Raw genomic sequence first — 72,089 nt, forward strand, 5'->3', positions numbered from 1 at the left:
AAAGTAGGTCCAACTCTCCATCATGGAGGCTTAAGAACCAACTTCAATAGAATTCCCTTTGATTAAATGTATTTTTCTCTTTTGTTTTTGTATTTTCAATACTCGCCCCCACCCATTTCTTTCCTTCCTTCCTTTCTGGGGCTGGGGATTGAACCCAGAGCCTTGTGCATGCAAGGCAAGCACTCTACCAACTGAGCTACATTCCCAGTGTGTGCCCCCACCTCCAGCCATTTTCTTAGGATTTAATGAGCACATATTTTTCTAGGTTCTTTTAAACATATTTTTTTGTAGTTGCAATGGACCTTTATTTTACTTATTTATATGTGGTGCTGAGAATTGAACCCAGTGCCTCACATAGGCTAGGCAAGGGCTCTACTACTGAGCTACAGCCCCAGCCCTTTTTCTAGGTTTTTAAGGAGAAGTTAAGATTGTTAAAGTTTTCCTCTTCAATTATAGGCATATGCAAATTTCCCTATAAGTACAGATTTGGTGGTTTCACACAAATCCTGTTGTTTTTTATTTTTAATTCTGCTTAAAATATATTCTAGCTTTCCTTTAGTTTAGTCTTTGTTCTATAAGTTACTTAGAGTGTATTTTTTAGTTTTCAAATATTTGGGGATTTCTCAGACACCTTTCCCATATTTACTTCAAATTTAGTTCCATTGTGATCAGAGAACAAACTCTGCATCACTAACACCTTTCTAAATTATTGAGAGTTGATTTATGATCCAGAATATTATCTATCTTGATAAATATCCAATATCTGATTGGAGTGTAAATTCTAATGTTATTGTGATTAGGCCATAAATGTCAATTATGTCAATTTAATTGATGGTGTAGTTTAAATTTTGTGAGTCTTTGCTGGTTTTCTGTCTACTTGGTTTTCCACTTACTGAGAGAAGGGTACTCAAATCTCTGTGAGTGTGGACTCGTAGTTATATTTCTCCTTGTAGTTATTACATTTTTTGTCTCATGTACTTTGAAGCTTTGTGATTAGTGACATTAAATCAAGAATTTTTATTATTTTTTAATTGATAGTTTTAATATGAAATGACTTCTTTATCTTTAATCCTTTTCCTTCCTCTGAAATCTATCTTGTCTCATATAGCCACTGTGGCCTGTGGCAAACTCTAGCATCCCATCCCTTGCATTCAGGGACAAAATCTCGACTGTGAGCTCCTCAAACCAAGGGAAGTAACCAGACTTCAAGGTGTGTCTTAAACACAGAGTGCTTTCAGGTGCGACAGACCTGAACTAGGTGCTGGTGGCCAACAAAAGAGATTGGACCATTGCAGGGGGTGTCTGTGGAGAGGTGTGAAGGAAACGCCCTCTCTGGGCCTTGTGATGCACCACAATTGAGCGTGGGGACATGAGGAGGCATCCTGCATCAGTTTGGGAAACCTCTCCAGGGGGCTGGGCATATCCTTCCGTTCTCCAACCAGACTGACTCTCCTGGCCTCCAGGTCACGGGCCCCTTCCCTATGGACCTGACAGATGGGGATGCTTTGTGATGTCTCAGCCCTTCCCCCTCCTGGGCAGGCTTAGGGGTGTGGCCTGGGGTGGGACTTGCTGAGCCAACAAAGCCCAAGGGTGTGGCCACCTGTTGTCCTGGGGACCATAAATAGAGGGAGCTCAGCGGCCTGGACAGACTACCTGGAGGTGCTGGTCCAGAAACATGGGCAGGAGACCCATGGCATCCATTCCCCACTGTGCAAAATCCAACTCTGGCAGCAAAGCGGGCCAAAAGAAGACGTGCATACATCATCGAACCAAGTACAAGAAAAGCAAGGTGAGCTGAGCCACCCAAGTCCTGCTCTTCTGCCCCTGGACTGCCCTCCCTACCTCCCCCTGCACAAAGCCCCTGTTGCCACCCTCCTCCACGTCTGCCCCCAAACCAGTGCCCCTCTGTGATCTCCTTGTTGTCCTTCCAGGGCCGAAAAATGACAAGAAAGTCTAGAAAGCCCCTTCGAGGGCGTTGTAGGAACAAAGAAGCTGCCAGAGCTCGGACCACCACAGCTGACAGCAATAAGAGAGGAGCAACCCGAGGCAGCCGCCGTCTCCCGCTGAGGAAGAAGGTCCACCGTCGAGCCTGAGGGGGACGACCAGAGCCTGGAAAGTAGCTGCTGAGGTCGCTGCAGTGAGGACCTGTAACACCAGCGAGGCCTGAGACCTCAGAACCTTCCCTGAAGCCTCCACAGGTCTGGCCACAGAGATTGTGAAAATAAAATCAGCTTCTCTGGCGTGTGTGTGTGTGTGTGTCTGTGTGTGTCCTCTGACGGTGGGGGACAGAGGAGCAAGGGGAGGTTGGTGTGTGGGAAGAGGGAGGTGGGTCCTTTGGGGCTGTGGGTCTTCCAACAGGGCCACAGAACCAGACGTGGAGCATGAGGACAGATGGGCGCTGAGCACTGAAGAGTCATTTCCTCCACACAGGTTTACCAGGAAGGAGGGCAAAGACGAGGAGATTTTGCTCATGTGTAAAGGCGGATGAGATGGGAGGGGTGTAGTATGTGTGGAGACAGTGTCTCCCCAAAAGGACACAATGTAATTTCTGTCAGAATACCTACCTCTCATTGGTGTTTGTTGCATCTCACCCTGGAATGGTTAATTTTATGTGTCCTTTTGTGTGAGGCTTTGGTATCTAGATGTTTGCTCACTCATCTAGATGTGAGTTTTCAAATTTTGTAGATATGATTAACATTTAAATCAACAGAAGGCCTTAAAAGCACTAAAGACAAAATTGCTTAAGTTTTTATTTCTCTGTGATAAATATCCAGCAATGTCATTTCAAGTTCATATATTAATTGCATGTTTAGTTTTATTAGGAACTACCAAACTCTTTTTGAGAGTCACTGTACCATTTTATATTCCCACCAGCAAAATGTTCATGATGCAGTTTCTCCACATCTTTCCATCATTTGGTGTCACGATTATTTTAGGTGTTAGGAGTATAGTGATGTCTCATTATGGTTTTAATTTGCCTTTTTGAAGTGACTAGAGCTTCCAGTACAAAATAGACTAAAACTTGTGGGAGCTGAGAGCAGACATTTTTCCTTATTTTGGTGATGGATGAAAGCATATGCATTTGTTAAAACTCATATATGTGTACATTCAAAATCTAAGTTATTTCCAAAAATAAAGCCTGAATAAAAAATTAGAACTCAAGTAAAATCAACAATATTATTAATAAATGGGTTTGAGGATGTTAAAATTGAAGGAAAACAAAAAATAAAGTTATTGAAGATGTTAAAACTGAAGGAAATATTAAAATGTTTACTACAAAATCCTCCTTTATTGTGGAGGAAGTTGATTATAATTCACACAGTGGGGGACTTGGGATTGTGGCTCAGTGGTAGAGTGCTCACCTAGCACAGGTGGGTGGACCCTCAGCACCACATAAAAATAAAGGCAGTGTGTTGTGTCCATCTACAAAAAAGATTCTCTCTCTCTCTCTCTCTCTCTCTCTCTCTCTCTCTCTCTCCCCAAATAAATAAATAAATAATTCACACAGTGGGCGGGGCATGTATATTGTTGGTATGGTAGATAGATGGATATTATTTTCATAATCATTGCTAAACTGGATGTATTTGCAGTTGTCTGTTAGCATGTACCTTTCACACAAAATTTAAATATGCTAAGCAAAGTTTGGGTATATGAAACACTGAATAGGAGGAATGCCTACAAATTAACAAGGAGACAAATAGCCCACTTAAAATAGAAGGAAAGTAAACAACAGCTTTGGCAAAGAAAAAGAGAAAAGGAAAGGAATGAAAGATCCATAGGCATTAAATTACTATATTAAGATATAATTCACATCTCATACAGGTCATCCATTTAAACTACAATTACAACACAATGTTTTTAGCCATGCACTTGTTTGTTCATGTCACTTGTTTCCCACTACTGACACTCCTTCCACCCCTTTCATGCACACACATCAGAACGTTAGGTACTTGAGGACAGGGGCTTTGTCTTGTTCACTTGCTGTGTCCTAGTATCTAGAATAGTGCCTCTGAAGCAAAGGTTGTCAATAAATATTTGTTAGTTGACCAAACTGATGCCAATAACTGAGATATAACATTTGGGAGGAGGCACAGCATAGTAGGGGATATAAGGCATTAAATTTAGAACAACATGTTATAGTGAAAACAACATGGATATAGAAAGTATTTAAAAAAAACTGGATTATGGTCCTGAAGTTTATGATTCTGATCAGGCCACTGCCCATTTCTGGGCCTGTTTGGATTGTGTTAGCGGAGGTCAATGGGTTTAGGCCCAACAAAATTTCTGGGTTTCAATTTATACATCTTGGTAAATATTTCAGGACATGTAGAATCTGACCATGGGGGTATGCTTCATTGAGGTCATACTCTTAAGTTGTCTGCAACTGGTAACAAAAGCCTATCAGTGATATCAACTCTTCACCAAGAGACCTCTGAGATGTCCAGAGTGTGGCACATGCAAGTTTATAAGTCTCTCATCTACACTTAGACTGGAATCCAAGGTGTGTTGTTCTTTTGCTATTCCTGCCCCTCACTGTTCATTTCTGTGTCCAAAAAGCGAGAGTTGGGCAACCCCTCATGGCTGCCCCTGCCAGCAGTCAAACCTTCATATTAAGAATGATAGCACATGCATCTCAAAAGAGCAAATAAAAAGAAGTCAGGGAAGAGTGGCAAAAAGAAAAAAAAAATATATAGGATTCACAATAAAATGAATGTTATAAACATATTTAAAGAAATAAAACAATGGATTTAAAAGATAAAATCCTATAAACAATGAATGAGCATACTTGGACAAGATAACAAATAGAACTTCCAGAAATGAACAAACATCATTGAAAGAAGTATAGAGATAGAGATTAATCTTGGATTTTATTTAGTCAATTATGAAAGTTGACTACTAATAGTTAAACTAATACAGAAATAGAAAGTCTAACTTTCAAATGTGCTATGGAGAAAATAAGTACGTTTTTAAAAATTTTTGTTTGATCTAATAGATGTCAGGAAAGGAGAAATAGAAAGCACAAAATAAGATGTGAGAACTAAATCACAATATAATAAATGGAAACAAAGGGGCACTATCTGGAACCTAGAAGACAATAGAGCAGAGCTGGGATGTACTGGCTTTGTTCACAGAGGGCCCCTGGATACCACTGTGCTTACTGTAGGTATCTGTGATGGAAAGATCAGATTGTTGAACCTAACCCCTGAAACTGTCTCAAATTCTACCCCTGCTCCCACCAGCAGGAAGGGCAAGAGAACACCTACCCTCATTCCAACACAATGGCTGAGGACTAGGGCCCGTGCACACTTTCTCCCAGAGGCTTGCTCTCTGGCCAAACTCACCTGTGGGAATGGAGGAATATTAGATGACATTGACTCCTTGATAGGACTCATGGTTGCCAAAGGCTCTTTTAGGAATTTAAGATTTCTGGCCCTGCATTTTTCTCCTTTTTTTGAAAACTACCTCTTTCCTATTCTTATTTTTGTTTATTTTCCAGTTTCCTGAGCAGTGACTGTTACGTAGTAGATCATCAATACATTTTATTTGGATAAATGAATCAATGAGTTAATTAATTAATGTAATCTCCATCTCCACTCTTTGTTGCCGAATACAGTGGCTAGTGTTCAGTGTTTTTCTCATTAGATAACTGCAGAATGTGACATCAATGCTAGATAACAGTTAAAATCATGAAACCTCAAATAGAACCTCCCTAGAAATGCATGATTTACCTCGTTATTTGGGCTCACAGTACTAGAGGCCAAAAGCAGTGCTTTTAGTAATAGAACCTAAGAAGATACACTGTCTATATGCCCTTGAGCTTCTGTGGTCTGTGAAGATTGTGCTGTCCAAAGGCCCAGAATTACTAAGCAGCTGTTCTCTCTGACTCTTGTGGGATTGTAGAACAATGCCTCCTCTGGCTTTGTTTCCCTGAGTGTTTGACTAAGAAGCCGTTATACCTGCATGAGTCTCATCCCAGCATGCAGGACATAAGGAGCCAGGAGGAGAAGCCTGCAATGCCTGAGAGCTGAGAGACTCGTAGCAAGCATCTTTCTCCAATATCCCTCTAGGGGAGTTGGGGTCACTTGTTCCCAAATACTAGCTCACACGTTCTCTTTTTTCTTTGTCATAGCTGTTGTTTATTTTTGTTCTATTTTAAGTGGAGCAGGAAGGGAAGCTGCCAATTCCCTGCTAGCCCCCCACCTGGATTCATGACAAAGCATTTTCAAGCCGAAAGGCTGCCTGATCCTTTTCCTTAACAGTCTTCATTTGTAATTGTTGTGACATACACATAAGGCCACCCTCCTAACCACTTTTAGGTGCACAGTTCAATGATATTAAATATTTTCATAATATAAAACCATCACCACCATCCATCTCTAGAATTCCTTTCATTTTCAAAAGTGAATCTGTCCCCAAAATATGCTAAATCCCATCTTCCTCTCCCCAGCCCCTGGCAAATACCACTCACTGTCTGTGGCTTTGACTACTCGAGGTCCTTCTTAGAAGTGGAGTGATAGAGTATCAGTTCTTTGTAACTTTTTTTAATTAAGTATAATGTTTTCATCTACATTGTAGCAAGCATCAGCACCTCCTTCCTTTTGAAAACCGAATGATATTCTATTATGTGTGTAGACAACATTTAATGGACATTTGGTTTGTTTCGACCTTTTAGCTATTGTACTAAAGATGAGTGTTTAAATGCCACTTAAATCTATATTCAATTATTTGGGATACATACGCAGAAATAGTATTGCTGAATCATATGGTATTTCTATTTTTTAATTCTTTTTAGAGGGTACTGAGTATTGAACCCAGAGGTGCTTAACCACTAAACCACATCCCCAGCCCTTTATATATACATTTTTTTTTTAATTTAGAGACAGTTTGGGCTTACAGTGTTGGAGCCTCGCTAAGTTGCTAAGGCTGGCTTTGAACTCGTAATCCTCTGGCCTCAGCTTCCTGAGCCACTGGGATTATAGGCATGTACCATTGTACCTGGCTATTTTTTAATCTTTTGAGGAAACTCCGTATTTGTCCAGAATAGTGGTAACTCTGTTTCACAATCCCAGCAACAGTACACAAGGGGACCAAATTCTACTCATCCTCACCAACACTTATTATTTTCTGATTCTTGAATAGTAGCCATCCTTATAGGTATAAGATAGTAGTTTTGATTTTCCTTTCCGTAATAACTGGTGATGTTAAAATCTTTTTATATGTTTATTGGTTATTTGTATATTTTCTTTGGAGAAGTATCTACTCAAGTCATTTGCCTATTTTTAATAGAATTGTTTTTATTTTTGTTGTTCAGTTGTAAAAAGTTCTTTATATATCTTGTATAATAACCCTTATTAGATACATTAATTGTAAGTAATTTCAGCTCTAAAAAGAAGTGATAAGAAGCAGAGTGACAATTCTCTCCCCTCCTCCTGCTGAGGCACTCACTCACTTGAGGAACCTGGGCATGAATTCATTCATTCACTCATGCTTCAGTGTTCAAACCTAGAATCCAAAACCTGCATAAAATTTAGGAAATCTGTAGAATTAGATGGTGGAATATTTTTACCAACCTCTAAGTGAAATTTAGCCTTAGAGATAATGAAGCAAATGATCAATCACAGAAAGATTAGCAGTACCTTTGACTTTATCATCAAGAGAAATCCCTAGCCAGGCACTGTGGCTCATGCCTGTAATCCCAGGAGCTCTGGAAGCAGAGGCAAGAGGATCATGAGTTCAAAGCCAGCCTCAGCAATGGTGAGGCACTAAGCAACTCAGTGAGACCCTGTCTCTAAATAAAATACAAAATAGGGCTGAGGATAGGGCTCAGTGGTCAAGTGCCCCTGAGTTTAATCCCTGGTGCCCCCACCCCCCAAAAAAAAGAAAATGAAAAAAATAAATTCCTGGTATTTTTGTATCACATTGACTATGGCAGCAACTCTCTCCAAATATTCTTTACACTTGTCACTACTTCCAAATTATAATAATTATAATAGCTGTCAGTCCATTTTATTATTTAATGCATTAATGAAGAAGCACATGTTTTCTCATAATTGTGATTTTTAAAAAAATATTTTGATAACTGTATTTCAATAAGAATTTATTTCCTTTGTACTCTTACCTATTTTATTACATGCATTCAAAAACATTGCTCTGAAGAGGGTGCCACAGGTTTCCCCAGACAACCAAGGAGAGGTTCAATGCTTGCACTGGTTTCTGGGGTCATAGCAGCCCAACATGCGGGCTCTGTCAGTAGCCTTGGAAACATCTCATCCTCTAAGGATGCGTGGGCACAACAGATAAATAGATATAACATAGTCTGGTGATTTCTATGTGGGGGCACTTGGTACTATGGGAACCCAGCCGATTACACAACTCCAAATTGACCAGCCATTTCTTTGAGGTTTCTGTGTGAGGGGGGAGTATCCACTGACTCCACGCCTTGAGGCATGGACCTGCTCTTCGTGACCTGTTTGCCCCTCTGTGCAGAGTAATGAGATACAGAGAAACCAGCTCTGCCCCACCCCCCGGAGGCAGCGGATCAGCTCTCTTCTTCCTCTTCTGCTGACACTAGATATATTCAGCAGTGACAGCAGAGATGCTTGTGTGCTCTTGGTAACTATGGAAATCCCAGGGTTTCCCTAGCAACAGCTCCAGATGGGTCTTGTTGCTAGGGAACGCTGGGATTTCCCAGGCTTCCAGATGAGCAAGAGTGCTCTAGCTCCAGGGCAGAGACAGGAGCTTAGCTATGAGTCTGGGCCTTAAGGGATAGATGGTTCCTCTTGACTATGATCCTTTTGGGGTACTCAGAATAAAAGCAAATTGAAAGGAGGCTGCACACTGGGTGAGGGGATTTGTGAGGGCATCTGAAAAGGGAGTGCTGTGGGTAAGCAAGCTCATTTTGAAAGTGCAAATGAGCCAGATGCTGTGGTGCACGCCTATAATCCCAGTGGCTCAGGAGGCAGAGATAGGAGGATCACAAGTTCAAAACCAACCTCAGCAACTTATTGAGGCCCTAAGCAATTTCACAAGACCCTGTTTCTAAATAAAAAATAAATAAATAAAAATGCTGGGGATGTGGCTTAGTGGTTAAGAATCCCTTGGTTTAATCTCTGGTACCAAAAAAGAAAAAAAGTTCAAATGAGCCTAATAGATGCCAAGAAGTGGAAGACACTAGAGTTTGGGAAGCTCCTCAATCTTTAAGTGCAGTATTTGGCTGTTTATCAACACTTTCATCACAATTATCACATAACATATATTGCTCAGTTTCAAGAGAACACTAGAAACGAGGCTGGTCTCATCAACATGCAACCTACATAGTCACACAAGTTCTCACACTTGGAAGGGCTCTACATGCTTGGTTTAATGCTCTGCTAAAACTAAATTGACATGCTTAATAGTTTTTAACAAGGTGGCCTGAATTTTTACTTTACACTGGGGTTCACAAATTATATAGACAGTGCTACTTAGACCCCCCACTTCACAGAGGAAATATGGACCTGTAGGGAGCAGGTATGATGAAACAAAGTTCACATGTCAGAAAGCACACCCTTGATGCCACTGAATTTGCCTTAGCTACTTTCAGTATCAGCAGCCAGAAGGGTTTGCTCCAAACAGACCTTCAGTGAGGTAGACCCTCCTGGGGTTTCCATGGTGAAAATGTAGGGATGACCAGACTCATGGTCCCTTTACTTGTTCTAGGAGTTGAACTCAGAACTGGAGAAAACGAGGCTTCAGGGAGCTCCCAGTCTCATAGGAAAGATGGACAGCATTAAGAAAACACAATTATCTGGGATTGTCACTCAGTGGTAGAGCACTTACCTAGCATGCTTGGGGCCTTGAATGCCATTCCCAGCACTGGAAGAAAAAGAAAAGACAATTAGAACAAGATGTGAAGAGGCCATGGCAGGTGGTGTGGCATGGGTTCCTCCCATGTCTTATCCGCCCTTTCTGCTTCCTATTGCCTTGGCTCTTGTCCAAAGTGGACACTTCACATCTTTTTGTTCCCCAGTAATTAATTCTAGGGAAACAGGGAAAGCTCCATGCAACATTCTGTACATATTTGGTGAGGTCCTTCATGTCAGACCCTAGACTGATACCTGTTAGGGACTAAATCTGGGAGAAGGTACTGGGAATACAATGTTAAGTGTATTTAGAGATAGAGCATTTAAAGGGGTAACTAAGGAAAACTGAAGTCTTCAGGGTGGGCCCTAATGCAGTGAGACTGATGTTCTTAGGAGTAGAAAAGAATTAGAGTACAAACATGCACAGAGGATGACCATGTGAGGACACATGGAGAAGACCAAGGAGAGAGGCCTCAGAAGGACCTAAACCCTGCTCACATCTTGATCTCAGACTTCCAGCCTCCATTCTGTGGTGTTTTGTTATGGTGACCCAAGCAAACTAATCAAATATCCTCCACACCTCCCACTCCTCAGAAGTTAGAACTAAGAATACTTCAGGCAAGGAAGGACCTAGGATTTTGAGTGGTGAAGCATCTCACTCAGAACTATACAAGCTACTAGGAAGCCACAACAGAATTTGAACCCAGCTTGGTCTGGACCAACAGTCTGTGTTTATAACTTGGCCAGCCTATGTGGGGTTGCACTCCAGGCCACCCAATTCAGAACATCTGCAGCCGTTTCCCAGACACACTGCTCCCTGGGTGTCCAGCTTGATGAGAAATTTAACAAATGTATAACAAATGTACATTCCCATCCTAGCAGCATTCTTGTTGAGATGGTGGCTGTGTTTTTAAATAGAAATCTTCATCTCTCTGCTGCAAGGTCTCCATGCTGAGTGTGCCAACCCTGGCCATACCACGTCTTGGGCCTCAAGGACACAGAGTTGAAGCACAAGATCAGTGCAGTATATGACAGTTCTAACACAGCCACAAAGATCTATAGTGGAGAAGACAGGGACTGGGAAAGGATCCCAGATCAACCCTGCAGGAATCCTGAAACACTCCCTTAGAACACATGATCAGCAAATTGTGTCTGAGAACAAGGAGTCTGCTAAGAAAGGAGAAATGAAGGGACATACAGATGTACAAAGGCCTCAGGAGAAAGAGTTCAGTGTAAATCCATCAAAGGATGGCTCAGAACGTGCCATTTGGGGCCAGGAACATGATATGATTATAGAAGAATGAAACCAAGCTTGTTGTGTGACTTAGAAGCTATTTCCAAGGCCAGAACAGTCAGTGCCTGTCTAATGGTCATGTCAGGTTTTATTGCTTTGGTCAAAGGCTATTGCACAATACCCAGAGCAAAGAGCAGGGACTGTGTGACTTCTCAGAGCAACAGCCAGAATCAATGGGAATCTCTGCTGGAAAGGTGACACCATAAAGCAAGTTACATAAACTATCTAGATAACAGATCACAGCACTAATTGATCAAGGTATCTAAAATAAGCACTGACATTTAAAGCAGTCAGTATCAAAGAAATATTTAAAGTTATAAAATCAAAATACATGTTTCACTTTGTCTTTCCATTATGTTGTTTTCTCCTTCTTTAAACAGTTGTTTTATTCTGTCTCTAAGAACATATCTTTTGAAGCTATTCAAAAGCCTTTTTAGAAAAACAATGGTATGGGCTGGGGTTGTGGCTCAGTGGTAGAGCACTTGCCTAGCACATATGAGGCCCTGGGTTCAATCTTAGTACCACATGAAAATAAATACATAAAATAAAGGTATTGTGTCCAACTACAACTAAAAATAAATATTTAAAAAAAGAAAAACAAAGGTATACATATATCCATAGATGACCCCATACATAGATGCACACCTGTCTACCTCAGAAACACCAAATCATTTCACACCAATTTGAACACCAATCCTACAATAAACCAAATTGCCAGATATACTTGAGTCTGTTTCAAGACTAGTTCTTCTGTTCCATAATCTTTTTACTTGTTCCTGGACTTGTAGTATTTTTTTAAGATGTGGCCTATGTATTCATTCATTTAATCATTGCAATAGTGGGGACAGAACTCAGGGGTGCTATACCACTGAGCCTCATCCATAACCCTTTATATTTATTTATTTTTTAATTTTGAGGCAAGGTCTTGCTAAATTGCTGAGGCCTCAAACTTGAGATCCCCCTGCCTTAGTCACCCAAGGAACTGGGATTATACATGTGCACAACTGTACTTGGTTTTACCAGGTTTTTTATGGTGGTTCCTTCCCTGAATTATTTAAACCTTCTCAAGTCTCTCTGATTAAAAAAAAAATCCACCTCCATGCCACCTCTCATGACCACTGAGAGCTATCCTATATCTTTTCACCTTTTTCCTATCAAATTTCTCAGAAAGTTTCTGCATATGTTCTTCTGTTTCCTTACCCATATTTCAGCCCCTATCATGTCACAGAAATTGCTCTTGCTAAGGTCACCAATGAATTCCATGTTGCTAAATCCAAAGAGGAAATTCCAGCTTTCACTAATCTGACACATCAGACCACTTTCACACTTGGACACACTCGCCCCTTGCTTCTGTCTTTCCATTGTCTTAAACACTGAAGCTGCAAGGATCTCAGTTCTGGGTTACATGTCTTAACATGCTCCCTATACAGTTTCCATAGGAGCTCTTCTTCACATTTACGGTTCCCATCATTGCCTGTGATATCATTTCATTCTTATCTGAACATTTCCCTGTATTCCTTGTGATTAGGATTCTTCTGTATAGCTCTGTGAGAGTTCTGACCAATGGAATGTGGGAAGAAGTAATTTATGACTCTTGCAGGTCTGGCCACTCAAACTCCACACACGATCCCCCCATGTTCTCTCCTTTTATTCATCTGCCAGCCAGGTACAAAACAAGGTACCTGGGTGCCTAGAGGGCTAAGAGGAAGCTGGGTACCTAGTAGCCTGCGTAGAGCCAAACCCAACTCGCACCCCAACCCATGAACTATAACATGACTAAAAAATAATCCTTTATTGAATCAGCTCACTAAAATGCAGAAATCATTTGATGCAGCAATTAGCCTGGTCCAAATAATACCCTATCTTTATGCTAATGACAACCAAATATTTGAAGTCCAGTTTTGTGCTTCTAATTGTGCATCAAATAATTGATGATGGTGCCCAAAATGATAAGATGGAGAAGAATTTATTTAAGTGGATTATTAGAAAATCACCAAGATTTATCTATTTATTTATCCATTCAGTCATTCATCCAACTTATATTTACCTGGTGCCCACAATGTACCAGATGAGTAAAATGGATTCAGTCCCTGTGCTCACAGCATTTGCTATGAACTGGATGACAGAGGAGTCACATGTCCCTATCATGTTTCTGCTGTTAGAAACTTATGCAGTATTTGCTGTTTCACACAAGCATACAATTAATAAATGAAAGGCTGCCCCTTTGTAGTTCCTGGAACCTACTCTTTCCCCTTTGTGAAAAGATACAACTGGCTCTAATAGTATAATACCTTTTTTCTTAAGAATATTTTCAGGGATTTTTGTTATTGGAAAATAGATAAAACATAATCTTCATCATTTTAGTATAGAATTCAGTGGCATCAAATATATTCACAACGTTGTGCAGGCATCACCACTATCTGCACCCAAAACTTCTTTGTTCTCTCCGACAAAACTCTGTACCCATTAAATATCAATTCCCCTTCTCTCAGTCTCTGATAACCTCTCATCTACTCTCTGTCTTTATGCATTTGCCTATTGTAGGTACCATGTATGAGTTAATTCATACAATATGTGTCCTCTTTGTCTGGCTTTATTCACTAACTATAATGTTTTTATGGTTCATCCATGCTGTAGCATATATTAGAATCTCATCCCTTTATGGATGAGAATTACTTCAGTGTATGAAGAGATCACATTTTGTTCATTTATCCATCAATGAATCCTTAGGTTGTTTTCACATTTTGGCTATTACAATACTGCTGTAAACATGGCTATACAAACATCTCTTTGAGACCCTGATTTCAATTCTTTTGGCTATGTACCTGGAAGTATAGTTGCTGGACCATAAAATAAAGCTATGTTTAATCTTCTCAGGGGCCACCACACCATTTCCCAAAGAAACTATACCATTTTACATTCCCACCAGCAATGAATTCCCTCCACACCCTCACCAGTACTTGTAATCTTCCTTTTTTAAAATTAGGGCCATCCTAACACATGTGAAGTTGTATCTAAAAATATTTTAGAGTATAGAATTTGAACATGAATATAATCTTCCATGAAATTCAATCCCAGAATAGAGTCACAGAGAAAGTCCATTTTACTATAGCCACCTCCAAGCTCCTCCCCTATTCAGAGAAAACCAGTTAAGTTTGATGTACATACTTCCAGACCTTGTTCTCTGCATTTGGATTCTTACATGTGGATGGATGTAAGATAATGCACAGTGTATACATGTTCATTCTATAAATATTGTCAGTTTCCCTCCCTCTTTCCATCCAATTCATTGTTCTGTATGTTAAGGAAATTTCACTTCTGAAACCATCCCCACAACTTAGCCCACTGGTTGTAATGTGGACTTTTTTATTTGCAGGAAGAATAAACTGTGTTGGGTGATGTTGTCACTAGCAGCAGAATTTTGGTGTCTGCCTCTTGCAGAATTCATTGCCTAGGTGGACCTGTTCCGGGCTGATCTTCTCTTATCACATATACTAACAACTCTTTATGCTACTTTATTTCTCTGAAATTACGTTATTTTTGCTGGATAATTAAAAAAAAAAAAAGAATTAGAAAGGTTTTCTTCCCCTTTGAAGAAAACAACTGTCCAAGGACAACAAGGGAAATAGGCAATGTTTGATAAGAGTGCGCCCTCTGCTGGCTGGATTAGTCAAGGTTCTCCAGAGACACAGAACCAATAGGATAAATCATACAAGGACTAATACAACATGTAAATATATTTACATAATATATATTCTATATGATATATAAATATACATAATATATATTATACAAATATATGTAGAGAGATTTATTATAAGGAATTGGCTTACACAATCATGGAGACTGGCAATTCTCAAAACCTGCAGGGTGAGTCAGCAATATGGAGACTCAGGAGATTGGATATGGAGTTCCAGTCTGAAGCTCAGCAAACTTAAGACTCAAGAAGAGCCAATGCTACAGTTGAAGTCTAGAGGCAAGAAAAAGCTCATGTCCCAGTTGTAGGCAATGACACCATTTTGTGAGAATCCTAAGCAAGAAAAAGTTTTGGCAAATAAATCTGGCATTTTACTTTCCTGCTCAGAATCCCATGATTAACCCCCATCACCCACAGAACGTCACTTTTGAAAGGAAAGTGACCACAACACTGGGAGCGACCAAGAGATCTTTATTGCAGCAGTGCAACAGAGGAGAAAAGAGAGAAAGAGAAGTGGGGGTGGGGCGGCTGGGGAAGGCTTTTATAGCTCTTCTGCTGTGCTGCCTAAATCTAACAGGGTCTCTGGGTTTGCAAGCTGTCTTGTTGGCACACAAGGGGGTCAAGTGCTTGGCCTTGAGCGGTAGGTTGAGTGTTCAGCCTTGAGGGGGGGGGGGGGGCGAAGTGCTCAGCCTTGAGTGGGGGCTTGGACATTTGGGCTTAAAGCACAAACAGGTGATAAAGAACCAGACAGAGGGTTTGAGTGGCCAGGTCATCCTGCAGCTAACTTTGTTTGGCATGCCCTGCAGACAACTTATTCAGCCTGTCCTGCACCTAACAACTTTTGCATATGGAATTTATTAATATTAACCCCGACCCCTTTCTCCTTCTGCTACAACCACATGAGCTTCGTCATTGTTCCTCACTGTGCCAAGGCTGCTGCTGCTGCTGTCTCAGGGCCTTTTCACTTGCTGAATCCTCTGCCTGGCCTCTCTTTCTGCAGGTCTCCATAGGACTTCAGGTCCTTGTTTAAATGTCATCTCCATAGCCAGGCCTTCCATGACTACCCTGAGCCAAATAGCAACCCCTCCATCCTTTTCTACCTTCTTACCCTCCTTTATTTTTTTTGAGCTTGCTTTGCCTTCTCCTTTTTCCATGAGGATTTATTTTTTCATTGCAGGGCCTGGGTTAGAATAGGTGCTAAGTATTTGCTGAGAAAATGACCAAATGAATGGATCACAAAATGGTATGAGCAGTAGAGAATAATTAATTTCAAGAAGGCTAAAGCTGAAAATGAATTGAGGCTTTCAAAAAGTCTAAAAACAGATAAGTAAAATGCTTCTTAGTGTAAGAAATGGAAAGAGCAATTTCTTGAAAGAAAATAAATCATCTTTCTTTGGCACTTTTCCTTCAAGAAGATTGATCTTCAAGCTTAAAACATTGGAGAATAGAGAAGGATAGTGGGAAGTCCAGGGGAGTGGTGAGGTTGCTGGATCTCAGAGAGTCCCAGGACTGAATGATTGCAGGAAATGTCAAGATAGGAACAGACAGAGTGTCATAGAGATCCCCAGGCCCCTGAGCAGCAAGGAAGCAGTAGTCTCTTGCCTTGGGCACAGTGTGGAAATGGTGCTAGAGCTGCCGCCTCAGGAGAAAAATTCAAGCAGGGCCAGGAAACCAACAGAACTCAGGTAATTCCCGTGTGGATGAAAAATCTCAAAACTAGATGCTCTCCCCAAACACACACACACACACACACACACACACACACACACACACACTACTATGGCACAGTGCTATGGGTTTTTACATTTCTCTCCACACCTCTTTTCAGGGCAGTAGCCTGAATCTTTTTGGTTCACAAACTCTTTGAACAAATGTGATACAAATTTCCCACCTGCATATACCCGCAAATCATGCACATTATTTTAAGAGATTTAAGAACCTCCTCAGAGCAATTCATGGGCTCTTGGAGTCTATATGTCCCAGGTTAGGAAGCTCTGTTTTAAAGGAACACACTGGGGCTGGAGTTGTGGCTCAGTGGTGGAGCATACGCCTAGCATGTGTGAGGTACTGGATTCTATTCTCAGCACCACATAAAAATAAATAAATAAAATAAAGGTAGCTTCTATCTCCAACTAAAAAATATTTTAAAAAAGAACTGTTAAAGGGACACACTTAAATTACAATGCTGGGATTAATTATGTGACACTATAGTTGAAGATTGCAGCTAAATTCTGAATTTAATTATTCAACAAACATTTACTGAATGACAATCATGTGACAGGCCCTGTTGTTTGCTCTTCAGATTATTTGTTTATTTAATCCTCAAAACTGCCCTCAGCATTACTGTATGCACTTCTGGTCAAGACACTTGGGGTATAAGAAGATTTTTTGTCTGAGATAGGAACATATGAGTGTCCTGGGGCTGCTGTAACAAAGTACCACAGACTTAGGGCCTCAACCACAGAAATGCATCGTCTCCCAGGTCCAGAGGCTGGAAATCCAAGACCAAGGTGTGGGCAGAGCTGGTTCTTTCTGAGGTGGTGAGGGAAAGGTCTGCTCCAGGCCTCTCTCCTTGACTTGATGGCTGCCTTCCTCTGTGTATCTTCACAATATGTTCCCCATTTCTGTATCTCTGTATTCAAACTTCCCCTTTTTATAAAAACACCAGTCCCCTTGGATTAGGGCCACCCTAATGATCTCATCTTTATTCGATTACATCTGTATTTCCAAATACGGTTGCATTCTAAGGTACTGGGAGTTAGGTGTTCCAACATAAGAATTTGGGAGGCCACAGTTTAAACTGAAACAAGGGATCATGGTTGAAAAAAGAGCTACAGAAGTCTAGAAAATTTTAATGACAGTAAATCCTTGGTATAGGAAGAACAAACTGAGTAAACCTGATCAAGGATGGAGCCTTGTACCAAGCACAGAGCACAGCCCTGAAGGAACCTGAGGCACAGCTGTGTCCTTCCCTTGAGAAGTGTTGGATATAGCTGTGGAATCTCAATAAGCCTGCATAGCAGGTAAACAATTTTGACTGCACACACTCAGAAATGCAAACATGACACTGTATTCTCTTTTAATTAGACTCAGTGGGGCATCCATCCAAAGACCTATCATTCCATCAGTGCCCACGCCTATTAGCCATTTCCAAGGGACTCCCAGCCCCACCAGGATTCTTCCCAATGGGAATACTCTCCATCATGCTCCAAGGCTGTTTGAACACTAGGAAGATCCAGTTTAAACCACTCAAGAGCTCTAAAGGATTTGGTGGCACTGCTGCAAGACCTCTTTGTCCTGGCACTCCATCTAGTGGCTAAGGACCTATTTGCAAGACTGCTGCCTTCCAGAATTACAGCCAGGGAAGTCCTCTCTATGCCTAAACGTTTTCAGGAAGGAGGAAGCACTGCGGAGGAATTTACACATATAAGAAAAACACAGACCTAGGGAAAAGATGGGGGATATGTTAATTGAGACAATGGAGAAGCCAACTGGGATGTTGAAAGATGCCAAATATATAGAGAGAAATGAACTCTATATCAAGGGCAATACACATCAGCACTTACTAAGAAAAAGCTTCCAATTTAGGAAAAAAATAAAAAAGAAAAACAGGCTAATGGACAGTGATCATTAGTGGTGAGGAGGAGTAGGTTGGCTGTGCTCAAATCTGCAGATAGGCCATCACTCACTGTGTACCCATGGTGCATCAGACTCTATGTGAGGTACCCGGTAACTTGTCCACTTCCTTTGACCTCATAGCACCCATATATTATAGATGAGCAAACTGAGGCTCAAGAGGGATAATTTCTATCCTCTAAGGCCACAGCTGTTGAGTAGAAGAGTTGGGATTTGAACCAGGTGTGATTGAATCTAAAGGCCATACTCCTTCGCTGGGTAAAATAATGGCACAAAATGCTTAGATGCTTATCTAAATGCTTAGATGGATTATCTTGGGAAAAGACATTGAAAAGTCAGCTACAGGGACACTGAAGAAATGCAAATTTGGCTTGAGGTGATGGCGTTAGAAATGAAAAAAGAAGAGTGGATCAGAACAACTACTAGAGGGAAAGTCTTGGTGACATACTGGATATTCAGGGCGAAGAGGAGAAAAGAAATAAAAATGACACCAAGCCTCTAAACCAAAGCAATCAGAGAGATAAAAGCAAAAGGCAGTGATTAAGGAGTCAGTGAACAGTCAGAAGAGAGGGAGACTTGAGCACCAGCCACATCAAGTGCCGACAGTGATATTCTTAGTAATGGGCTCAGAACCCTCGTAAATTCAGGGGGCTGCTGATGGAGATTTAGATCGCCAAATATGTCCAATATGTCCCAGCATGGCACACCAGGATGGTGATACTGCTCCACAACTGCAGTTGATGCATATAGATTATTTTTGCTACAATTAATAGTGCAGGCTATTCTAGCCCCTTCCAGCATGTGCAATAAGCAGGTTATAAGACCAAGTGGAAAAGACAGCAATTTGCAGTAGGGCACTAATCACAATGATGATAGCAGGCTCAAAAATGGTAGTTCAGGGCTGGGGCTGTAGCTCAGTGGCAGAGCACTTGCCTAGCATGCATGAGGCACTGGGTTCGATCCTCAGCACCACATAAAAATCAACAAATAAAATAAAGGCATTCTATCCATCTACAACTATCAAAATTTTTTTTTAAAAAAAAAAGGTAGTTCATGGGCTGTGGGGGAACTTGACTTCATGAGTGAGTACCATCTAGGAAATAAGGAGTTCCAGTCAAACTCAAGGGTGTGGAAGCATCTAGGCCATTTCTGTGGAGTGATGATAAAGTTGTGATTGCTGTTAAACTGTTATTTTGAGTATATTACTCCCACTCTGTGCTGCCAAAACTCTAGTATTTGAAAGTGTGACAAAACATAAAGTCGAGCAGCCCTGGCACATGGTTGTAGCTGAATGCAGGAACTCCCTGAGCAGGAGCCAGCTCCTCTTTTGAGGCTGAGTTTTAAGGGTGGCCAAAGAAGAGCCAGAGATCCTGTTATTTTGGTGGCATTTGGAATATCAGCACTCTCAGAAGCCACTTAACTTCAGGGAAATTACCCCCAGTGGCTTCTGGAGAAGCCCATGGCTGCAAGCCCTATGTCCCCTGAAAGACTTGAATCTAATCTCACAATCTTTTAGGCTGCCTAAGAAAATGGTAAAATGTGTGTTCTTTCTTATTATCCCAGTCAAGGTAGAATTTTAAAAAATGAAAGACCTCAAAATAAAAATGTTAAGTGTGATAGAGGGTAATTCAATTGATTAGCCATCCTGCAACGTATGCATTTCAAGACATAATTGTGTAAAAACAAATGGGAAATGGGATCCTGTCCATTTCTTTCTAATATTGTGTCTATTATGAGATCACATGACCCTTATAAGAGAAAAGCAATGTGACAAAGGCCAAATCCTCCTAGCAAATGCTGTCAACTGACTTTGGGGCCAGTAAACATGTATGTTTCATGGACCTACATTTAACAATAAAATTTATGTGATAACTATAACAAAAGAATGAGAGTAAGACTGGCCATTTCTGAAATACCCAATTCTTTGAACAACTATAAAGTCAGATCTTTTATGTATGTTTTGATTCAACCCCAGCTACTCTCAGTTAAGCACAGCTCTTTTCTTCATTGCATACACAAAGTACCTAAGGACACTCTGTGTAAGGCTCAGCTGGGAGGCATGGCAAAATCCACATTTTTGTGCCACTAAGTCCAAGGACGAGGCACAGGACTACACCTCTTTAACCCATTTCCCGTGTGGGGTTGCCAGTTGAAATACAGGATGCCCAGATAAATTTAAATTTCACATCAACAGTATAAAGTCCAAAGGGGATATGTGAAAAATATTAAATAAAAATATTTAATGGGGGCTGGGGTTGTGGCTCAGTGGTAGAGCACTTGCCTAGCATGTGTGAGGCCCTAGTTTTGATTTTTCAGCACCACATGTAAATAAAGTCCAGTGACAACTAAAAAAAAATATTTTTAAAAATCTAAAAAAATATATTTAATGGGCTGGGGATATGGCTCAGTTGGCAGAGTGCTTGCCTCACATGCACAAGGCCCTGGGTTCAATCCCTAGCACCACACCAAAAAACTATTTAATATGTGTAACTTACTGATGATCTGAAATTCAAATTTATATAGCTGTTCTCTTGTAGCTCAATCAGACAACCCTATTTCCAGGGGACCAGGATGCTTCTCTTGCAAATAATCCTACATAGGACCAGGAGAGCAGCTAGACAAAGTCCTTTTCCTTTCCAACACAACTCCAAGAGTCTATGAGACACTGTAAGCAAAGGAATTCACCAGTGTGACCTATTGTTGGTATAGCCTGGCTCTCTCCATTTTATCAAAGCACAAATTACCCATGAGACTCCTTTTTGGCTTTATATTTTCGCTAAAACTATTTTAGGGCATCATAAGACTTAGATGAAATGGAAATTTTGCTATTTTTGCAAACCCACAGATTCTCAAAGCAAGAAATACTTCAAGTCAGAAAAGCAGCAAAACATTATTTCATTTCCTGTCCACAGGCTGGTAAGGAGTTTTCTCTGTACCATGCTACCTTCAACACATGTGTCTAGATGAATTCGCAAATCAAGGCTAAAGAACTCATCCTTAGAGAACAAAAGCTCAAATTAAGAAAGGTTTTATTTTTCCTGACAAAATAAATAGCATTAACACACATACAAATGCCAGAGAAAGAGTTCACTGGATTTTATAAAAGAGAAAACCACACACAGGTTTCAACTAGCAATCAGAACCACTGCAGAATGACCACTGCTTGTGGTGACATAAGTACAACATGTGCTTGTCTAAGAAGTTGTTTTGTGTTTGCATCTATGTGGAAATGCATGACAAAAGTGAAGCAATGCAAGGTGAAATGGCAGGTAGTCAAACTTTAAGCCCCTTTTCTCCACTCTAATGTGCTCTCATTCTGCTTTTGAGAATTAAAGTAATTGGTAGGTCATTTTACAAAGAACTTTAATATCAAAGACTTCTTCCAAAAATCTAAAATAGACTCAAGGTCATGAGGAAAGTTATACAGGATAGTGGGGGGTTGTGTTCTCAAAAGCCAGATTTCACACAATGGCAGGCACTAAATCTAGTCACGTGTGCTTGCAGTAGAACAGAAGACACTGAAGTTAATAGAGGCTGGTCTTTTTCATGATGCGCAGGAACTCCTGCTCATTGACCTCTCCATCTCCATCTCGATCAGCTTCATCAATCATTTCCTGCATGACAGTAAGGATTCAGGTTATATTAATTAATTAACTAAAAGGTGATTAAGCAATGGGCTTTTAAAAATGTTATGTGAAAGCATGACTGCAGTTTACCTAAGCAGATATGATAGATAAATACTTAAAATTATTCCTAATAAATTATTTGAAAATCAAGTCACACATTGTCATACATATCAATTGGAGGGGACCTTGAAGATCACCTTAACTAGACATAAAAAAGCATATATGTGTTTTTCTGGAAGCAGGGTTCATAAGGTGTGTCACATTCACAAAGGAGAATTAAGTTGTCAGTAGAGGGACAAGACACTAGCTTTCCTTCAAAGATGTGCTCCCACCAGATAAAATGGAACCCAGAAAAGCTAGAGGGCTCAAAGGTAGGAATTCTTAGTTCTACACTCAGGTATTACAGACCTGCAGCTCCTCATCAGTCAGGTTCTCACCCAACTCTTTGGCCACGCGCTTCAGATTCTTGAATGATATCTTTCCAGTTTCATCATCATCGAAGAGCTTGAAAGCTTTCAGGATTTCTTCTTTGGTATCTTTCTCAGACTCAACAAGTAGAACAGAAAATACATGAGTAAGAAATTACCACAGCTGGTCATGTCCTGCAGCCCACTCACTCTGTCTTTTCCAACAGCATAACATGAGTCTAGATATGGGGCAATAGGAAGCTAGACAAGCCATGTTCTCCAATCTGAGGTGACATTGCCTCCTAATCTACTGCCCTATCCCATATCTAGTTCATAACTGCTTCAGAATTCAGTGGAAAGAGCTGTCTGCTTGGTGCAATAAGCCAAGAGTCTTTGAGGAATAGACATGAGGACTTGTTTTGGGGGCCTAAAGTACTGTTACCATAGGTAGAAGCTGTAGGCTTCTGCAGCAAACCAAGGCCAGGCTTTTTAATGTGCAGCACCAAGTAACACTAGAAATCTACACCAGCTGCCACTAATTGTCTCTTGTTCAGAACTTTCCCCAATTCTGAAGCCAAGGAGGAACTTACAAGAGAACTTGCTTGTTGGATTCATTCCTTAACCCCTCTACCCTCCTCTCCCCACTTTACCCTATGGTCTCAATGACTGCCTTCATGACATAGGTCCTAGGTTGCAGAGAGCAAATATAAGCCAGGATAGAAAAAGAGGACAAATTTAATAAAATTATTAAAAACCTAGAGGTTAAAAAGGAAATATAGGGGCAGAGGCTGTAGCTCAGTGGTGGAACATTTATCTTGCACATATGAGGCACTGGGTTCAATCCTAAGCACCACATAAAAATAAATGAATATAATAAAGATATTGTGTCCATCTACAACTAAAAATATTTTTTTAAAAAAAGAAAATATAGGGCTGGGGATGTGGCTCAGTAGTAGAGCACTTACCTACCATGTGTGAGGCACTGGGTTTGATTCTTAGCACTGAATATAAATAAATAAAATAAAGGTCCACTGACAACTAAAAAATTATTAAAAATATAAAAGATTATACCTAAAAGGTTATTTATATAAACTAAGGAGATACAGGATTCATTTTTAAATTAAAGGAGCAGTGGGTAGAGTTAAAATTAGGGAAAATACACTGCTGAGGTGGAAGAACAGGCAGGGAAGAAAGAGAGGTTATTCTACTCATTATATTGCAGAGTTATTAAAGCCCAAATATTTCAAAAGGTACCTGCCAATAGCTATAAATGGAGAGAGAGAGCCCCTAATAAGAGCAATCTGGGAACTTACTTTGAATGTGGGAGAGCTTTACTAGGTGGCTACAAAATGTTGAGTCTTCTGATCTCCTATATTAGTCCACAAAGAAAAATGTAGGCATGACTAGATTATTTCAAAGAAACAAAATTGGCAGAGAAAGAGGTAAGACCTGCGCCCTTGGAAACACACCTAGGATAATAGAGGGTAACCTATATACAGGCAAACAGAGAGAAGATGAGCCACATTAAGGAGCCAGGTGGTCAATGAAAGAACAAGGCCTTAGATGTTGGCCCAGTGAGAATAGCTTATGTTCTCTTGACCCTTTGGATCATTTAAAAGGGTGACACCTGAGAAACTAGAGAATGGATGAGTGCAACCTTAGATGTGCTGGTAAAACATATCCTCACTGCAGCAGAAAGCACAGGTGCTGAAGTAAGTACCCTTAGCCTGAGTTGCCCAGAATAAAAACTGGAGAGAAGGGTTCTGAATGTTAAAGTATATGGGTTTTGTTTTGTTAAAATGATAAGTATTTAAAACTGTCGGGGCTTATAGGTTTTCTTCTTGTCATTATCCCATCAGCTAAAGAAGGATAATTGCCAAAAAATGAAAGCAGCTGAACTTCTACTACTTTACAGAGGGTAAAATGATTTCTTAACTTTGTGACCTTGAAATAAGCCAAGTAAACAGACATATGAAAAATTGTGGTATATAAGTGTAATAAGAATTGTAATGCAAAAAAAAAAAACAAATTTATGTATAAAGACATGAATTGGTGTGAACATATTTATATACAGATATGAAAAATTGTGCTTTAATAAGAATTGTAAAGTGTTCCATAGTCGTGTATTTAAAAAAATAAAATCAATTAAATTAAAAAGAAAAAAAACCAAGTAAAACTCAAGCATCCAACTTCTCAGTTGAAAATACTATCATTTATCAGGCAAACTCTCCAGATTTTACTGACTGACTTTTCTTCAGTGAAGTCATGTTTAAATGTACATTTAAATGTATCTGCCATTATGGTGGACAACATGCTGATTATCTTAGTTAACTTACCATTTTCTGAGTCATCACAGTCAAAAAGTCACTGAAATTCATTTTTCCCGTCCCTTCTTTGTCAATTTCACTTATCATTTTCTTGATTTCTTCTTTCTTAGGTTCAAAGCCCAGGGCTCTCATTGCCACCTATAATTTAAACAGGATCATCTCAATAAGCACATGGAAGCCAAGCAGAGGCAAAAATAACTGCTACAATAATATTAAAGTGATTGAAGAACACATTAACGTAGATCTAATTGATATTTGCAATCATCTTTACTGAATAACACTTGAGGTAAGTAAAAGCAGGGGAAAAAAACACAGTACATCCTCCCATTAATTTCTGCAGGGAGAAGAGGGTCCAAGGGATCATGTAGTGAGAAGAAAAAGACAAGGAGGAGGAAAGCCAGTAGAGTAGAAAAAAAATGTAGAGCTTACCTTTAGTTCCTTAACATCTATGGTCCCAGTTCCATCAGCATCAAAAAGATCAAAAGCTTCCCGAATTTCTTGCTTCTGGTCTTCAGTAAGCTCTGGCTTAGGACTCATCCTTTTTCGCTGGGCACTTGATGCTATATTTGCCTTCTTAAAATTGGAGGCCTTTAAACATTATACAAACACATGAGTATGATACAGTACCTATTTTGTGTAAGATAGTTACAGACACCCATGTATATTTTAAAAATATTTTATACCAATTTTAAAGCTCTGCTTAACAAAAAAGAGGAAGTTTTACTGGAAAGAACAACGAATCTATTCATGAACCTCTACCCCCCCTCCTTCTTTCGTGGTTTTTTTTCTTTTTTTTTTTTGAGACCTCTTTTCTCCATATTATACACAATGGTGGGATTCATTGTTACAAATTTGTACTTGCACACAATATAACAATATAATTTCGTCTGTATCTTCTCCCATCCCCTCTCTTTTGTTTAGTAGTGTAGTTAGAAGCAAAGAGATACCTTGATCTTAAAAATCATCCAGAAAAACAGCTAGCCAAGGAATTGACTGTGAACAACTAGAGATGCTCAACTCTCTCTGATTTTCGTGATGCACCCACTTACAGTACTGGTTCCCAAGAAGACTCTGAATTTTCCAATTACTTCTAAATTTTCCCAAATATTATTAAGATATGTATTCTGTCAATATCATGCCATAAAACCCAATCCATTCAGTACCTTCATTCCTTTTCCAAGAAGCTGGAAGCACCTCCTGAGTGCCCCATATTTAAATTGCAAAATATGGATTAACAATCAGAACAATACACCACCTGGCGAGTTCTATGGAAAAACTTTAACTAAAGCCGGTGGCCAGGAAGCCAGGGTCTGAAAGGAGTTGGGGCCTAAGGGGAACTTGAGTCTTCTTTGCATATGGAGGGTCACCGAGGGACTTCGGAAAGGTCAGAGGAGCCCAAGGGCCGTGTAGAGGCCAGCTGTGGGTGGAGGGGGGTTGGGGGACAATAGCTAAGCGCAGGCCCAGAGGGGCGGCGGGCGGCTCTAGTCTCTACCCTACCCTTCCGGGATAGAGCTCAAAGGAAGAACGGGTGCGCCAAAGCCAAGCAAGGCGCAGGAGAGGCGGCTTGGCGGGACAAGGGCCTGGGAAGGGCTCAGTCTGGGGACGCGCGGAGTGGACGCGCGGCCAGTACTCACCATTGCAAAAGAACTCCACTGTTGGTTGTTACAGCAACGGCGTACACACAGATTAGGTGCCCGCTGTTCCCACCGTCCTGCGCGCGCGCGCCTCGGGTTCCCATTGGCCTAGGGCCGGAGTAGGTGGGGCTAACCCGGCAAGGCCCGGGATCAGGGCAAGGGGCGGTGTGCTGACGACTAAGACTTATCCTCATTGGGCAAGATCACGCTACAAACGTCCATTGGCTGATCCTATGCCGAACTGGACCAATCCCGTTGGTGGAGGAAACTCGGCTGATTCTCAGCTCATGCAGGCTAGGAAAAGAGAGTGGTGGTCGGCAGCTGCAACTCTGTGGGTGTAGGCCACGGACAAGCGGAGGCAGGCTGAGAGAGCGCCTACAGACAGACGGGTAAGAGTCATGACCTTGTCTTTGGGGGGCCGTCTTGTGTCTGCAGCTGGACCGAGCAGGAGGGCGAGGGGCTGAGTGGGGCGGTTCGGGTGGCGAGGGGGGGGGGGGGCTTCTGGTCTGCCTAGGACTGAGTGAGGGACTCCCAACATCAGAGGGGCCAGAAAAGACGTGAACTTACAAGTGGGAATGGGAACTGTATTCACCCGGCAGCTGAGACTAGGAAAGGTTAAGAGGCGTGCTGAGCTTTGTTGTCAAGGGTCAGACCTCTGGGACTTAAAAATCTAATTCAGCCAAAGTTTTTTTCTTTAAAAGTGTGCCTTCACGGAAGAATCAGTTTAGTTTTGACCTGGGTAAAACCAGCCCAGGATAGTGAGCGGAGGACCTTGGGAACATACTGTTAATGGAGTGAAGAAGATAATAGCAAGTGTGAGAAGCCTGAGAGGTCTTCAGAATATCCTGTTTGGCAACCACCCTCACAATGTAGACAGAGGGGAGCGTCATAGGTCAAGACACCCTCATGAACAAAGTCACAGGAGTGTAGGAAATGTGTAGCAGGCTTGGAAAATTAAAAAAGAGCATGTGCAAGGGTATGGCAGAAATGAATTTGTACCCGTGCCTCCTTAACTAGCTCATTGCTTCCCCTCCAAGCAGTGGGACAATAATTTAGGCAAGTTGAGGACAGAATATAAATTTATTGGCTGACAAAGGCTTGGGGCTTATTAGCACCCCACAGGTGGAACTTCTGCCTCTTGAGCAGTGATTCAGGTTTAAAAGCTTTCAGTTATATTTGACACTTTTCCTGTCCCCTACCACATATTGAGCCTCCAAGTTCAAACAGCACTGCCGCTGAAATGCCCTTTCTTTCTCTTTTTGCCCCTGCTGCGTTTCAAGACTTCATGTTCAGCCTCCCAACTAGTCGCAGTCATAGTTCTCATCACGATATGCAAACCTGGCATGATGTGCCCCGCAACCATCATCCCCACAATTGGTCTTCTTTTCCTCTATCCTGGCTCAGTTCAGACCCAGAATGCTGGTTTTGTTGTTGGACGTCAAATGCCAGGCACTGAACTTTTGTCCCAACTGTCCCTTCTGTCTTCTGTGCCCACATCTTTTCTTCCTCCAGGTCTTCACCCAGCTCTCTTCTCAGTGAGACCACCCTTACCCTGAGCACCCTATTTAGTGCTGCAACCCTCAGTACACTCCCTCACCTTACTCTACTTTTTTCCCCATAGTACTTATTACCTTGTAACCAACTGTCAGTTTTATTTGTTTTGTTCTTTGTTGCCCTGCCACTAAAAGGCAGGCTCCCTGAGGGCAGACATCTTTGTTTTGTTCACTGTTGATGCTCCAGTCCATGGAATAGGGAGGGGCACATATAGGGACTTAGTGAACCTGTGTCAAACAACTAACCAGTAGCCTCCTGTTTCCTACCTCTCACCTATCTATCTATTCCACCCTGCTCCACCAGATGAATTCTCCCAGTTAACAGCTCTTATCAGGTCAGTGCCCTTCAGAGGCTTCCCATAACTGTGAAGTAAAGTTCATAAAAGCCTCCTGCTCTTTTATCCCTGCGAATGCTTCCAGCTTTCCCTCCATAGCCCTTGTCTTGGTTGCCAGCCTGTATCACTGTTGGGAGGTAGTGGAACCTTTAGGAAAGGAAGTCAGATCATTGTGGATGTACTGTAGAAGAGGATATGGAGCCCCTGCCCCTTCCTCTCTATCTCTTTGCTAATCTGCCTCCTTCACTACACACTTCTGCCATCTGTACCGACTGCCTCACGACAAGCCCAGAGCAACAGGGTCAAGAAACTGACATCAAACTTCCAAAACTGTGAGTCAAAATAAACCATTCCTCTTTTTAAGTTGATTATTTCAAATGTTTTGTTAGAGTAATGGAAAGCTGACTGACACACCTTATTTCCCAGTCCACAGGGTGGCAGCCTCACACAGAAGAGATGAACACAAGTTTTATCTGGGTTTTGTGCCAACTGTGTGACCCTGGGCAAGTCCCTTGATTTCTGAGCCTCAGTTTCTCATCTGTTGAGTAAAACCAATGCTGTCTGCTTTACTAGATACTTTTTGAACCTTTTTTTTTTTTCTGGTACTGAGGATTGAACTCATAGGCACTCGACCACTGAACCACATCCAAATCCCTGTTTTATATTTTATTTAGAGACAGGGTCTCACTGAGTAGCTTAGTGCCTTGCTTTTTCTGAGGCTGGCTTTGAACTCACAATCCTCCTGCCTCAGCCTCCCAAGCCACTGGGATTGCATGCACCACCATGCCCAGCTTACTTTTTGGATCTTAATGGAATAATATACTCATATATAAAAGAGTCTGACATTTAGCAAGTCTCCAGGCAATACTAAGTTCTTTTCTCTGACATGTTCTAATGATTTTCACTACTTGGCATGCCTGGGGCCCTTAGGCTTGGCTAAAATCTCTTCACTGTACAGCCTGAGTGATCTGATCATAACCCACACCCCCGCCTACAACTTCAGGGTCACATAGCCCCTGTATGTTGTCAACTTTATTCCTAGTCTTACTTCACACTTGCCGTGACACAACTTGTCAGGTATCAGAATATGCTGGATCTTTGCCACCATCTTGTTTGACTCATTCTTTGGGGGCCTTACAACTCAGCTTTGGGGTTACTTTTACTGACCCAGCATCCTATATTGGTGGTCTGGTCTTACCCTCCTTGAGGCTCAAACATACTTCTGTAATTCTTTATAGCTTCCTGTCTCCCACATGAGAAGGTGGCCTCCTTGAAGGTTGAGGTTGTCTTTTATGCAGCATCTGCCTGATGGTGGCTAGTAGTCAGTGACTTGTGAATGAGCCTCCACTTTTAACCTTGCTTAAGCCCCACAGAAGCTCTGAGGTAGGCAGATGAGGAGAGGACTCTTAACCAGCAGCAACAGGGTCATTCATTTGTCACTTGAACCCAGGATGAGAACATCAACAGGTGCTGGGGGACAGAGCTTTCCAGAGGGGGCAATTGAGCTTGAAGGATGAGGGAACCACACCATGAATAGGAAGCACTAAAAGACACACACACACACACACACACACACACACCCCTGAGGTCTGGGAAAGTCAAAGTCAAGTCAGATTGTACCAGCGAAGTAATGGCTCACCTGAGAGCTCTAAAGACCTAGCTGCTGGCCTCACTGGTCCTAATCTGCATGGTTTCTCCCCTGTATCACATCTTGGAGTTTTGAAAGGGGAGACCTTACATTTGTTTGCACAGGGCTCCTGCTTTGCAATACTTTCTCAAAGAAACTTATCCATAATGAAAGCATGCACCAGCACCAAGAGAATCCCTCTCTTTTCATTAGGTCCTTAAACCCAGTATCACCAGGGTACTGAGCATGAAGCGAGCAGGGAGGGGAGACAGGGAGTCCTCCTTTATAATCTGAGACTCAGTTCCCATACCAGGATTCCAAACAGAGATCTGAGAAATGTTACTTTGCTTTTCTTGGAGGGCCACACTCTACTAATTGAGTCCTTTTGGGGAGTATATTTTGCCTGGAATCCTGTTCTTGTTTCTTCCTCCAGGTGGGTACTACCTGCCTGTGGATTACAGTGATGAGCTCCTGGCGGCCAAGTTCTTGCTTCCTGCACTACACTCCTTTAAAAGGTGGAGGCACTCATCTCTCTTTGTTTGGTTTGAAACACACTGTCCCTTTTGTCTCTAGGAGTCAGTGACCTGGAACTATCAGGGCTATCTTGCTCTCTTCATCATATCCTATCAGCAGCCCAAAAGTGGAGCAAGGAGCTTGAGTTTCACCAGTACAAGATGAATCTCTCTTCTTAAATCATTATTAGCCTAAGACTCTGTTCCAGTGGAAATGGGGAGTGCACATCCTGATTTTTAATGGATTCATAGAAGCTTTTGATGTATAAGCCCCTAGAACTTTGCTCCTTGAGGGTCCTATATTCAATACTTTAGAGCTATTTTTCAATGTAAACATGTAGTAAAATAGACATAGCTGAAAATGTACATTAACCATTTTTAGGTGTACATGTCAGTGGCTTAAATACATTCCCATCATAGTGCAACCCTCACTACCATCCAGCTCAGAACTCTTCTTATCCTGCAAATTGAAACCCTATACCCATTAATAGTCATTCCATGCCCCCTCCCACAGTCCCTGGCAACTGTCAGTCTGTCTCTATTTGCCTACTCTGGGTACCTCACATGAATGGTACCAGGCAGCATTTGTTCTTTTGTGCCTGGGTTATTTATTTCACTTAGTGTGATGTTCTCAAAGTTTATCCATATTGTAGCCTGCATCAGAACTTCATTCCTTTTTATGGATGAATAATATTCCATGGTATAGATACACCACTTTTGTTTAACCATTCATCATCCATCAAAAGACATTTGGGTTGGGTTGCTTTCACCTTTTGTCTGATAGTGAATAATGCTGCTATGAACATGGATGTACAGATATGTGTTCCAAGTGCCAGCTTTCCATTTTGGGGGGTCTATACCCACAAGTGAAAATGTTGCCTCATATGGTAATTCTATGTTTAATTTTTGAGTAATTGCCATATTGTTTTCCACAACAGTTACACCACTTTACATACCAGGAAAATTCTATGAGCATGCCATGAGGGTTCCAGTTTCTCCATATCCTCACCAACACTTATTATTTTCTGCTGACTGACTTTTGGATAATAGCCATCCTAATGGATGTGAGGTGGTCTCTCCTTGGGTTTTTGATTTTACTTACCTAATGATTAGTGATGTTGAACAATGTTTGAAGTACTCATGAGCCATCTTGAGAAGTATATCTTCTTCAGATAAATGTCTGTTGGATCAGAGGTACTCTTGATATTCTTTAACCTGACTCTCTTCAAAGTCTCTTTGGGAGACTCCTTTGTTGCTTCTCTGAGCTTCTGCTGGCCCCAGGCTTTCCTAGACTTATGGCCACTTCATTCTGGTCACTGTATTCATCTTCTCCTGGCATCCTCCTCTTCTCTCTGTGTCTCTTCTCTTTGTGTCTTGTCACTGGATTAGGGCCTACCAGAATAACCTCCTCATCATCTTTACTTCCACAAAGGCCCTTTCTCTGAATCAGGGTACATTCACAGGTTCCAGAGATTAGAATGGAAACACATCTTCAGGGGGGTTACCACTCACCCCTCTGTAATAGTTCAGCAGTGTCTTCACATGGCTGTAGGGATGATTAAATCTAATCTTTTGCTTTAATTAAGAACTGAATAAAGCATATTTAGGTCATTCATTGTGTTATTCTTTGAAGAGGTGGAAGGAAGGGGGGGTCATACCTCTTTCTACCCAAATTTGTAAGTCTCAGTCTGTCTTATTCTTTTGTGTGTGCTAGGGATGGAACCCAGGCCTTGAGCATGTTAAGCACACACTCTACCACTGAGCTAAACCCCAGCCCTGTGTTATTCCTTTTTTCATATTCTGTGTATATACTTTACAAAGTATACCCATTAGGCAGCATGGGCTTGTTGAGGCCTGGAAGCTGTTTACCCAGCAGAGGTATAAAGCAATGGAAAAATTCAAAGATGACCAATAAGGAGGTGGGGTAAAGTAGACTGCTGCAGAGGAAGTAACATTTCTGATGATAGTAATAGTGGTCTTTAATGGTGTGGTCACATTCTTTGGCACTGTGTTGAGGGTGTTGCATGCATTTTCTCATTTACTCCTTATAGTGATCTTATGAGGCTATTCACTTTCCAGATGAGGAAGCAGGCACAGATCTTCAAATAACTCTCCAGAGAGCATCCTGTTGGTAAGAAGCTGAGCTGGGATTTGAACTCATGCAGCTCTGGATTCATTAAAGTATTGCCAACTGTATTGAAGAGTTGGGTAATTTATGCTTTTCATAGGCAGCAAAGGGGAGCAGAGATTTTGAGGAGCCGAGGCCTCCAGTCTTGGGCCAACATAGCCTGGTTAGCCCTGTCACTGGATCCTGCAAGCTTCTGAGCAGAAGACCATCATGGCCCCATCCTCAGACCTCTTCCTAACAGAGGTCAATAATGACCTTGGCAGGGTCCGAAGTTGGATTGGGGTGGGGGAATGTCCTTACCCCATAGATGTCATATGCCTTCCTGTTTGCTTGTCTTTCCCTGAGAATCAGTGGATATTTTGATTATAGTACAAACAAAACCAGATGCCTAACAGAGCTCCTAGATGGAAGTTTAGATGAGAATTTCTGTAGGTGATGTTGAGCAGCAGGGGCTCTGTGCAGGTGTGTGCATATACACATACATAGCCATGAGTCTGGCAGACACACAGGTGCCCACTTGGTACTGGGCTGCGTGCCTGTGATACAACACCAAAAAAGACAGCTCAGACTCTGAGGTTTTTTGGAACAAGGTACCAAAATCCAATTTCCATTTACTCTGGTCCTATTATACATTGAGCCAAATGAGTCAAATTTTAGCTATATGCATTTGGGATAAACAGATGATAGGGCCCCAGCCAGTGTGCATGGCACTATGGGATAAAGGGGGGGTCATAGAAAGCAAAGAACTGCAGACTGACTTTGCTTTTTCATTGGATGTATTGTACTAAGGCCCAGGCATAGTCAAACTTTGAAATACATTTTTCTAATAACTTCCATTATGAGTTCAGAGAACTGTGCACCTCAAATGGCCCCATCAGACATTGAGAGTCCAAACATCCATTTCAAGGCCACTTCATCCTTCCATATTCCCACAAAATCCATACACTCACATAATCAGCTCCTTTGGGGACACATGTTAGCCCACTTGTTGAACATGGTGGTGGGGGGGGGGGTGTGAAACTCCAGGTGTGTGATCAGATTAGAGAAATTGTAATGTTTGAGATATGATGCTGGCCACCTGTCTGCCACCTCTTCACTCAAATAGTGTTCTCTGAATCTAAGCTTTCACAGGCCAGTAAAAAGGAAACAGAGATGCAAGAATAAACATCTCATAAATGAATTGTGTTGGCAATTCCATATTGTATGTAAAGGAAGAGGGAAGCATACCCTAAGAGTTGTACTTGTGGTAACATGGTTGGACTTTGTCACTATTCTCTCCTGGTTTTGAGCTGGTTGGTCCCTGCCATGCTCTGATTATTTCCTGAGGGTTTCAGACACTCTGAGTTCTTTCACCCAAAGTCAAGATGGCTTTGACCTAACATCAAGAGAGTTCTGTCTCTTATTACACTCTGCCCACCACCTGCCCAGCATCCCATGCCCTGACATCATAGGCATGAGCACACAAATCCCTTTCATTGATGGGCAAACAGAGTCACAGCAAAGAGGAATGACTGGAGCAGATTTGTGAAGTTCATGACAAGACCAGGGCCAGAATCCAGAATTCCCTAGGCCTGTGCACTGCCACCATCTAACAAGTACCGCAAGAGAAAGCAAAAATGATTAAAGTATGTTTGGCATGTGGCAAAAGCTACAACACAATGTTCTTATTTTCCTAACTGGTAAATGAGATCATGTAACTGACTTCCCACTGTGCCTGTGTTCCAAGTATATGGAGTTATGAGCCCTGCCATACCCTAAGAGTGCAACTTTCATCACCGGAACATGAACTGACTGCTTCAGCCAACAGCTATAGTTGCAGTTCAACTATTTGTGAAAACAGCAATTGAAATGGGGATGGCATGCTTTATATAACATTAGTATCTATCTCTAAATATGTCTTCAGGAAGAAGAAAAGTTGAGTGTAAACAAGACCATATTTTGAGCCATAATGGAACAAGCAGTTGGAGAGCCAGTGAGAGAACAGGTCACGCGGACCCATGTGATAGAGGACATTCCCAAGGTAAGTACAGCCATAAAAAGGTTAACTAAAGTCGGGTAGGGAAAATGTCGAGTACATACTTACCAGCAAGACACTGATGTTTACCTCTAGGCTGCAATATGCATTTATTACATTTATTACATCAATGAAATGCAGGTATTTTTAACAAGATACACATATTTAAGATGTATCTGTTACTGCTGTGTACCAGACAATATTAGAATACAGTGATTTGAAAGAACAACAGTTCCTTTATTCACAACTCTGTGATTTGAGCTGAGTACAGTTAGGGGATTGTCTTGCCCAGGCTCACTTGTGTAGCAGCAGGCACACAGAGGACCCCTGAGGTGTGTGTTCCCAGGGTGCCTCTTATGCACTTATTGGCAGTTAACTGTTGGCTGTTGGTCAGGCAGTTCAGTTTGCCTGCAGTAGGCTAGATGGGGCTTCCTAGTAGACTAGCATAGGAAACAGTATATAGAAAAGTTAGAGACAGAGTCTCACTGAGTTGCTTAGTGCCTTGCCATTGCTGAGGCTGGCTTTGAATTTGCAAGCCTCCTGCCTCAGCCTTCCAAACCACTTGGATTATAGCTATATGCCACCACACCCGGCCCTACTTTTTGGGTTTTGAATGGTGAGGCCAGTTATGTCAGTGGATTATACAAGAACAAATGATGGTAAAGTTGTGCTGCTATCTCTAGGTAGGTCTGGTGGAATCTAGTAAAAGTGCCATTTCAGATAGAACACCCAGACTGGGAGAGAGGCAGATCTGTAGAAGGTGGCTGGCCCTGGCATTCCCTGAGTTTCACATAGCTCAGTTGTGTTGATGTTTAAGGAATAAGTAGGGAGGTTGGTTGGTTTTTAATCAGAACAGAAATTCTTTAAAATCTTTAGTTTCACACATTCAACTTTGATATATTCTATATAAACTAAGGAAAATGGGGGTTTATTATGTTGAAAAGAAACCCAGATATAATTTTGGCAGTATCCTAGGAAGGAAGAATATCACATGTCATCTTTGGGGACACTTATAGCCAACATATTCAACAGGCAACAGCAACAACTTTGCATTGACAGCCTGGAGTTCAAATATGCATGTGTCTGCATGTAGTGCTTTGTCCTTCCATTATCTCCAGTTCCCAGAGTTGTAATTTAGCCAAGAATCTGGGCACACTTGGGAGGCTGAGATGTAAGCATCACAGCTTAGTCCTAATTTGTCAGCTCTTCAGAATTCAGAGAAGGGAAGCAAAGCCATGGGCCTGGGTGCCAAGCAGGTGTCTGATTGTGTCTGCAGTGCTACCAGGAGATCTCACTGGGATGGTCTTCATTGGTTAAGCTGAAGCAGGAAGGGGTTAGGTGACAAGTCCAAGCCTTATTGTGGTCAAGAAGGTACTTTGTCCTATCAATATGGAGACTGCTCCTTTCTGATGATTTAAGTGAAAACTCTTAAATGACTGGCTTTTTGTTTGTTGTTTTTGTTTTGTTTGTATTAGAGAAGTGCCCAGGAATCAAATATCAGGAGCAAGAAAGTATCATCTTTGTTTTTTGTTTTTCTTTTTTTTTTTTTTTTTTTCTTTTAGATTGTCCAGGTTGGGGCTGGGAATGTAGCTCAGTGGTAAAGTGTTTGCCTACCAAGCACAAAGCCCTGGGTTCCATTCTCAGCACTGAGGAAAAAAATAACTAGATCATCCAGATTTGATCATAGGTGGTTTAATTTCCCTTCACTAAATACAAAGCATGAGAATTGTCATCAAATCCACCAAGTTTAATACTATTTGCTGTGTCTTTCCTTCTTGCTGGTCCCAGCAGAGAAGGTGGCACTGATGATGGAACACTTGAATTATATAAAGCATCTCCCTGGGCTTACAGTTTCAAACAAACATACCTGCCATTGCAGTGGCTCACATAAGTCTAGCCTCCCACTAGCTTCTGGTCATCACCATGCTGGTTCTTCTGACAGTTTTCTCTTTCTGTAGGTTAATAACTGCACAGTGATTGGAGGCTCTGGATTCCTGGGGCAGCACATGGTGGAGCAGTTGCTTGCAAGGGGCTACACCGTCAACGTATTCGATATCCGGCAAGGTTTTGATAATCCCCGGGTGCAGTTCTTTCTGGGTGACCTCTGCAACCAAGAGGTAATGGTCTCTGCACCTTTGCCAATCTCCCACACACACTCAGGGGAAACCATAGCACTTCCTGTGCTTAGAGACCAACCAAATTGTTTGGGAGAAATGATTTTATTTTGAAAGATATAGGAAAGAGTTTAACACACACCACATTGCTAGTATTCATAATGAGTAACTGGCATCTACATCACAGCAGCTCAGCTCCGTCATGAGAGCAAAAGCAGCAACACTCCCTACTTAAATGACCAGATATGTCTGTGTACCAATAAAACTTTTGGTAAAACCAAAAGTTTTACCAAAAATGTCATGTATTGTAGTGTGCTGACTGCAGATGCTGGGCCTCAGAGTTCATCTTCCTTTCAATTAAGGTAGAATTCACATACTGTATGCTTCATATTTTAAAGTGTGCAGTTCAGTGGTTTTGACTGTATCCACAAAGTCATGTACCAAAACATTTTTATCACCCCAAAAGGAAATCCTGTACACTGACTTCCCATTCCCTCCCCACTAGCCCCTGACAACCACTCTGCTTTTCAGTTGCTGGATCTCCCTGTTCTGGAAATTTCATAGCAGTAGAATCATCCAATAGGTGACCTTTTTGTGACTGGCTTCTTTCCCTTAACATCAGTTTTCAAGGTTCATTCATGTTGTAAGCGTATTAATATTTTTAATTTTATCAAACGTTGCCAAATTGCTCTACAAAGCTGCTTGCTCTGTTTGTCATTTCCCACCAGCAATGTGGGAGGATCTCCATGGCTCTACATCCTTGCCAACATTGGCCTAATTATTAGACTTTTTGGTGTTTCCATTCTGAAGAGTATGCAATGTAACTTGGTGCTATTTAAAGTCACATGTCTTCCTTGATCCTACTCTTGCAAAGCCATGTGTGCTTTCTCTCTCATGCTATATAAATTACTCTTCAGGGCCTAGAGATGGGGTAGATGCTTTCCTTCCTCCCTCTCTGTGCCCTGAGCCTCTCCAACATTGATGACAGTACAAACCCTTCCTTGTGGCAGCTACCCACAGCTACCCAGGTGACTCCTCATCATTCTGTAATGATTTTATCTCCTGGCTAATGCCAACTACATCAACCACATTTCCAGCATTATCATTGGTGAAGACTGCATTCATGAAGATGACCCTACCAATACCCTTGCCTCTCTTCCTTGGCCTCTTTAAAGAATGATCTCATCCTCTACTCCCATTGTCATTTCCTAGATCACCTCTAGAAAACACATCTTCTCCTTAATCTCAGTTGTAGGCATCTCCTCTTTTCTTCAATTCAGACCCTCTAATTAATATCCCAGCCTGAACAACTCATGATTCCACTCATACATGCAGTCATTTCCACTGCCCCTCACCCCATTCTGTGCTCACTGCCATTGGTTCCATTGTCCCTTACTCCCCTGCATAACCTTTACCTGTCTTTGCCCCTTTTTCTTCTCATTATGTGTATCAGTCAAGGTTCTCCCAAAAAGCAACCAATAAGGTAGGGTTGTTGAGGGAGGAGAGAGAGGTTGAGATTTATTTGAAGGAATTGGTTTATGTGATTGTGGGAGCTGGCTGGGAACATCTGAAATTTAATTTGCAGGACTGATAGGAAGCTCAGACAGAAGTTTATGGGGCAACCCAAGTTAGAATTTCTTCTTACTAAACCCTCAGTTTTGCTCTTTTTCCCCCTTTGTATGTTCTTTATTTTAAACACCTTGAAATGCAATTTATATACATTAAGCTTTACAATATAAAGTGTAAAATTCAGTGGTTTTTGATAGGTTCCAAATTATGAAGTCATCACCCAAAGCAAACTTCAGAACATTTTCATCACCCAGTAGAAAACTTCATACCCATTTGTAGTTGCTCCCCTCCTCCCCTCCCCTCAAGCCCTAGACGACCACTGATCCAGTTATATCTTTCTTGACATTTTATTTTAATGGAAACATATACCATATGGTCTCTTGTGACTGGCTTCTTTAACCTAATTTTTTTTTGAGATTTTATTATATCACATATCAGTACTTCATTTATTTTTATTGCTGAATAATATTTCATGGTATGGATGAATCAAATTGTATTCAGCTATTCATTTATAGAGGAATGTTTGGGTTGTTTTTACTTGGGGCTATTATAAATTATACTGCTATGAATATTCTGTGTCTGAATTTTTGCATGAATGTATGTTTTCATTTCTTTAATGTACACATACAGGATGGGTGATATGGTAACTCTACATTTCACTTTTTATTGATGCATAATAATTGCACAGAATACAGGGTTTCATTGTGGCTCTTCATACATGCATGTAACATAAATTGATCAAGTTCACTTCTCAGTACTCACCTTCTGCTCTCTCTTTGATCCCCTTCTTCTAGACTAATGGTTTCTCTTCTACATTCATGACATCCTTTCCCGTCTAACTTCCACATGTAAAAGAAAACATAAAGTATTTGTCTTTCTGAATTTAGATTATTTCTCTTAACATAAAGATCTTCAGTTCTATTCTTTTTCCTGAAAATGATATAAGTTTATTCTTCCTTGTAGCTGAATAATAATACTCTGCTACATGAAAAACGTGATATATATACACATATATGATAGACATCTAAATCACATGTTCTTTATTCATTCATCTGTTGACAAACATCTAAGCTGATTCCATAACTCGTCTCTTGTGAGTTGTACCATTAAAAAAATGGGTATGCATGTATTTCTAAAGTATGCTAAATTTAATTTTTTCAGATAAATACTGAGAAATGGTATTCCTGGGTCATACAGTAGTTCTACTTTTAGCTTTTTGAGGAATTTTCATATTGTTTTCCATTGTGGCCATACTAATTTATATTCCCAACAACAGCAATATATCAGGGTTTCTTCTTCCCTGCATCCTCCTCAGATTTTATTATTGTTTTTATTCATGACGATAGCCATACTGACTCTGTTGGTATAGAATCTAACTTTTGGTTAGTTGGGATAAGAGTTTATCACCTTATTTATCTTTTCAAAGAACCCACTCTGTTTCATTGACATTTTGTATTGTTCTTTTATTTTCTATTTCATCTCTGATCTTTATTATTTACTTCCTTCTCCTGGCTTAGTATTGGTTTGTTCTTGTTTTTCTAAGTCCTTGAGATGCATCATTAGGTTATTTATTTGAAATCTCTCTGATTTTTATTAATTGGATTATTTGTTTGGGTTTTTTGTTTGTTTTGGTTTTCGATATTAAGCCTTTTGAGTTCTTTCCATATTTTAGATTTTAATATCCTATCAGAAAAGTATCTGGCAAAGATTTTTCACCCATTCTGTAGGCTCTCTCTTCATGCTCTTAATAATTTCTATTGTTGTACAGATGGTTTTTAATTTGATGGCATCCCACTTTGTTGAGAGCCACAGCCGAAGGGGCCCCAGCAAACTTCCAGCTGCCGGCTGATGATTGGCTCACAGCGGCCCCAGCAACATCTAGCTGATTGGCTCCTCAGCCCCAGCAACATCTAGCTGATTGGCTCCTCTGCGGTGATGCTCATTGGACTGTTTCCCTGCCCTTTCAGACCACGGAGCTGCTCATTGGGGGACTTTTTTGGCTCCTCCCACGTGACCCAGCCAATCCGCCTCAAGAGCAGGAGGATTGGGGGAGGTGAAAAAAAGCATGTGTGGGGGGAGGGAGAGGCTTGTAAAAAGACGGTGGTGGCAGTTGAGGCTCTGAGGGTTTTTCCTGAGAGGCTGTTTTGTTTGGCGTGTGTGGTTCTAAAAATAAAGTTAGTTTCTTTTGACAAGTGGCTCCTGATTGTGCCCAGCCAGACTGCGGCACCACTTATTGATTTTTGGTTTTATTTCTTGAGCTTTAGGAATCTTGTTAAGGAAGTCAGTGTCTGCATCAATATGATGGAATACTGACCCTGTGTTTTCTTCTAGAAGTTTCAAAATCTCTGGTCTAATTCCTAAGTTTTTGATCCACTTTGATTGACTTTTGTGTAGGGTAAGAGATAGGAATCTAGTTTCCTTCCTCTACATATGAATATCCAGTTTTTCCAGCAACATTTGTTTAAAAACCTATCTTTTCCCCAAAATCTTTTTTTGGCATGTTCAGCAAAGGTGGTTCTAAGAGGGAAGTTTATCACTATGAGTCCCTACAGGGGGAAAAAATCAGAGAGTTGGAAGACTGGGGCAGAAAGATTGCAAGTTTGAGACCAGCCTGAGCAACTTAGTGAGGCCCTGTCTCAAAATTTTAAAGGGGGGAGGATGTAGCTCAGTGGTAGAGCACCCCTGAATTCAGTTTTGCTCTTAATGCCTTTGTGTGGTTAGGTGCAGTCCACTCAGATTATCCAGGATAGTGTCCTTTACCTAACATCAGCTGATAGTGGATGTTAACCCTAGACTAGTGCTAGATGAGATCACTGGGAGCCAGACACATAAAAATCCCTGTCATGTGGTACTTAACATTGTCATCCCATCCCTGGTAAAATCCAGTTCTCTCTCTTCCCTGTGTATCTGGGCAGCTGGACTGGGCCAGAGAGGAGGAGATGTGCTCGCTTCTTGCTCTATCTCTGGCCATGGCCCTCAAGCCTCCCCCAGTGCCACCCAGCCCTGCATCTGCATCCTTCCTCCCCTGCCCTGCCAGAACATGCCTCATCCTTGGGAAAGCTCCCATCTGGTGCCAGCTGGAATGACCCTCCCCTTCCATACTCAGTGAGTGCACTAGGGATCCATCCCACTCTCTCCTGCATTAAATCAGCTGTCAATGCACAGACCCCTGTGTTGGCCATCTTAACACCATGCCCCAGCCCAGCTGCTGCCATGGATAGCAGAGCTCAAAGAGTCATTTGTATTCATGACCTCTGCAATCCTTCTGAAAGGACCTTGAGGTGACTGTATCTGGTGGTTGAGTCTCATCCTCATAAGACCTTGGCCCTTCAGTGGCATCTGGTGCTTTCTTCGTTTGCCTTCTAAGATGTCACAGTCACCCATTCTACTACCTTGGTGATTTCCCCTTCTCAGTCTCCATAGCTCTATAATTTCTAAACTTTACAGGCTCCAGGGCTTTCCATGAATCTCTTTTCTAACTACATTCTATGTCCTGGTGAATCCATCCCACCTCAGGGATTTAATATTCTCTAGAAGCTTCTAAGTCCCCAGCTGGGTATGTCCAGCCTTGCACATGTCTAATTACCTGCTGGACATTCACACTTGCCATGTCCATACTTGTCCCTACCATAGGCTCCTTCCTTACCAAGCAAACTTACTCCTTCTGAAGTCTTCTCAAGCCCCAAAAGTGGCCCACTCTGTCTTTCCAGTCTCATTGGCCAAAAACCTCAGATTCATCTTTGATTCCTTTCTGTCTCATCCCATTCAACAGAAAACCTTGTTGACTCTACTGTGATCCAGCAACTTTGCACCCTTTTTGTAGATACTATCCTGGTCCAAGGATAATAGATCAGCATCTCCCACCTAGATGTTAGAGGGAGCCTTTTAATGCAGAACTGAGATTCTATCACTCCTCTGTCCTGCAACCTCCAATGGCATCCAGTCCCATTTAGAGCAAATAACAAACATCACCACTTGCACAATATGTCCCTACCCCTCCCTAGCCTCCCTCCCTCCCATATTTCCCCTCATTGCTGTGCTGCGGTCACACTGGCCATTTAATGCTTCTCTAACTGACCAACCAAGTTTCTGCCTCAGAAACTTTGCATTTGCTGTCCTTTCTGCAGGATTTGTTTTTTGTTTTTTTTAACTTTTTTATACTTATAGATGGACAGCATGTCTGTATTTTATTTGTTTATGTTTATGTGGTGCTAAGGATTGAACCCAGTGCCTCACACATTCCCTGCAGGAATGTTTTATGAAGCATAGAGCCTGCTTCCTCACTTCCTATAGATCTGTGGGCACTATATGTTAAGCAGCCTGCCCCTCCTAATCCTCTTACTCTGCATTCTTTCTGTATAACACTTGGCAAGAGCTGATATACTCAGTATCCACTTGTTTGTATCCTTATTTGTTCTTTCCACCAGAGAACATCATCTCCACAAACATAGAGATTTTGACTCTTTTTTTGATCACTGTTACATCTCCTCTAAAGAGACAGGATCCTTAGCCAACTTTTAACTTCTCTCCAAAACATTCCCCTAACTGCTTGTGCTGTGGTTATTGGTATATTATTTCCATTTTTGCTTAAATCCAATTTTAAAGGGAGACCCTTAGGGGGTTTTCCACACACTGGGTGTCAGAAATGATCTGTCTGTCAGAGTAGGAGACACTGAGTTGGAGTTAGCTTTTCCTCAACATCACCAGAACCCCAAATTTCTTAGGACCAAATTAATGAGGACATGACCAAAGGACAAAGTAGCCAACCTGAAGGGCCAGCACTGACCAACTTTGAGAAAATGGTAATAGTAGTGGATTTTAATATATTGAATTAAAAAGAAAGAATGTATATGACCATAGAAATACTGAAAAGAAAATTAGTTTTGAGTGGAAAGGAAGCTCTACTTTACAGAGGAATTACAGTTAATAAGTATAAAAGACATGTTTATCATGAGAATGTCACCATTTTGCAACCAGTCCATTGATAAGTGTTCCAGGCAAGATCAATCAATATATGTTGAAATCAGTCATGGGATAATCACCTCACAGATGATTTACTGATTGCAAAGGAGTAAAGTTACCTTTGGATGGCCAGAATCAAGCAGCTGTCTACTTCAGTGAACGTTCAAACTGAGCATCATAATCAATGGGACAAACATGTCCCTCACAAGGTATGCCTACCCTGAGAAAGATATACCTGTACCAATGTGAAATTTTTGCCAAAACTATTGAGCCCGAATATAATCCTGAGGAAACAAACAGATGCCCATTGAGGGACAATCAGTAAAATAACCAACTTGACTCTTTGAAAAATAGCACTATTACAAAAGATAAAGAAAAAACAGAGTTCTAGACTCCAGGTAAAAATAGCTATAAAGGACATCGTCAGCACAATTAGGGAAACTTGAATATAGACTCATTGTTAGATAGGAGTAACCAATCTGTTGGAATTTGCCTTGTGATCACTGTTTTGAGGTTATTCAGAACATCTTTGTTCTTAGGAATTGTATGATAAAAATTTCAGAGGCAAGATTCATGTTCGTATAAATAGAGAGGAAATTGTGGCAAAACATTGATTAGTGAATCTTGACACATCATTCATAGTTTTCTTTCTTTGATAGTAATCATACCTAGATCCCATTATTTCATCGAGATTTGGTGAAATGGTGATGTACCCTTATTTTCTCTTCCCTTGGTCACTTGTACCTTTGTACCTTGCACATATTAAATGGTTGGTTCTTCCCCTTGTACTTGATTATCTCACAAAGAGTTGTTCTTACTGATGATCAAACCACCTCTTCTTTGGCCAGTTGAGGCCTCTTCGTGTTGGCTCTTGAGTACCTTCTACATGTCCTTGGTAGTCTTGGCAATCTTTCTTACTTTCTGATAATGACAAGGTGTTCCTAATTCAACTTATGTATTTCCTTCCCCAAATATGCACCCCCTCATTTCTCTCAGGAGATTCCTTTAAGTAGTAAATTTAGTGTTTTAAACTCTCTTTCAGGTTGTACATTGTATCTGGTCTCTATATTGATAGTGTAGGACTTTTTCATATGACTTATAATTTTTGCATATGAACTCACCTTGTCCTAGTGGGAATTCTACCCCCTCCCCCAGATTCCCTAAACATGTAGAGTGTGTTGTCTCCAGATCCCATAGTCTTCCAATGCCCCCAAACTCTGTTTACTGGGGACTAGTTCGTGGAAAGGGGGTTGTCAAAGGGACAACTTGCTTTCTAGTGCATGCACTTCTGTATTGTTTGAATCTTTTACAAGAATGTGTTTCCATATTGATTGTAGAATTATAAAAAGGCAAGCAGCCTACTAGATACAGATTACAGAGTCAGAATAGGAGAAGACTGTTGACCTGCCCAGAGCACAAATGATTCTTTTGTCTTTGTTTGCTTTTCCAGGACCTGTACCCAGCTCTGAAAGGTGTAAACACAGTTTTCCACTGTGCATCACCCCCACCATCCAGTAACAACAAGGAGCTCTTTTATAGAGTGAATTTCATTGGCACCAAGAATGTCATTGAAACTTGCAAAAAGGCTGGAGTTCAGGTAAGGCAAAGGCAGTGGAAAGTGCTGTCAGGAACATGTGACCCCATGCAAGGGTGGGAGCTACAGTTCCTCTTACAGTCTTCCTGGGCTTAGCCACAGTCTGTTGTTTCTTAAATTTAAAGATCTTAGCATTTAAACCCTGGGTGTCACTTACAATCATGCCAAGGCCTGTTAGAGATTTAATATTCTAACCACATATCAGTAGACCATCTAAGGACCCTAAGGCCTATTAGTCTTTGAGTAAAGAACTACAAAATTGAGATAATTGCTTTTATTGTTATTGTGACAAAATACACATAACATTTTTTACCCATTTTAGGTATATGTTCAGTGGCTTTATGGCTGTTCCCATTGTTGTGCAGCCATCATCACCATCTATCTCCAGGACTTTCTTCTTCCCCAACAGAAACTCTGCCTCCATTGAACAATTCTCCATTCCTCCCTCCATCCAGTTTCTGTCACCTACCATTTTACTGTCTTGTCTGTATGAAACCTGACTACTATAGGGACCTCATACAATATATGTCCTCTTATGATGGGCTCATTTCACTTAATCTAATGTCTTCAAGGTTCATCCATGTTGTGGTGTGTGTTGGGACTTTCCCACCTTTTTAAGCTGAATATACTCCATCTTATGAATAGACCACATTTTGTTCATCTACCTGTGGACATTTGTGTTATCATCACCTTTGGGCTGTTGTGAACAATGCTGCTATGAATAAGGTTGTAAAAACATCTGTCCCAGGCCCTGCTTTCATTTCTTTGATGTCTGCATCCAGAAGTGGGATTGCTGGATCTGAGAAGATATGAATTTGTGCCATGTGGTAGCTTTCTGCACTGTTGTTACAAATCTTGGTCCTGGGAATGACCTTTGTGGGACTCAAGCCAGTGGATATAACAGCTTCCCCGTGGTGATGCTTGCAAGAGACAATTATAACTAGAACAAAAGCCTTCAGTGAGCTGGGAATCCTTCTCCCAGTGCTCCTTCTGGGTACTATCAGCTAGTCTCTGGCATGATTGTCTAGCCCAGCAAGAATAGGTGGGCTCCCATCAGTGTTAATAATAGCAACTCCTACACTTTGCACTTGAAAAGACACCCTGCCCTTCTGTGGTTCCCTCCTATTTTTCTCCTTGATAGGTAGCCAGGGGCTAAGTGAAGTCTACCAGTAAATGGAACAGGTGGGATTTCAAGCATATCCTCTGATGCCAAGTTCCAGACTCTCCACTTTGTCTTATATAACTGAAGTTCTGCAAAGTCCACTACTGCTATGGTTAAATGGAAGGGAACAGGCCTAAAAGAAGATTCCAGAATAGTACAACACCCGTACATTCATCAAAGTCTTTAAAGATCTCAGCATCTTGGCAGAGATTAAGTCCCCTGTGTACCCTTCCTCAGTAACATTGCTCCCTTTCTTTACCCACATGTAACAATATTCTGAATCTAGATTTATCATTTGTTTGTTCCATATGCAGTCCGTATGAAGTATTATTCTGCATGTTATAAAATGGTATTATATTGAACATGTCCTCCTGCAACTTGCTCTTTTCCAGTATTATGCTTTTGGGGTTCTGTCCATCTTGGAATACAGAACTGTTGTTCATTTGCTGAAAGAGAAGAATAGCTTAGTGAGTAGGGGTGTAGGAAATGACTTTCTGTGTTGTATTTAAGAAAATATTTCCAATACGATGATCAAAAGATTATTTAATATATTTTATCTTAAAATTTTAAAGCATTGCTTCCCACATTGAAGTCCTTTTATCTACCAGGAATTGATTTATGTTTATATTTATATACAGTGAGGTTGAAATCAAGTCTTTTTCTCCACACAGATGACCAGTTCAGCCCAGTCACTGTATAATTCTTTTCTTACTGTTCAGCGCCACCTGCAGCATGCAGCAAGCCATGCTTTCAGTGTTTGTATCTGAACTGAGCCTATTCCCATGCTCCCTCCTCTGCTGTGCTGGCCTCTCTCTGTACCCGTGCTGGGAGGGAAGTTTGTGGGCTGTTTTTTCCCCATGAAGAATATATCTGATAGTGATATACTATGAATAATGGGAATCTGTTCTGTCCCTCGGGTGTGACAAGATAGAAAAAAACAGGAGGTCCAGTGTTTCAGATTGTAATACCATGAAGTATCTGGAATGCACATAGCTGCAGAAGGTGGTGATTATGTTAAGAAGGACCAAAAAGCAAAGACATTGCAGCTAATAAATATTGCAGACACTCACATGTGAGGCTAGGGAACAGGCGCCATTTCATTCTCACACATAAACGACTTTCAGGCTGTTGGAATTGTAATAATTTCTGACTCGTATTTTTCTTTAAATCTTCCTCTGCCAGAAACTCATTTTGACCAGCAGTGCCAGTGTCATCTTTGAGGGCAGTGACATCAAAAATGGAACCGAAGACCTTCCTTATGCCATGAAACCCATAGACTACTACACAGAGACTAAGATCCTACAAGAGAGAGTATGTACCTTAGACCCACTTGAGTGAGTGGACATCTGAAGGGTTTATATTCTTAAGAAAAATGTGGGAACATAGAAAGTTAGCATTCTGAGGCCTGAGTATCAAACTTGGGAAGTAAAATGTATAGGTGAATTAAATTTTAAAATAAGAACAGTATATTGGGGCTGGGGATGTGGCTCAAGCAGTAGCGCACTCGCCTGGCATGCGTGCAGCCCAGGTTCGATCCTCAGCACCACATACAAACAAAGATGTTGTGTCTGCCGAAAACTAAAAAATAAATATTAAAAAATTCTCTCTCTCTCTCTCTCTCTCTCTCTCTCTCTCTCTCTGCCTCTGCCTCTGCCTCTCTCTTTAAAAAAAAAATAAGAACAGTATAGCTTAATATTCCTGGATACTAGTCTGAGTATTTTCTGGGACCTGCCTCCTTTTACCTTCACAATGATCCCATAGGCAGGCAGTGTTATCATCACCAGATTATTGATGCAGAGAGGGATCCAGAACCTTCATCAAGGGGCACCTACTTTGCATGTGGCTAGATTAGGCAGCCACTGGACTGAATAATAGCCACTGAGCTTTCAGGCTGCATGGGACCTGGATGAGCTATTACCATCACCCTGAGACAGTCCTAAGCTGTGGGCTATGGGTGTCCTGAGCCCCAGACAGCCCACCTTAACTGGATAGCTATGACTTTACCTTTCCCAGGCATTTGTAGCATGCCACACCCACTGAGGTCTTCCCTCAATGCCAGTGCTTAATGAACTGGATCTTACCACCAAACTGGCATTGAGTCCTCTGTGATCTGACAGCCAGGTGTCTCCCAGATGTTTTCTATTACTTCAGCTCAGAAAGCCCCAGTAGAACTGGGTGTAGAGAGACTCAGAGACCTCCCCAAACCTGGATGTACAGGCCTGGCCTTGATAAGCTGAAGTTCTATGTCCAGGCTGTGTTCAGTCTACGCCCAAGGAACACTGAAGCCTCTGCTGGGCCCTGACAACTTTAGTAACTATCATCTGAGCCCATGTAGGCTCAGGAACTCCAAATGGCGTCTTGGGCTCAGACCATCAGTGTCTTGCTTGTGTGGACTTTTGGGTGCTCAACTGGAATCAGCAAAGCCTGAGGATGACACTAGCAGTAACTTACCTAGAGCCTAGTTTCAGCCAAGATCAATACCTGTGTGGGTTTTAAATCTCTTTACTGATAATAAACCAAATTTGATGTCAGTGCAGGACCCCTTCAGTCACATGCCTTTAGTAATCAAGATGAACCTTGGTAGACATTGTTGGAATCCATATTTAGTCATTACTTTTATGGTCATGAGGACCACAGGCCTGACAGCAAGAGGCAGAGCAACTCTGGGAATCTGTTGAAAGAGGCAGCTTCTCCATTGTTGGCCAGCTCTGATTGTTATAAATTTAATCAATAAATAACAGTTGATGGGACTGAAACTTGTACAAGCATCTTGCCACCATGGAATAGAACTCCTAGATGACACACCCCAACAATTACTATAATTCCCAAGCAGTTGGCTTGAGTTGTCACATTTAGCCTTCTTACAGTCTTGTCAGGGTGGGTACCATAATCATCCCTGTTTTACCAAGAGTGCAACAACTCCTTTAAGATTTTTTGTTACTTTTGAAGCAAAACCTCTTTCCTGTACAGGTTAACTGGGGGACTGCATTGTTAGGTGATTTCAGACTTGCAGGAGCATTATTATTTGGCACATGACTGTACTTAAAACCCTTGGGTTTTATTGTGTTCACATAGCCCCACAGAAGACACCTCTCTCTTCCTGAGGTGGTAACAGGAAGAATGGCTGCCTTTTCTGGGGCACTTGCCACTTACATCTTTCACTCTCATCATTGCTGCCCTGTTTCCCCAGGGGTCTCCATACTCTTCACTCACTCTGACCCTCCTCCTGGGCCCAGTTGCATTTGTCTAAGTCCTTTCCTATGAGATGGTACACTCAGCATTGACGAAACAGCCCAGTCTGGCACATGTCATTAAGTCCCAAGCCCTTTTTGTGGCAGTAGCCTTGCTGAAGGCTCACTGCTGGCTCAATAACTGGAACCCTTCGACCTTTTCCACAAACTGCTGCCAAGATACAATTCCACCTGGCAGCATTTGTGCATCTTAGCCTTTGAACCCAAACCCAAGCCTTTCAATTTGAGCTCACTGGTTTTTACTCAGTTTTCTCCTGCATGTCACATTTTGGATGATGGATGGAATAGAGAGGTACTGGTGACTGATATGGGTTGTCATCCCAAAGCAGACTACTGCCCAGTAGTCTGTATACCAACAGAACACATCATCTGTCAGTCCTCTATGGTAAATGGTACCCAGCTAGTGAGGAGCCATCTTAGCTTGGGCTGAGAGTTTGCAATGGACACACTCCTCCTGTTCTCCTTCAGGCAGTTCTGGACGCCAATGATCCTGAGAGAAATTTCTTAACCACAGCTATCCGTCCTCATGGCATTTTTGGCCCAGGAGATCCCCAGTTGGTCCCCATCCTCATTGAGGCAGCCAAGAAGGGCAAGATGAAGTTCATGATTGGGTGAGTTTGCCCCCATTGCTCTTCACCTCTCCCTGACCCATGCAGTGCACAAGCAGCTTTCCATGCCAGTCTTACTTTGTTTAGGCTGCTACAACAAAATACCTTAGATTGGGTAACTGTTTTAGATAGCTCTTTTGTCACTGTGACTAAAAGATCTGACAAAAACTGAGGAGGAAAAATTTATTTGGGGCTCAAGGTTTCAGAGGTCTCAGTCCATAGATAGCCAACTCCATTCCACACAGCCCAAGTTGAGATAGAACATCATGATATGGTAGAGGGAAGCAGCTCAGGACAGGACACCAGGAAGCAGAGAAAGAATCCCTCACCAGGTACAAAATGTATACCCCAAAAGCATGCACCCAGTGACCTACCTCCTCCAGCCACACAGTTACCAGCCAGTAAATCCCTGTCAGGGATTCACTGATTAGATCAAGCCTCTTACAACCCATTCATTTCACTTATAAACCTCCTTGCATTGTCTCACATGTGAGCCTTTTGAGGACACCTCAAACCATCTAAACCATAATAGTAACTGAGAAATATATTGTTCAAAGTTCTGGAGTCTGGAAAGTCTTGAGATCAAGGCATGAACAAATTTGGTATCTGATAAGAGCCAATTTGTCAAGATGGCACCTGCTATTTTTCCTCACAAGGCATAAGGAGCAAAGAGGCTCCCTCAAGCCTCTTTTATAAGGACATTAGTCCCATTTACAAGGGTGGAGCTCTCGTGGCCTAATCAACTCCCAAACTTCCCACCTCTTAATAGCATCACATCGGGGATATTGGGGACACATAAGCATTCAGACCATAGCAGTGACCTCCATTCATTTCCTGGGGCTGCCATAATTACCAAAAAGTTAATGCCTAAAACTACAGAAATTGGTTGTCTCATGGATGTGGAATCCAGAAGTCCAAAATTCAGATGTTAGTAAGGTTTGTTCCTTTTGCTGGTAGGGAAGGAAAATCTGACCCCATTTCTATATAAGGTTGCATTCAAAAGATCCAGAAGGACATGATTTTTTTTTTTTTTTGAAGGCCAGTATTTAACCTGGTGTGCCTTCTCAGGAAGGCTGGGAAAATATCTCTTTCCCTATTTGGAAATTATGGAAACCAAGGCTCAGAGCAGAAGCAATTGGCCCAGAGTGACACACTAAAGCCTCAAATCTTTGTTTCTAGAAGTCAGATGTAGGTGTTACATTCCTTCTCAAGAAAAGTAGTGGTGAGGGCTCCCACCGGTGACATCAACTGTGGCTATCTCCCAAATGCACCTTTTCTTCCTTCATTTTCCCCTCTTTTTATCTTTTTTTGTTCTAACTAGTTATACATGACAGTAGAATGCATTTTGACACATCATACATAAATGGAGTATAACTTCTCATTCTTCTGGTTGTACGAGATGTACAATCACACTGGTCATGTAGTCATATATGCACATAGGGTAATAATGTCCGATTCATTCTATCATCCTTCCTACCCCATAATCCCTCCCTTTCATTTCCCACTCTTATCCCTGCATCTTGCTAAGCCTCATTACCACCCTCACTTATCACTTTGAGGAATTACCAAGAGCCGTGCATTGGCCCAGTATATCTTGGGAAGTAGTTGTTGAAGAGTCGCTGCCCAAATTGAAGCTTAAACAGACAGTACCAGTGCTGACTGTGCTGGCATGGTGTGGGCAGGGTACCCCACTTCCACATTCATTGCTTGGCCCTCAAATATTCCACTAGTGTAACGGCTCCAAGAGTCCTAGCCCTCTCCACTTCCTTATCTGTTATAGACATCCAGGTATGCTGAGGGTGGGCACTGCCAGGGCAGACAGCAGTTGTGCTGCAGGGGCTCCATGAGGCTCACAGCTGAGCACTACCAGCACAGCTGAACCATTCCCTGTGCACCTGCAGAAACGGGAAGAACTTGGTAGATTTCACCTTCGTGGAGAATGTAGTCCATGGACACATCCTGGCTGCAGAGCACCTCTCCCAGGATGCAGCACTGGGTGGGAAGGTAAGGCACCTGCTTCTTCCAGCTTGACTCACCACTTCCTGCCCCTGCATGTTTGCCTTTTTTCAGATTTCTTCTCTCTGCCATTGGGTTTGCTCACTGCTTGTCCCTGTGATCCTATATCATGACAAGTCTGCTTTAGTATCCCCTTGGGCCAATGTTGAGGCCCTCTAGTAAGGAGAGCTGTGTCAATGAGCATCACAAAATGCATGAGTTAATTAGGTGGGAGTGAGCAGAGCTTAAGAGCTTTGTTCCCCATTGTGTTGGTTAGCTTTCCATTCAATGGCAAAATGTCTGAGAAAAACAACTTAAAGGAGGAAAGAATCATTTTGGCTCACAATTGGTTGGCTCCATTATTTGGGGGCCTGTAGTGAGGCAGAACATGATGTCATCCAGGATGCAAAGAGAGAGGGGAAGGGCCCTTGGAGAAAATATACCCTTCAAGGATATACCCCGGTGACTCACTTGCTCCAAGTAGGCCCCACTGCCTATAGTTTCTATCACCTCCCAATATTACCACTCTGGAGACCAAGCCTTCAACACATGAGCCTTTGGGGGGGCATTCCATATCAAACTTCTGGAACCTACCCAAGATGCTATCAATGCATAGGAAAAGCCAACTTGACAAAGCTTTTGTAACTGCTTTATGGAAGGAGTTTAGAAAGTTTGGAGATAGAAGCTAGAGAACGAATGAATGACCAGGGATAAGATATTCCCTTCAAGGACATGCCCCTAGTGACCTACTTGTCTCAACTAGGCCCCACCCTTCTAAAGTTTCCATAACCTTCCAGTAGTACAACGAGCAAAGGACCAAACTTTCAACACCCAAACCTCTGGGGAGCAGTCCATATCCAAACCATACCTTCTCTGGAGCGTGACCATTTGATCGTGTGCTTGCTTCCTACCATTTCTCCCACTTGTTCCTCAAGTTTCCATTTTCCCCATGGCCCACACATGCTCACATCACTCAGGCCTGTCACCCCTCCACAAGGGTAATATAGCTGAATCTACTGGCATTTGGTGTCCAGTGGGCAGATCAGGGTTGGGATGATGGCCTTCTCTGAAGTGGGGTGGATATGGCAGGAAACAACAGCTCTTAAGCAAAGATCGGAGAGCCCGATTAGTCCCTTTACCCTATCTCCCACTCCTAGGCACCCCCATCATCTTTGGTTCTCACACCTAGATTTGGAATCCTTCCTCACTGCTTGGTCCTCTTTCACTCTGCACCTCTGCCAGTTTTCCCACTCATAACCTTGCAGGTGGTTGGGAGTAAAGGGGGAGTGGCTTTTGGTTTAGAACAAACATAGTATGTTCCAGAAATGAATCACCCATTCATTGCATACGAAGATAAGAAGATGAGTTTTACCATGATTGACAATTACTAAATTAATGAATGTACCTTCCTAGGGCAAGTTAAGTTCCATTTAAAATCCTAGACCATAGATAAAATTTGCACTGCCTTTCCTCTCTACCTCTGAATGCTGCCCATTTACAGAATTGAGGACAGACCGTGTGACATGCTGGAGCAGCCAGACACATGAGGAGGCCAAATATACACCTCAGTGTTTAGCTGCCCTGAAGAAGAGCTGGATGGGTGGGTAGACAGGGAGCAGCCTCTGGTTTCCCACAGTGAGAGTGTTGGATGAGCCAGTAGCTGTGGTTGGGCTCTGGGTCCCAGCTGCCTTCTCACCCCTGCAGCTGAGGAGAGGTTTCTAACTTCTTGTTCCCTCGCCAGGCATTTCACATCACCAACGATGAACCCATCCCTTTCTGGACGTTCCTGTCCCGCATCCTGACAGGCCTTAATTATGAGGCCCCCAAATACCACATCCCCTACTGGGTAGCCTACTACCTGGCCCTTCTGGTGTCCCTGCTGGTAATGGTGGTCAGTCCCATCATCCAGCTCCAGCCCACTTTCACACCAATGCGGGTTGCACTGGCTGGCACCTTCCACTACTACAGCTGTGAAAAAGCCAAAAAGGTCATGGGGTACCAGCCACTGGTCACCATGGATGACGCCGTGGAGAGGACCGTACAGAGCTTTCACCACCTGCGGAAGGTCAAGTGAGGCACCCTGGAGACTGGGCCATCTCAGTGTGTGCTCTGGCCACTAACCTTTTCCCCTGTGCACTGGTGAACTAATAGCCTTCAAATGAGTTCCTTCTGAGCTTAAGACTTCTTGCTAGTTAAATGAGACCATGCCCTGCTCCCTCTGTGCCTGTGAGGGTGACAAGAACAGCAGACATTCCTCTTTTCACAGCATTGGATTTGAATTTCTTAAAACAGGCAGCTTCATATTGTACTGTTTTGTTCTCCCTCTATATCTCTGTATCTCTCTACTCACAACCCCCTCTCCCCACCCAAGGTTCCTTATCACAAGGACCACCCTGAAATCATCCATTTCATTCTAGTATTCTAGTAGGTAATCAAGGTACCTGTAAGAAACAATCCATTTGCTGATTGAGAATGGGAGACCAGAATATTTATCATGCAAACCAGTACTAGAGTGGAAGCCACTAGAGTCTGTTCAAGGAACCATGGCTTTGACAATATCCTAGAAGAAAAGCAGAAGTTGTAAATGAGACTTCAGATGTACATTTCATATCAACACAGTTTGGAGCAAAAAAAAAACCACGAGGGCATAAATTACTATGATCCCTGCCATTCTGGAAGGCACAGCTGGTTTTTTACTTCCTTCCAGGTTGTCTCTCAGGGACTCTACCAGTGCCCACCTGCAATGTTGTTTCATAAAACATTTCCTTTTATCAGCAGAGTCTTGTCATTTATAGTGACAGTGGTGTTCTGGCTCAGTGACATGCCATATTAGCCATTTAGCTCTTATCTAACATGGGACATCAGGCTGGTTGATGGTAAACCAAAGAAAAGGGAGCGTCCTTAATCATCTTTGAGTTTGGGCAGAAAATCATGAGATGATGCAGAGAGATCCCTGCACATCACACTCATAAAATCCATCAAGCAACTTCAAAGGGCATAGCACATGTAATAATCTAGGCTTTTCTATCTTTTGATGATTATCTGTTTGTAGAATATAGTTTCTTCTCCACCTAATTGAAATGTAATTTCAAGTTTTTTTCCCTTTGTTGAAGGGCAGGGGGTACGTGGGAAACTACAATAAAGTGAAAGTGTGCAAGCCCTGCAGTTTGTGTTATTGGGGTATTACCTCTGCCTGAAGAGAAACCATGCTGGGAGGGTGGGGCAGTGGGATATAAACATAAATAAGACACCATCTTTGCCCCTGATACATTTAGAATAGCAAAGCTGAGTTCATAAACCACTATAATAACAGGCATGAAATTAGACACAAACTTCAGATGAAGTGGTATAGGCTCAGAGGGATGTGGCATGGCTTCTGCAGGGCAAGTAATGCATTTAGTTGCACCTAGAAAGGTAAACATTCAGTAGGTAAAAATCTCTGGCATTTCAGGATAACAGTGTCACAGTCAGCAGCTTGACCTAGTTTAATTAGCAGCGTGACTTTCTTAGCAGTGCATAAAATAATGGTGTCTTCGATTCAGTGAAAGAAACAAGTAGGCTGGTTTGGGGTGGGGGCCAGGGAGCAAGTGTGAGGAGAACCAGGCTAAATAGAGAAGTAAGAATGAGTTTAGACTAGGACAGAGCTTTGGAGTCAATCTTAGAACTAGTGGGGGAGAGTCCCAGCTAGATGAGAGGCTCAGAACTTGCTGGTAGGCACTGAGGACCAGATATCCCTAGTCTTTGTCCACACAGCTTCCTTAGAAAAATGCTCATAATTGTGTGAACCAAAAATGTCCTTTGTCAAACTCTGGATTGTCAGTTTCCCATCACTGTGGTAAAATACCTAAGATAAACAACTTATAAGGAGGAAAGGTTTATTCGGGCTCACAGTTCCAGAGGTTCCAGTATGTGGTTGGTTCCATTGCTTTTGGGCTTTGGCAAGGGAGAACATCATGACAGGACTGTGTGGGGGAGTCAAGCTGTTCATTTCATTGCAACTATAAGCAGAGGTAAAGGAAGGCCTGGACTCCCAATATTCCCTTCCAGGGAACAATCCCAATGACCTAACTTCCTTCCACTAGGTTCCAGCACCTCCCAATAGCACCACTTTGGGGACTGAACATTCAGCACATTGGCCTTTGGTGGACATTTCAAATCCAAATTACAGCATTGTTCTACTTGTTCCATCCACATATATTCATTGGATGCTGCCCTGAGCTTCACTAAGTAAAGCAGACACAGCCTGTGGTTTGAATGCACACAAACCAATACATAACTGAAAGATGTTCCAACTTCCAAAAAGGAAAAGTCGAGCATGCCTTGGGCAGGTAGGGGGCTACAAGTGAACCTGGCCCTGGGTAGAAATTGGGACAGAATATACATGGGAGCAGTGTCCACTCAGATCTAAAAGATGAAGGCAGGTTAATTAGGAAGAGGTTGGGGGAGCCCTCCAGACAGACCCTGAACTCCCAGCTGGCCAAGCCAACACCCTGTTTACCCAGGGATTATTTTGGCCATTCTATTTCTTCACAGTCCTCACTCAGGCCAACTCACCCCCACAACCCATTTGGAAAAAGTCCAACTACCAGGAAACCTCAACTTTAGTCCACAAACAGGGAACTCTTTAGAAATAGAAACTATCAGGCCCCATTCCAGACCTACTTGAACTAAGACTCTGGAGGCGGATCTGGCACTGTGTGCCCATAAACCTGTGAATGATTTGAGACCACTGAAGTATCTTCTCCCAGGTCACTGAGCCCAGCTATAGTCTCACCTCAGCCACTTCAAAACAGAATTTGCCCTGCTCACAGATATAGATCATAGAGGCCACCCCCATCTGTTCTACTCTGATGACCAATGGCCTAAAATGGCCTCTAGAGTTTTATCCACACCTGGACTTCTCCCATGTGGCACTTCCTATCTGGACAATCAGAGCCAAAAGAAGGCAGTGCTTCCCCAGTTAGGGACAGGTAAAATCCCATTATCAACTTCTGCATTTCCACTGGGGTGATCTGTTTCAGTCCATCTTCCTTCCCCACTGACACTGACCTAGTTCAGCATCTGGCCCCTAGGTCAGGCATAATGCAACGACCCACCTGTGGGCCTCCTCCCTGATCCTTACTCTGATCCAGCCCCTATGCACATCCAGAACATCCAACCTAAAACAGACCTACATTCTGCTTCTCCCACCCCACCTTCCCAGCTTCCACTGGGCTTCATATCTACTGTGTTTTACCCAAACTGAGCCTGTTTCCTGCTCATGCCCTGTCATATATACCTTTACTCAGATTATCCTGACTACTAGCAATGTCTTCTCCCTTTGCCCAGGTCCAGAATGGCCAGTCCTCTTTCCCCCAAAAGCACAGCCTAATCTGTCTCTTCTCACTGGATTCCTAGCCTGTGGCTCTTGAACTTTCCTTTATTTTGTGTGTTCCCTGTTTGTGCTTCCTCCCAGCTGTGCTAGGCCAGGACTCCTGAGGGAAGAACCAACCAGTGCCCCCACAACACAGTGGGTGCTCAGAAAATGCAGATAATCATCTCTCTGGCTTGGAATCCTAGAGTAACAGCTGTAGCCACAAGAGGAAACAGCCCAAGGAATGGGGAAGGAAATAGTCAGCCAGACTCAGTTGGAGCACAAATCTCAGACCCAGCATTTATGCATGGATTTGGGAGCTCTGTGAAATCCATAAATTGGACACCACCTTTGAGTGTGTGTCTTTGAGTGGGAGAGAACATATAGCTTTCAAAGAGGACTAGCCTAATAGAAAATAGGAACCAGTGGGATGGGAACTAGCAGCTATGAGAAGCCTATTTTGGAGAGAGGGTCTAAGAGAGAGAAGCCAAGAGGTAGCATGGGCATCACTGTTTGTGTGTGTTCCTGAACTGCCTGTTCCACTGTGGGGAAGGACTAGAACCCACAAAGAGAGTTCAGCACACAAGACAGAAATGGTGAAGGCCACTAGTGGTCCACAGCCCTCCAGCTTTGGTGTACATTTCTATCCACCAACAAGGGACTCTAGGCTTCCTGCCCCTCAAAGATTCTTGGCTTGCTGTGAGAGATAACCCTCACTGGGGCATCTGGCCACCCTTTCAAACTCCATCTCCAGCATCATTAGCTCCTTGCAGTTCTCCCAAACCCTTCCCCACAGGTGTCTCTCCTCTGGCTTTCTGCATCTCCATCAAAGCACTTCTGCAATCATACATTGCCATCAGCCTTGCTACCTGTATTTCCTAAAATCCTCCATGCTCCTCAACGGCTAGGACCTTTGATTTCATTACCTGCTCCAGGGATGGGGTCCAGTAAGTATGCTGAGACTGGAAGAGCATTTAGAGAAAACCACCAACTCCCACATTGGCCAGCTGGGGGAGCCCATTCAGGTTCAGATAGCCTAATGCAGGAAAGGTGCCTTTGTGGAGAAGAAGGCAGTCAGATCCAGATTCCAATCTGAGGTGCTTTAACATGATGGGAACAATAAGCACAAATAGGTGGTTAACAACTGTGAAAGAAAAGAGGCATAGTGGAAGACACTAACATTTTCCATTCCAATATGCACTTCTTTTGATCAGCACTACTTAGCTACACCTAAGGTTGTAGAAGGTTCCAAATGGAAGGTTCCAAATGATGGGAGACCCAAATTGGAGTTTTCCCTTTGCTAGATCTATCTCCTACCCACTCAGCCCCACGATGGTTTTTCATATCACCTCCTTTGGCTCTGAGAATTTGCCAGACAATGTTCTAGAGTGTCCTGGATAGAGGCAAAATGGAGGGAAGAGGGCAATGGCAGCCTGTTTCCCAGCAACTTTTTTGAAATGAAATGATTTCTGTAGCAGGTACTAGAAGACAGACACACCACTGGCTTTCTTCTCCATGGAGAGAAGTGGGTAACATCAATTAAAAAAATATTACCTGAACCAGGCACGTTGGTGCATGCCTATAGTCCCATCAGCTCAGGAGGCTGAGGCAGGAGGATCACAAGTTCAAATCCAGCCTCAGCAACTTAGCAAGACCCTGTTTCAAAATAAAAAGGGCTGAGGATGTAGCTCAGTGGTTTAGTATCCCTGGGTTTAATCACATATGTGTGTGTGTGTGTGTGTGTGTGTGTGTGTATACACACACACACATATATACACATATATATTGAATATACAGTTGCCAGTTTATATATACATTTATATATATATATATATATATATATATATATATATATATATATATATACATACATACATACACATACAGGTCATACACCTCAGTATATACATGTATGTACATATATGTATAATTTATATACACATAGATAAATATAAATAAACTGAGCATCTGTTATATTCAAAGGATTACAGAAGTGAACAAGATAGAGCCCATGCCCTCAGAGACTTCATAATCCCACAGAAGAAATAAAATGCCAACATTAATAACCCACATGCTCCTTGCTTTAAGAGCTGGGATGAACAAACTATGAGCCTGGACTCAAATATTGCTTGCCTCTGCTTTTACAGAATTTTCTTAGTACACAGCCACATGCATTCACTTTATGTACTAGTTCTGGCTGCCTTTTTGCTACAATGGCAGAATTTAATCTGGCCCACAAAGCCTAAAATATTTACTGTCTTACCCTTCACAGAAACATTTTGCCAACTCCCACTTAAGAATGACTATAGACTGGAAAGGTGCTCAACATCATGAGTCATTAAGGAAGTGAAAATAAACATCGGCTCACACACTGAGAATGTGGAACCTTTGTGCACTGCTGATGGGAATGTAAAATGGGGTAGCTGCTATGGAAAACAGTGTGGCCTCCCAAGAATTAAACTTAGAATTGTGATGTGATCCAGCAATTCCACTCCTGAGTACATACCCAAATGAATTGAAAGCAAGCTCTTAAGGAGATATTTGTATACCAGTGTTCTTAGCAGCATTATTCACAATAAAGCAAAAATGGTCTATATATACAGTGGAATATTATCTAGACTTAAAAGGGAAGAAGGTTTTGAGACATGTTACATCATGGATGATACTGACAAATCCTATATGATCACACTTCTATGAGGGACCTAGAGTAGTCAAATCTATAGAGACAGTGGGTAGAATGTTCATGCCAGAGGCTGGAGGGAGGAATTAGTTTTTAATGGGGATGGAGTTTCAATTGTGTGAAGATGAAAACCTTTTGTGGATGCATGGTGGATGATGGTTGTACAACAATGTGAATGTCATGAATTGTACAATTTTTGTGGTGCTGGGGTGGAACCCAGGGCCTTGCACATGCTAGACAGTCACTCCACCACCAAGCTATATCCCCAGCCCTGAATTGTACATTTAAAAATAGCTAGGATGGTAACTTATGTTACATGTGTTTTACTGAACTTAAAAATTTTTCTCAAATAGTGATTAATAAAGGCCTGTGAGTACACAGAGGAAAGAAGGATCACAGCAGGAAAGGTGTCAGAGATAAGGTGACCCCTGAGCCAGACCTGAAAGAGTGAGATCAATTCTGCTAGCTTAAGAAAAAGAGGGATGGCATTTCACCTTCCAAGCTAAGAGAATCACCACAAGGCTGTGGCCAGACATGGTAGGAGATGAGGCTGCCTGTCAAGGAGCTTGGACTTGAGTACCCCCTGAAGAGTGGTGTGGTAAAATTTGTGTTTTGCTTGCTAGGCAAAATGCAAGAAGAGGGACCATAGGCAGGGAACCAGTAGGGATCGACTTCCTTAGTGTAGAGAAGAGATGATAAAGTGTATCTGTCCTGGGGAACTGCTAATGGGGGTAAAGAAAATATATAGTCAAGAGATGGTTCTGGATAATTAATTGGAAATGGGACTAAGGAAGAAAGAGGAGCTAAGGATAAGTAAGAAATTCACGCTTAGAGGAATCTGTGGCTAGTGATGCCTTTTGCCGGTCTAAGACCCTGCCTTTTGCCGGTCTAAGACCCTAGGCAGCAGCAAAAAAGGTTGAATTCCATTCTGGTCATGATGAGTTTGATGAACCTTGGGTTTTCAGAAGGAAGTATCTAGATATCAGGAGATGGTTGAAAGGTCTTGGCCAGTTGCTGCTACTTGAAGCCATAGGTGTGTAGGATAAAAGATAGGACCTTTAGAATTAAAGAGTTAATAAAAAAGAATTAAGAGGTAAACCAAAAACTGGGGTGTGAAGGAAAGCTATGGAGTAGAGGGTCAATAAGAAGAAGGTGATCAGCAGTGTCAGGTGGCAGAGAGAAGTTGAGGAAGCTGAAGATGAGGAATAGATGTCTAGATAGTGAACAAAGGGTTGCTCCTGAAGGCTGACAGTTCATACTGAGCACCGACTTTTAACTAGCCTTGTGCTGAGGACTGGGGTTAAAATGTTGAATAATCTAGACAAGAGTTTTCAGGAAGTTCCTTATCTAGCAAGGGAAGGAATAACAATGGATTGCAACTGTGCTGAGCAGCCATAGGCTGGAACATGAGGCGGCACCACCCCAATGGGCCATTGAGTTGTACTCGAGACATATCATGTCCTGCTCATAAAACTTATGTGCTTCTTTCCTCCTTTCCTCCATTTTCTTTTTTGATGGTGGTTTTCTCAAGGGCAGATTTCTTTAGACCTTTTGGAGGCCCCTTCAGGTCCCAGTGCAGGCAATGCAAGGTATGCCATGAGCACTCCAGGTTTGTCGAGTGGTTTTAATGGGAGAGGCCTGGAGGAAAGGACAAAGATGAATGCTGAACAAAATTATACAAGCAGGGTTGTAGGGAGGAGGGCCCCTCCTCAGTTAGCCAGCTCATTCCCAAATATTGCTGATGGACAGACAAGACCTCCTTGGTTTGGTGCCCCCCAACCCAACTGCACTGCTTGGAACACTGGATGTTTTTGTTTCCTGTAATTGCTGTATCAAAGTACCACTGATTTCAGTGATTCAAAGCAATGCAAATTATTCTCTTATAGTTCTTGGGGTTAAAAGTTCAAAATCAGTTTCACTGGGCTAAAGTCAATGTGTCATCAGGGATAGTTGCTTCTGGAATCCCTGAGAGGAGAATCAATTTTCTTGCTTTTTTGAGCTTCTCATGGCCACCTGTTTTCCTTGGCTTATGGTTCCTTCTTCCATCTTCAAAGCTCATCACTCCAATCTCTGCTTCCACAGCCACATTTCCTTCTGAAGTATAATTTCCCTCTGACTCGCTTATGAGGACACATGTGATTATACTCAGAGTCCACCCAGATGACAGGATGATCTTCTCATTTCAAGATCCTTAACTTAATCACATCTGCAAAGTCCTTTTTATCATATAAGGGAACAGTAACAGCTTCTGGGAGTTAGGACATGGATATCTTTCAGGGGCCATTATTTGACTAGCCCTTGAAAAGGGCTCCTTTGTCTGGTGGGGCAGTGGAATAGGAACATACTGACCCTCTTACCTTTTGCCTGGCAAAGTTAGTCAAGCATCAGGTTCTATCTGAAGTTCAGCACAAGTTCAGAACCAGCTCTGACAGTGGAGCTAGATAGAGTTGAGTCTGAAGCCCAGTCACTATGTGGAGACAGAGGAGGTTCTGAGAAGACTGCTGAGGCATGGAAGATACTGGGGCCTGATTATGAGGCTAGGCTCCAGCTAGAAGAGAGGTCAAAGAACAGACAAGTTCTAACAAGTTCAATTGCCACAAATCCAGGGTGGGGCAGCCATCAAGCTAGCATAGAGAGGCAAGCCCTTGGGTAAAGTGCTGAAGGGCTGCCTACCCAATGCCCTGACCTATCACACAGGAGCCCAGTGTGGCTTCCAACAGGCCAAGGACCTCAAGAAAAATGTTTTAGATCCCTTCAGCCTTTTCTATCAAAGACCATCCACTGGAACATCTTGATAGTAACTAATATTGCAAAACCTGTAGAGAGTTCACCAATAGGATAGTGCTGAGAAGTATGAGTGGATCCACCTGAGAATCCAGTGGCCCAGGTAAGCAAGTGCTTGTGCCAGTACTGCCTCCAGGATCAGGATTGGAACCTCTGACATTGGGTCTAAGCCTCAGGTTCCAGTAAAGGCAGAATTCAGTACCCTGTTTGGGGCTGCAGTTAGCATTTGGGGGTAGCTCAGAGGCTAAGCTAAGGCCTCCCAGCCCCAGGTCATATATTCATTGCCCAAGCAAGGGGCTTCAAACATGAATCTCTGCAGAGGCTAGGCACTGTGAAAAGAGGCAGGGGCAAGACGTAAGGCCCAAAGGACACTACAGGCTGTTCAGGTGAGGAAAGAAGGATTAAGGAAGGGAATCTCCCAGGAATGACATATTCATTGGCCACTGGAGATCATATGGGCACTCTTATGCATTACTTTGGTCTCCCCCCCAAAAAAAAAATCTGTTGAGGTTCTAACCCCTTGTGCCAATAAATGTGACTGTATTGGGAAATAGGGTCTTTGTAGATATAATCAAGTTAAGATTAGAGCTGGCCCTAATCCAATATTATGGTGTTCTCACAAGAAGAGGAAATGGAGACACAGATGGAAGCAGAGATTGGAGCAATGTGGCCACAAGCCAAGGAATACCTGGGGCTACCAGCAGCTGGAAGAGGTAAGAAGGTTCATACCCAGAGGCTTTGAAAGGTGCATGGCTGTCCCAACACCTTGATTTCAGATTTCTGGCCTCCAGAACTAGGGCAGAATCCATTTCTATTGTTTTAAGACACCCAGATTGTGGTACTTTGTTCCAGAAGCCCAAGCAAACTAACATAAACTCTTTCACACATGTCTGCTAACAATCTCAAAAGTCAGGTAGAGGCATTGCTTCCTGCCTCTGTCTTATTCTAATACCAGTGCTCCTTGCATCTCTACCTTGCCACTACCACCCCAACTGTGAATAACCAGTGTTCCTCATCTTCAAAGCACTTTGGAAATACTAATTAACTCTCAGTTAATTGGATGAAATAACCTGAAGGTCTAGTGACATCATCTCCATTCTGTGCCCAGATCTAGCCACAAGCAAAGTCTGGTGACTATGAGCCTTGTCTTGTGGTAACATGTTGTGCCTTTCCCAGCCATCCCATGGAACATGGCCAAGGAGGGCCCTCTGCTCACTTCAGCTCCACAAGCCTCAGAAAATGGCCAACTGTGGGCACACGTGGCCAGTCAAGCATGCACATCACAAATGGCTTTTGTGATTGAGCCTCTGTGTGTTAACCACATACTTTGCACTGTCCACACATCACCAAAATGGTCTTCCTGGCTGTTCTGAACTAATGTCCACAAATCCTATATACTTTCAAATATTCCTCAAAATGAGTCCCTGTGACCTCAAATGCCTGTGCAGCCCATATCTTGTAGAAAAAAAGGAAAAGAATTCCTCTGCTCTTTATGTTCAGGACCCCAGTGGGCAAGCATTTCTTGAACTGGGCAAGTAGCTGCTTGCAAGGCCAGGAGGCAGCAGCCTGCTGGAAGCCAGAAGTCAGAATCAGGAGAGACTCAGACCATACCCATAGTGCAGGGTAAGGAGGGGCAGGGCTGGAACTGTCTCTACCATTCTGGGGTCTTCAGTGGATAGCCAGTAGGCATGTGGTAGCAGACAGAGTCAGCACTGTGCACCAGTCAGATCTGTTCTTGGCACTGCCTATTGAAAACCTCACCTGTGTATCCCAGCAGATAGATAGGTTTGAACATCATCAGCAATATAAAAAAAATTATTCAATATCAAAGAAAAGAAAGTCACCCTCCAATTCTTTTTCACACTTCAGATTATGAAAGAAAAAGAAAACCCCAAAACCTCAGAGTTTGGTGGAAACTCTTATATTTTTGTAACTTTCTACTGAAGCACAACACACACTGAAGAAATCATATATAACTGTCCAGATCAATGGCCTCTCCCAAAGAGAACATAGTCATGTAGTCATTGCTTTGGGCCTGTGGTGAGGAAGCACATTGGGATGGAAATGTGTGGTGGAGCACAGCTGCTCACCTCATGGCTGGGAAGTGAAAGAGAGAAAAGAGGAGTCCAGGGTCCCCCAGTCCCTTTCAAGGGCAAACCCCAATTACCCAAAGACCTCCAAATAGGTCCCACCTTCTAGAGAGTCTACCACCTCTCAATAGTGCCACGCTGGGTACTAAGCCTCCAATATGTGGGCCTTGGGAGGACACTCAAGATCCAAACTATAGGATGCCCAGAAAGGGCCTGGAAGCTCTGCACCCCTTCCCTATACCTTACCTTGTGCATCCCTTTCATTTGGCCATTCCTGAATTGTATCATTTATAAGAAACAGTGAAAATAAGTAAACTGTTTTCCTGAGTTCTGTAAGCCATTATGCCATATTCTTGAACCTGAGAAGGTAGTTTGGGAACTAGTTTGTCAGAAGTACAGGTGACAACCAGGGACTTGCAACTGACATTTGAAGTGGAGGCATTCCTACAGGTTCTGTGCTACCTCTGCCTAGCTGGTATTAGAACTGAATTGGAGAACACCCAGTTGGTGTCTGGAGAATTGGAGAAATCAGTTGTGGGTGGAGGAAAACACCTATGCATTTAGGGTCAAAAGTGTGAGTCAAAACACTTTCGAGGCTAGGCTAGGTGTGGTGGTGCACACCTGTAACCCGAGCAACTCAGGAGGAGTTACTCTCATTGCAAACAGCCAAAATAAAAAATAGAAATGGCTGGAGATATAGCTCAGTGGTACAGTGCCCCTGAGTTAAATTCCCAGTACTAAAAAAAAGAAAAAAGAAAAAGTATTCAGACCCTAGTTATTCAATCAAGTCTTAATCTAAGTGTTGCCAAGAAGATTTGGGGGTGGATGTGATTAAAGTCAAGCATCAATTGACTCTAAGTGAGAACATTGTCCTAAAGCATCTGTGTAGGCCTCAACCAATAAGCTGGAAGGATTTAAGAGCAAAGATAAGGTTGTTTTTTTGTTTTTTGTTTTGTTTTGTTTTTGATACTGGTGATTGAAATCAGGAGTGCTTAACCACTGAGCCACATTCCCAGCCCTTTTTTGTATATTATTTAGAGACAGGGTCTCACTGAGTTGCTTAGGGACTGGATAAGTTGCTAAAGCTGGCTCTGAACTCACAATCCTTATGTCTCAGCCTCCTGAGCCACTGGGATTACAGGCATGTGCTAGAGGTGAGGTTTTTCTGAGGAAGAAGAACTTGTGTCTGTGGACTACAGCTTCAGCCCATGTGCAAGAGTTGCAGGCTGCTCTTTTTGATGCCCTGTCCTGTGGATCTGCAATAGATCTCATAATCTATGTCTCCTGATTTTCCACTGAAACCCTGACTGAAGCACACCTCTTCTGCCCAAAATCTATGGCCCCAGTGGGTTTCAGTAATAAAGTCTATCAACTATTTACAAAACTGTGAAAAGAGGGAAACTCATATTAATGTATAACAGGATGGAATTCAATTGAAAACAGTGGCAGGCCAACCCATAAAACTTCTAAATAAAATGCACTTCATTTTTTTATTTGTTATTTTTAGTTATACATGACAGTAGAATGTATTTTGACATATCATATATACATGGAATATAAGTTCCCATTCTTATTGTTGTACATGATATGGAGTTTCACTAGTCTTGTATTCATATATGAACATAGGAAAGTTATGTCCAATTCATTCTACTGTCTTTCCCATTTCCATTCCCCCTCCCTTCCTTCTGTTTCCCCCATCCAATCTGGTGAACCTACATTCCTTCCTCCCCAGTTGTGTGTTAGCATTTGCATATCAAAGAGAACATTTGGCCTTTTGTTCTTTAGGATTGCCTTATTTCACTTAGCATGGTATTCTCCAGTTCCATCCATTTACCATCAAATGCCATGATTCCATTCTTTTTATGGCTAACAGTCCATTGTGTATATGTACTACATTTCTTTATATTCATCTATTGAAGGATACTTAGGTTGGTTCCATAGCTTAGCTATTGTGAATTGAGCTGCTATAAACATTGATGTGGCAGTATTCCTATAGTATGCTGTTGTTAAGTCCTTTGGGTATAGACCAAGGAGTGGGATAAGTGGGTCAAATGGTGGTTCCATTCCAAGTTTTCTGAAGAATGTCCATACTGTTTTCCATAGTGGTTGCACCAATTTGCAGTCTCCCATAAGCAATGTATGAGTGAACCTTTTCCCCTACATCCTTGCCAACATTTATTGTTGCTTGTATTCTTGATAACTGCCGTTCTGTCTGGAATGAGATGGAATCTCAGTGTAGTTTTAATTTGCATTTTTCTAATTGCTAGTGATGTTGAACATTTTTAATGAAATACACTTTAGATCAATGGCCATATCCTTCAATTACTTTGTATCCTTATTGTGCCTGACACCTTCATGCCCCAGGACCCACAGCTGAGAAACCAGGTTAAGGAAGCTTCCTGGTCTTCAATTGCTTCAGCTCCACCCCTGCACCACTCTCCTACCCTCCTCAATCTTTGGAGCATACCTGAATCTTCAGGGACACTTGTTAAAAATGCAAATTATCTCCTGAGGCATTCTAGTTTTCTGAAGGGCACCAGCTCCTATGGATGGATGTTCTGGTTCAGCCACTTCCTACCTATATGGTCTTGGACAAATGACCTCACAATTCTGAGCCTCAGTGTCCAACTGTAGACTACAAGGGTATCCCTACTCCAAAGGGGAGGAAAGAATCATTGCTCATTTGCCCACCCAGCAGGGTGCCACAGATGCTGATTGAAGCAGCTGGTGGGCAGCCTGGGTAGGGAGGACCAGCTCAGCTCCAGGAATCTTATTTCTGTCAGGGGTCTCAGCAGGAACAACAACAGCAGCTGGTTGAGTTCCACCTGTCCCATCTTGCCTGTAGGGTAAAAGACAGCCATGGGGCATTTTGTGCTGGTACTGGTGAGGTGGAGTCTTTACTCTCATTGCAAACAACCAAACATTCAAGGTGGGACTGCCTAGTGCAAGTCACCTCCTGATCTTTCTAGAAATATCCTACTAAAAACCAATCACATGCTTTCTGTCACATATGGAATTTTGCAGAGATGTTTAAACTCTGGCATAAGCAACAGGTTGCATGAGCATTTCTTATATTCAAGGCCTACTGAATTCCAATAACTTAATTTGACTATGCAAGTGCAGAAGATCCCAAGGATGAGTTTCTTAGGATACCCACTAACAGAGGCACTTAACAGCATTCTTAGCACATAGTAAGCTCTCAATGAATATAAGCTTCATTATTATCATTAATTCAGCCCCCACAAATGACCTCTGAATCCACAAGTAAATAGTTTATTGGGCAGTATGAATCCAGTGGGATAGTAACATGGAAATTAGAAATATAAACTCTGAAGTGAGACAAACGAGGTTCAAATCCCAGTCCAATTAGTCAGTATCTGTTCAATCTTGGGCATCATACTTATTACCTTCCACTGACTCAATGTCCTCAGCTGTAAAATGGGGATAGCTGTGATATTTACCTCATAAAGTATCTCAAGGATGGAAGGAGATGATTTCTGTAAAGCACTTGACACAAGCCTGACACACAAATTATATGGTTAAATAAACATCAGCTAACTGTGCACCCTCTGATTGCTAAATCAAGCTTTGTCAAGTTGGCTTTTCCTATGCATTGATAGCATCTTGGGTAGGTTCCAGAAGTTTCTGGTCTCCTATGGTTTTTAAAAGTTAGATCAGATCAAAATGTCAATCACACACTCAATTTAATTGTCCACCATGCAGGGCAGCCTCCCAGAGCTCTTGGCTGCTCCAAGCCCCTCAATCAGCCCCACCTTCTTCAGGAAAATGAAAGGTCACAGGCTGTCTAACATGGGTGGTGTGTGTATGCTCTCGAGGGCTTTTGGGGGCTCTAGTAGGTTTCAGCATCCAGATGAGGGTTGACTAACATGACTGCTAATGCCTTTTCTCAGGCTCCTTCCTCATGGAGGATCCCCTTTGATTGAGCTGGCTTGGGTTCCTCCTTGGCCTTCTCTGATCATTCTGCATGCAGTCAACCCTTTCCATACTGCCTAGGTGATGTCATGCCACCCTCTCCCCACTATGGTCTCAGGACATCATGAGCTGCCTCTGGTCCCATACACTTGGACTTTCCCCTGGATGACTCCTCAGAGCCCCAGCCCTGTCATGTCCTGTACAGTACATCTTCTCCCTTTGGTTGTCACACAGGCCCCTCAGGTTTACTGTCTACCAAACCAACTCTATCATCTATCCCTCAGAAGAGGAGTCCTGAAGACTGGATCTCTTCCCTCAATTATTTCACATGGTGGCTCTAATTCCTGAATAAAATTTTTGTGCAAGTAAGTGATGTAAATAGCCTGAACAGTTGAACTCTAGTCCTCAGGAGAAGACTGGTGGAGGCCTCCCTGGTTGAAGCTGGGAGTGAGGACCAGGGAAAGGGAAAGGGAAGATGAAAGTATATCCCAGCCACACAGGGACATTTGTGCTGGTGCAAGAAACCTACATCAAAGTGGCCACAAGATGAGCTAATAGAAGATGGACGAATGTGACTCCACATTTATTGTGCTTTATGTGGAATCTGGACTTTATTGGAAGGGAGGAGCCTGTGTGTGCCATTTTCCTGCTCCCTGTCTCTCCTTCCCAACCTGACAGTGCAGGAGCCCCCTTGGATCTCAGTGTCCCATGTTGGGTTGACTTTACCAGCCCTTGGGATTCTTACCTCTTCTATTATTTGAAGCACACACTAACCCTTTCTCCCTTCCCCACCTTTTTTCCCTGAAGAAATATAATAAAGGAATAAAGGCCTATCTATCTGGAAAAAAAAACCCTGCTGTCAGTCCAATTTTTACATGTTGGGAATAAACTACAAAGAACCTTGATCTGTTGGTGATGTTTCATTGATGGAACTGTCCATTCTGCCCTCCCTTCATTTTTCCCCAAACTTAGAGGGAGCATCACCTGTGTCCCCTATAGGCACAGCTACGTCTAATACCTGTGATCTGAAAGAGCTCTCAGCCACCCAAAGAAGATATCGTTTCACCATACCAGGGTCCAAGGGGTAGAGAAGGACTGAGATTCAGAGGATCTTGGAAACTCTGTCTAAATGGGTATGATCTCTGCTGGATCCAGACTCCTCTTTAGTTTATTCTTCAGATTACCAGTCTTTCTATTTTTCTCACAACCTACCTCTGCCTCTGACCCCTGCTGGTTCCCACCCCATTCCAGCAATTGCTCTATGTGCTACCTTTTGCTTTTGCCTCCTTATTGCAGGGAGGTTATTGAGCCCTTTACACAGTTTTCTCTCCCCTATCAGACAGATAAGGGATCTGGGATCTGAACCTAAATCAAGGCAGGGTTCAGAACATGTTTTGTGGGAAGAGGAACAGGGAATGGGACTCCAAAAAATGCCTTCAAGGGTGACTTCATACAATCCCATACAATGCTGACATTTTAAAACAAGGTTCTATGAATTTTTTAAAATGTCATTTAAAAACTCCATTTGTCTTGTTCTTAAAATATGCCAAATATTTACTGAGTTCCTACTTGTGAATAAATGTACTCACACAAACATTAAGAATGTACAAATGCTGTCATGCAAGGGTTCTAGCAGGTGTCCATCAGGAGGCAGCCTGTGAAGTGCTACCACTGAGTTTCACAGGCTTTGCCACCTCCATGATTTGGAGATAGGCAACATAAGCTGAGTTCTGCATGTGGTCTCCAGAACTGGACCATCACATATTGGACAATGATGTTGAGAGACATCCATATAGCTGCTACTGTAGACTCAGAGGAATGGGAGTGGTCTTCCGCCTTCAAGAGTTCATGAGCTATGGAGGAACGCCAGTTCACAACCGCATGATGTGCTCCATTAAGGTATTGAGCCATTTGTGTTAACTTAGCAATCATCAAGAGCTGAACAGACAAAGCACATGAGCACAAAACACCCCCTCCTAGTGGTCTTTGAGAAACTACAAACACTATACTATTATATATTCAGTACCCACCAAGTGGAATCTTTCATCATTGTAGGTAAAATTAATTCTTTCTCATGTCAGAATGGCCCCCAATTCTGTCACACAAATGTAGGGTTGATAATTTCCCATTCAGTATCTCTACACTTTTCTGATTTTGTATACTTCATTTCCTCCTAGTTATCACCTTTACAAACATAAAAGTGCTTGGTTGGAAAGATAGACTGGTTTGTTATTGGCACTTTCTGGCCTCTGACAGCCTGTTGGCTCCTTGGTTGTGTTAATCATTCTTCCCCAGGCCTCTCCTTCCAGCACAGAGGCTGGAGGAACCTATAGCCACTTGCTTTATGGGGGTGACACATTGCTGTTGGCTCAAAGAAGCACCCAGAAGCAATGACTGGCACTGGCTTTGCAGCTTGAAAGCTCCCCAGCCAGTGGGGCTCTGGCATGATTTGAGTGGGCTCCTTTTGAAGTATTCGGGGGGCCTCAGTATGGCTGGTTGGGCTGGGCCTACACTGGCTGGGGTTGGCAGGGCTGTGCTGGGTGTTAAGAATAGCTCTCTTTTTTTGTTTTTATTAGTGTTTTTATTACTAAAATAATACACTGTCATAAAATTTCAAAGAGTACAGAAAGGAATAAAGAGAAAACTCAAAAGTAGCTTCCCACTCAGCCCACACAAACCCACTTCCTAGAGGCAGCCACTATGATCAGTTTCATGTGAAACCTTCCAGATACTTTCTACATGTATGCAAATATGACAGATATAAAAATGGATTTTTAACACTATTTTCTTAAGAAAAAGGAAAGAACACATATGCATAGTTTAAAAGCCAAAACATTATAGGAAATACAAAACAAAAATCTAACAACCCAAAACAAAGAATAAATTTTCAAAATCCCTCTCCTAGACCATAGCATTCTCTGAGGTATTTTTCAATACCTTTACATAATTTTGCAGAAATGAACACTATTTATGCTATAATGTATCTTCCCTTTATGCAAAATGATTTCCCCTCTTTCACTCAACACTATGATGTAGATATTTTCCATGTTCATAACTAGAGATCTAAATCTATCAAATCATCATCTCAACCAGCCATTGTAATATCCTGTTATAAATTTCTTTGGCAGTACTGGGGATTCAACAGAGGGGTGCTCTGCCACGGAGCTATATCCCCAGTTTTTTTTTTTTTTTTTTTAACTTTATCTTGAGACAGGGCCTCGCCAAGTTGCTGATCCTAGCCTGGAACTTGTGATCCTCTTACCTTGCCTCCTGAGCCACTGGGATGTCAGGTGGGCACCATCATACCCAACTATTCTCTTATAAATTTCAGATATACTTATTGATAAAAAATTAGTTTGAAA

General features: G+C 42.3%; 2 protein-coding genes across 4 annotated transcripts; one reads left to right on the top strand and one right to left on the bottom strand.

Annotated features, from left to right (window-relative positions):
- Nucleotides 1–21,550: 21,550 nt before the first annotated feature.
- Nucleotides 21,551–26,554, bottom strand: Cetn2 (centrin 2). The gene is made up of 5 exons (XM_027954507.2): nt 26,464–26,554; nt 25,259–25,417; nt 24,839–24,967; nt 22,504–22,641; nt 21,551–22,083 (listed from the first exon to the last, which is right to left on the bottom strand). The coding sequence occupies exons 1-5, from the start codon at nt 26,464–26,466 to the stop codon at nt 21,994–21,996; spliced, it is 519 nt and encodes a 172-aa protein (XP_027810308.1). The 5' UTR covers nt 26,467–26,554; the 3' UTR covers nt 21,551–21,993.
- Nucleotides 26,555–26,702: 148 nt separating this feature from the next.
- On the top strand, nt 26,703–55,046 carry Nsdhl (NAD(P) dependent 3-beta-hydroxysteroid dehydrogenase NSDHL). 3 transcript variants are annotated; one of them, XM_027954493.2, is made up of 9 exons: nt 26,703–26,852; nt 32,542–32,621; nt 34,522–34,638; nt 36,591–36,749; nt 44,728–44,874; nt 47,216–47,344; nt 49,753–49,895; nt 51,794–51,896; nt 53,629–55,046. In XM_027954493.2, the coding sequence occupies exons 3-9, from the start codon at nt 34,567–34,569 to the stop codon at nt 53,959–53,961; spliced, it is 1,086 nt and encodes a 361-aa protein (XP_027810294.1). In that variant the 5' UTR covers nt 26,703–26,852; nt 32,542–32,621; nt 34,522–34,566; the 3' UTR covers nt 53,962–55,046. The 3 variants fall into 3 exon arrangements, with proteins under 3 accessions (XP_027810294.1, XP_027810295.1, XP_027810293.1); XM_027954494.2 differs by having other exon boundaries at nt 32,570–32,621; XM_027954492.2 differs by lacking the exon at nt 32,542–32,621.
- The last annotated feature ends 17,043 nt before the right edge of the window (nt 55,047–72,089 follow it).

Source organism: Marmota flaviventris, chromosome X (assembly GCF_047511675.1).
Source record: "Marmota flaviventris isolate mMarFla1 chromosome X, mMarFla1.hap1, whole genome shotgun sequence".
Lineage (NCBI taxonomy): Eukaryota > Metazoa > Chordata > Mammalia > Rodentia > Sciuridae > Marmota > Marmota flaviventris.

What these genes read in the sequence shown, in the direction of transcription:
- Cetn2 (XM_027954507.2), bottom strand. An exon ending in CTGTGATGACTCAGAAAATG is followed by an intron (nt 22,642 to 24,838) that starts GTAAGTTAACTA and finishes CTACTTGTTGAG; the next exon opens with TCTGAGAAAGATACCAAAGA. An exon ending in TGACTGATGAGGAGCTGCAG is followed by an intron (nt 22,084 to 22,503) that starts GTCTGTAATACC and finishes ACTGTCATGCAG; the next exon opens with GAAATGATTGATGAAGCTGA.
- Nsdhl (XM_027954493.2), top strand. Translation starts at nt 34,567, where the DNA reads ATGGAACAAGCAGTTGGAGAGCCAGTGAGAGAACAGGTCACGCGGACC. An exon ending in TGATAGAGGACATTCCCAAG is followed by an intron (nt 34,639 to 36,590) that starts GTAAGTACAGCC and finishes CTCTTTCTGTAG; the next exon opens with GTTAATAACTGCACAGTGAT. An exon ending in AAGATGAAGTTCATGATTGG is followed by an intron (nt 49,896 to 51,793) that starts GTGAGTTTGCCC and finishes GTGCACCTGCAG; the next exon opens with AAACGGGAAGAACTTGGTAG.